The sequence below is a fragment of the Chamaea fasciata genome, unplaced genomic scaffold (genome assembly GCF_029207755.1).
Source record: "Chamaea fasciata isolate MVZ Bird 193981 ecotype frontalis unplaced genomic scaffold, bChaFas1.0.hap1 SCAF_6, whole genome shotgun sequence".
Lineage (NCBI taxonomy): Eukaryota > Metazoa > Chordata > Aves > Passeriformes > Sylviidae > Chamaea > Chamaea fasciata.
The window spans coordinates 48,077,379-48,149,138 of NW_027094091.1; the positions used below are offsets into that span (position 1 = coordinate 48,077,379).

The 71,760-nt window shown below is 44.4% G+C and overlaps 1 protein-coding gene and 1 long non-coding RNA gene across 3 annotated transcripts; both read left to right on the plus strand.

Moving 5' to 3' along the window:
- The first annotated feature begins 7,870 nt into the window (after nucleotides 1-7,870).
- LOC136291324 (uncharacterized) lies at nucleotides 7,871-15,321 on the plus strand. 2 transcript variants are annotated; one of them, XR_010721491.1, is made up of 3 exons: nucleotides 7,871-7,989; nucleotides 11,097-11,250; nucleotides 13,979-15,321. It is a non-coding gene; the product is annotated as an uncharacterized lncRNA (long non-coding RNA). The 2 variants fall into 2 exon arrangements; XR_010721492.1 differs by lacking the exon at nucleotides 13,979-15,321 and adding an exon at nucleotides 13,343-13,407.
- Nucleotides 15,322-33,947: 18,626 nt separating this feature from the next.
- On the plus strand, nucleotides 33,948-38,622 carry CXXC4 (CXXC finger protein 4). Its single transcript, XM_066186290.1, has one exon. It carries the CDS (start codon nucleotides 34,106-34,108, stop codon nucleotides 35,315-35,317), a length of 1,212 nt encoding a protein of 403 aa, XP_066042387.1. The 5' UTR covers nucleotides 33,948-34,105; the 3' UTR covers nucleotides 35,318-38,622.
- Nucleotides 38,623-71,760: the final 33,138 nt, after the last annotated feature.

Below are 71,760 nucleotides of genomic sequence, written 5' to 3' on the forward strand. Positions count from 1 at the left end.
AAATTTCTACCTGTTGTAGACACATGAAGGATGACTTGTGTATATGAGGGCAAAAGGTACCCTTTTGTCAACAGAGAAGCAGGCAGATGAAAGCAAGAGTACAGCCTGGAAAAAGCTGTGTGGGTGAGGATGGGGGGAAGCAGCAAAGTTGGTTAAAGCTGGTCAGGGGGATGAGAACCGATTGAACAAATGCATCAGCAGGAAGATAGGTGCTTACAGAGAGCATGTCCATTAATAAGTGAGGAGGAGGAGGAAAGGAGTGATGAGGAAAGTCATAGCAACACTATACTTCTTTTAAAATAAAGGAAAACCGGAAAGTAATACAGATCTCAGGAAGACAGCTCTTTGAAAACATAGAGGGGATAGCAGGAATAAATGCAAATCAGACGGCCTACATGATACATATCCACATGAAGGCATGTAGATACACACAATTCAGCATCAAAAGTCACTCCAGGACAGCAATAAAGGGAGAAACTTTGTGAATTGCTAATCACTGCTCCTCAGAAATCACCGAGAGCTATGGCAGCTCCAGAGGGCAAGGGAGGGGGAGAAGGTAAGGTGAAATTCCACCCTGAGCCTGGCAGGGCTGAGCAATTAAAGCCCAGTCAATCCAGGAGCAGTCCTCTGGGAAATAACACAGCAAGTGAACAGAGCAAAGAAAAATCTTTCAGAAAAAAGGAAATGATGAATGGTGGCAGGTGGCCTGGTGCAGCTCTTCTCAAGGTGATAGGAGCAGTGCAAAGTGAATTCCTGAAAGTTAAGCTTTGAACCCGGTGTTGTGATGTGGGTCTTCATGTTGTTCTCTGGGCAATTCAGAAGGGCAGTGTAGGGGGAAGCTTTACATGGATATATCTGCAAGGCACTTCTAGTGTTTGTTGCGGGAAGGGAGTCCAGCGGGGGGAAGGCAAATTCTATTTGGTAGTTTATAAGATATTTAAACATTAATAGTACTAAATATCATAATGATTTATACTGTGTAAATTCATACCAGTAGCACTGTGCCATTTAGGATCTAAATGAATACAGGAAAAAAAAGGAACACAGAAAAAAAGTGGTAAGGGTTTAAAAGGTATTTTAATTTCCTACTGCAGTTAGCCCATTTTTCAAATGTTTGCCTGATGTTATTTCATCCCAAATCATCTGCTTTACATAGCAAGAGCTATGTTTTCAGTTGGAGTCTTCCTGTAACTAACCCAAGGTTTCTGCCCTGAACCCCAGAAATCTTACCAGCTTAAACATTGCCAAAACCAGGGATATCTCTGCAGGGCATTTAAGCTTTGTCAAGTTTTGCCAATTTTTTTTTTACTGAAATGCTGATTTCTCATTATCTATGACTGAGAGAGAACATATTTATGGTTAGACCTATACCACAGTAAGAACTGGATTATTTCAGGAAATGGGTGTCAGGTTTGGTTTTAAGCTGGATCTGGTTTTGGAACAGGATTTGGGCTTATTTGTAGCATTGCATGCATGCTGGTCCCAGGGAGAGGGATCAAGAAGGTGCCTTGGAGGGGATAGGGTATTATTGCCCTGATGGCAGCAGCAAGGACCCCAGTTACCACTGTGCTTTCAGGATTCATCATGTTGATGAGTCAGACAGGCCAGACAATTTCAGTTTGCTTGTCTTTCACTTTTTTGCTCTTGCAGGGTTTTAGCATTTTATTTTTTCTGGGAAGCAAGGGGATGTAGGGAAAAAGGAAGGGGAACTGGGATTTTTTAGGCATTTAAAAAATTTTTGTCCATCAATGTGGCTCTGAATGGCTGCAATTCAAATTCAGCGATACAGCAAGCATAACAAAGAAAGAGATATCAGGAAAACTGGATAGCTGGAAAATGAGAGTGGGGAAAGTAATAAAAATGAGGATCAGATTGGGAAAAGAATGCAAAATACTTGATGTGAGGGCAGAGTGCTTGGGAAGGGTGGAAAGGCACAGAGAGCTCAGAGATTTCCAGCAGGTGTTGAGCCTGATGCACACATCCTTTGCACAACAGCGAGTGGCTAGGCAGGGAGAATACAAAGAAGCATGACTGACATAAGCACAGTCACCATGCCAATGAGCACAAGTGGCTGTATATATTAATAGGGCAGAGGGAAGATGTGAATGCAACAGGAGTGCAAGCTACTGAAGGTGAGCTCTATCATCAGCAATATGTGGAAGTAGAGTGAGAAATTGACATCTGATTGCACTTCTTGCTCTCTCTGGGGCAAGAGGGCTGTGCAGGTATTTTGGAAATGTGCCTCCCAAAGACAGCCCAGGTATTCTGTGGTTGGAGTAGGGGATGGTGATGGTGGGACTAGGTAACATGCAGCTAACAGAGCAAAATTACTCAGTGGAGCTGAGCCTCTGCAGCAGCTGGAGACAGATGTTATAGCATCAGGATGGGCTTTATTGGCTGGGGTTAGAGAGCAGCCTGCAGCCAATGACTCCAGAGCTCCAGCTGCTCTCCAGGGCACCATAGCAGGAATCTACCCCCTGTGCCTGGTGAACAAACTTGGGCTGCTGTGCCCCAGAGGGGCTGAGCCCAGACAACCAGTCTCAGCTTATATGACACAGCTCAGGCTTCCAGAATTTTAACTCCCTGCTTTGTACTTTCCCTTATTTCTAAAACATAGGGACAGATAGGAATGCACTCCCTATTTCCTGTCCTGATCTGAATGCCTTGGTACCCTTCCCCATCTCTCTGGCAGTGTAGTTGCTCTCTTTCTGTGGATTATCCTGGCCCTCTCAGTGTGTTGATCACTGAGCACAGTAAACATGCAAATGGCCTGGGATGTTTTAACACTGGGGACAGCTATTCTCCTTGCTGATTGACAGCCGGGGCCTCTACTGGGACACTGGTTTTCATGGAATGAGGGTGAAAGGATATGTAGATAAACAGTGGACCTTTCATAAATGTTTTGGGAGCTATTGTGTGTCTCTGTGCATGTACCCACACATGGACTGCTTGCTCCACATGGGAGACCTCTTTGCTCTCCAAATGTGGATGGTTTCTGCCTTAACTGTGGCTCTTCATTTATTGCTGTGGCTTCTCACCACTTCCCTCTGGTATTAGAGCTGCCTTCCACAGAATTTGCTCTTGCTCAGTAAGCAGACCCCCAGTGTTGTGCTCCACACTTGTGCCTTTTCTTTGCTTTGTGGGACATTGGCAAGCCATTCGCCTACTGAGTTTGAAGCATCTCACCTGATTTCATCTTTTTTATTCAGTCCTTCTACTTGCCAATGGCTTCTCCTGGTTGAGAAACATCTGCCTCGTAGTTCCCCCCCCGCCTCCTCTAAGGTTTCCAGCCCTTTTATTTCCTTGCGAAAGGGTCTCTGTTGTGTTTGCACACACATTACCTAGCACCTGGTGGTTGTAGCAAATCTGACAGGTGTAAATGTAAAAACTAAATAGTTTCTGAGATATTTAAGAGCAAACCCAGCAATTTTGTCCACATTTAATATTTGTGTTTCTTTGAGGGAATTCCTTTCTTTTGTTACAAGCACCTGAAGATGTCCTTGGCTAAATTTTCAGTTGTTCATTTTTTAGCAGGTTTCTACAGGTCTTTGTGATTCCTATCTTCATTCTCTTTTCCTTGTAGAGGTGGATAAGGAAAACTTGCAGGAATGTGCTAAAAAGCATGCAAAAAAAAAAAAAAGGTTGTGATATATGCTAGCATAATAGCAAGTAGTGAAGAGGGAATTTAGTAGGCTGGAGGAGTTTTCTAAAGCCCTACTCAACATTTAATTTTATGATTCTTAATGACAAATGGTGATTGTGAATATTCATGAATTTTTCCCTGGGTTAATGTCATAACCTTTGCAGTAAAAAGGCTGTTTTCACCGGTAATAACTACCTTTCAATTCATTTATGCTTGTTTTTTTCTTTTTTTACAGAAATAGACCCCAAATTAACATTCAAAATGCAGGAAAGTAATTTTGCATGTTTGTTTGCTGGGGGGAGGGGACAATGTATTTTATAAGTCTTATCATGTTGTGTCTTTATTGAGACAATGCAGTTCTTTACTTTCAAACTCTTGAATTTTTATCTTAGCATTATTAGAGTGCTGGAAAAGATGTCTCGATTCAGCTTCACTGAAGAGACAACCCAGCGTGTAGTATGAAGAATTTGTTTGTCTTTTTAAGCATGAAGAATTTGTCTGTCTTTGGTTTTTTTTCTCAGTTATTCTAAGCATTCATTTAGTATTTGATCAGTAATTACCTTATATCCTTTCCCCTGGACAGTATTCCCTCTTCTCCTTCCTTTTTCCTGCCTATGATTATATTTGGTGCCTTGCAGTCATTATGTCTTACTCTGCTGCACTGAACTGGATGTGCCCTTTATCTGTCCATAAGCCTAATTTATTCAAATCATTTTGAATTTGCTTGCTCTGTGCACGATTTTACACTTACATGCTATCAGCAAAAAATTCCACTTTAAAAATTATGTCCCCTGTGGGCCATTTATATAAAAGTTGAATAAAAACTGGTAGGGTGCTTAAATTTGGGAGCACTGCCTTGTTCCTGTCCCTCTAGTCACCCTGAACTATGCTGTTTTGCTGACACCTTGCTTCTTGTCCCACAGATAATTTTGAAGGCATTTAGTGTTGCGCTTTTTCTGTGCTGTGCTTTACTGATTCTATGGAACAATCTCTCTGTGTTGGGTGTAGCACCAGATGAATCTCTTCCATCTGGATAAATTATGCCCATCACTTCACTTTCGGCTCTCTGTTGAGAAATGTACTGAGAGAACTTAAAGCACATTTGACAGACGTGATGAATCCGGCTGCCTCTCCTTCCCCGGCTGGCCATTTCTACGTGTTGCATAACCCGACCCCGTATGAATGTTTCCAATATCCCTTCTGTGACTGCAGCTGGGATTACTGGTGAATGGACTCCTAAATCCTCCCTTGACATAAAAAAAAAGGAAAAATTTTTTTTGTTTTGTTTTTAGATACTATTATTTTTAAAGGTAAAGTTGTAGTAGTTACTTTCTAGGCACCTCCAGATACACCATCCTCAGGAAGCTATCAAGCAGTATTACTAAAGGTTTGCCAATTTCCCTTGCTATTTCCTTCCAAATTCAGAGATGCAGTTAATCTAAGTCTCAGGTCCTGTCAACTTTTAATAGTTCTAATTAACTAACTACCTGTCCAGATTGGATGATAAAGCCTTTTAACATTTCATTTTTTCCCCTCATGAAAATGGATCCCTGTTTCCGGGATGTGACCTTCAACAACTTCTGTAAATACTCAGGCAAAGGATATTAATTCAGGCTCAGTGCAGCATCAGTCTCATCTGTCACTGGCTTCTCACTCATTCCCTTTCATGGCCTGACTGATTCCATCCCTGGTCATCTGCTTTTTGTATTCCAGATGAAAGATCTCCATTGAGTTTCTTCACATCCTTGCCATTTTTAAAAAAGCATTTGCTACTCCAGCGTTTCCTGCCAGTGTTTATAATTGCTCCATTTTGAATGCAACGTCATTGGCTGACCTGCTAAGTAATATAGTAACAGTGCAATAGAGGAAACTGAAACCGTGGTTGGGGCCTGGGTGGCAAACTTCCCTGGATCTAGATCTATTGAAGTGGAAGTGGCACTACATTTACAGCACGTGGTGCAAGACCAAAATGTGGCCTTGTATGGGAAATAGCTCATAAATTACCCAAGGCTTTTTAGCGCGGCATAGTGGTGATGCTGCCTCGTGTTAAGGGCTCTAAACAGTGTCTTGTAGGGCAATTACATAGAAACATGAAACTTGCCAGAACACCTTTTGGAAGAAAGCTTATATTTCCTCATGAAGAAAAATATCTGATCTGGTTCTGAAGTAAATCCCTTTTTTTTTTTTCCTAGAAGGTTGTAACTGCTGTATGTCTGTCTATGCTAGGTTTTTTTGTGGCACCTCTGTATATTTTTGTGTCTGAATACATGGCTGTGTTTGATTTACTGTGTTGTGTTCCATCCCACTGTCATTACAAGCTCAAGTCCCCTTCTGATAAACTTCTTCCTTTCACGTATGAATATGTTACACACCAGAGACTTGCTGTGAGGTTCCCCATATGCAGAGAGGGCACAGAGGGTGTTGTCTTGGGAGGGATGTTTCTGGTGTGCAAGTGAGGTGACTCCTGACAGCTCTGTGACCCAGAAAGCACCTTTGAGTGGCAGCTAAAACGTAAACAGGCCCCCAAGCCTGCAGGCATTTCTCACCTGCTTTTGCAGATTATTAAGCAGATCAAGAGAGGCCAGAGGTGACATAAAATGACCATAGTTTATCTATGAGGTCTCTGTAGACTACTTGAGAGACAGCAGGTTTGCCAGTGGGCTGCGGAAGGCACACTGCTTGTACCAGCACTCTGCACTGGAGCAGAGCTGTGTAGTGGGGTGAGGAGGTTTTTTTGTAGGACCACCTATTACTCCAGCGAGGACATGTAGCCACGGCAGCTTGTACCTCTGCCCTCTGTTTTGGAGGGTACGGACACCTTGTAGCTGGCGTGGAGAATGCTGCTGCAGAAGCTCTTTCAGCTTAGCAGTCACTGCACCTTCTACCTTTCTTTTTTTGGTTTTGTACCTTAATGTCCTAAGTCATGTTCCCTGTGTTGCTTAATACCACATCTGGCATTCTTCCCTTCCTTGTCAGTTTGTGTACACGTTAAATTAAAAAGCAATCCTCTACGAGATCAAGCTTTGCTTCCTCCCCTTAATCTACTCTGAGGTCTAGATAATTAAACTCTCCCACTATCATTGCCACGGTCTTTCACATGTTTTGCTTCTTATATGCTATGCTTCATACCTCCTTCCCAGTCAAACCATGCTCAACACATTTGTTTTAGTACATCTCCAGTGTAGGTATAATCCATAGTGCTCTGCTACAACCTAGTTTGTCCCATGCTTCAATTTTCAAGATGGGTCAGATTCTCATCTGGAAACATTAGAAGCCTCTAGAGATGAAAAAGGAAGAGAGGGAAAACCAGAAATATTTCTCTGATTCTTGGTGCACAAGGCATGCTCAGCTCTAGCTAACACTTGAGTAATTTAAATTCAGAATTATTCAAACTTTATTTCAAAATGTAAATAAGGTGTTGTACTTCTGTACATGGTTGTTTTCTCAGTTAAACTTTTTCAGTCAGCGAAAGCATAAATGTAAAATATGATATCATTGAAGGAAACACATTCTGGTGCTCTTTGTCATGTTCTGTAGTGGAAATACCACTAGGCATTGTAAGAGATTTAAATATGTTGATCTATCTCAGGACATGACCTACTTCCAACTTTTTCTGAAAAAGAAATACAGAAATTCTCATTTCAGTTGTTTTCATTTTGTTGTCTGTGTTTTTCTCTGATTTGATACCTGATCACCTTTCTGCCAACCAGTACAGGTATTTTTTAGTGCCTGCAGGGTACTAAATATTGGTATTTATGTTAAAGTTCAAGCAGTACATGGTTGTACTTTAGTACAGCACTTGCTGTTTCTTTCCCACGTGGAAAGACAAACAACTTCACTGGTAGTTTGGTTTCATGAAGGTGGGTAAGGGGCCTGTGTAAGCAATAGCAGTGTTTTGCCTTCAGATCTGATAGTATTTAGAGGCTAAAATAGCAAGAAAAATTCCCTGAGATTTGAGCATATTGTGTTTGGTCAGGATTACCGGGGAAGGCAGTACTTTGAATGTTAGTGTAGAAATGACACTGGAAATCTCCACGTGGCCAATTTACACTGAAATCCTAGGTAGAAGAGAGATCCACACCACTGCCTGCCTGCCCAGGTACCTGCCATCACCACAGCCAGAAAGACATTGTGAGGGTCATGGATGTCTTCTACTCAGCTCAACACTGAGGTTGGAAGAGCTGGCTTTTCCTTTTTTTATTTCCAGCTGAAGGGCCTTCTCAAGGAGTCCCCTTGGTTGTTCTCCAGCAGCAACCAGCACATCAAATCATGGCCTGCATCTTTCCACCCTTCTTTTGTTACAGAAGAGGGGCCGGCTGCCTCCATACCCTTTTCTCCCTGAGCAGGTAAGTCACTGTCACTGTTACATTTGCCAGCCCCCCGGGAGACTGACGAATGAAGCTGTGCTCCTGAGACCTGAACATATAATTTGCAACACGCAATTTGTGTCACATCATACCTAGCTGGAGCTCTAGTGCCTGGAGTACCCGAAATACATCTACAAATAGATCATGTCATGTCAAAAATGAAATGGAAGGTGATAGTAATTGTGGACTATATAATTAGAAAGTTAGAGTGTCTAACTAATGACAACACCTGGAATACCTGCACAAAAAGCTAATCAAAAGTCAACTTGAAATCCAGGAAAAGCCTATATATGCCTGTTTCTGCCCCTTAAAAAACTGTTCAGAACATACCAAATTACACTCTGATCACACTTCTTCTGGTGTGAACCACATGGAAATAAAGCCTTGCACAATAATCTGACTTTTCAAGAAGGTTACATTCACATAAATGTACGAAGGTGGGCATGGTAGGTTTTTCTAATTGTAGCATCCATCTATAAAATCATGTCGATTCCAAGTCTAATAAAGTTTCCTTGATGTTATGGAGTGTAAAAGTCTGTTAGAAGTACAGGGTAGGAGGAGAAGGAGGAGGGAGAAGCAGCTTTAGGGCCATGTGAAAACAAAGCCTTTTTTCTCCTTTTAAATATTTCTGCTGAGCCTGATTGAACACAGGATGAAAAGCTGCTGTCTTGAGATTTGAGGAAAGCAAAGGATTTCTGTTTCCACTATTACATTGAAAAGTTCTTTACTGCATGAAAGGTCATCCCTTCTAAACGTCCTCAGACTTGTGGCTTAAGTTTTGGGGGAACAGAGCTGCTGATACCATGGAAATCTATTATCAATAGATTGTGGTATCTCTGATTAGTCCATGTGGTCAGGAACATTAGCTCTCTGTTCTTTATATTAATTTTGCATTGAATCTTAGCTTAAATATTTTGAGAATGAGGTTTTCACTAGTAAAAGTGGCATAGAGGGGCGGTGTATTTTGACAAAAACTCTCTGTTGTTACGTAGTAAGGATGGCAGAGTAACAGTCTGAGGTGTTGTACTGAGACTGGCACAGTGTCAGTATGAGCAGTGGGATCTTCCAGAATCAGGCCTAAATATTTGATGCTGTTTTTGAGCTGACATTTCTCTCTGTTATCTAGATTGTCAAAACCACACCTAGAATGCATTAGAGCCTTGTCACGACAATTGTTTGGAAAAATAAAAAAACCACCAGAACTCTTCTAGAAAACATTCTTCTGTCAAAATACAACATTTTACAAAAATACAAAATGTTTCATGGAAGTGTTTGTTTCAATGAAAATTTCTCAGGGAAAACTTTCCAGGGCTAGACTGGAATTCTTAGGAAAGAGAAGAGAGAAGAGAAAATTATTCCCTGGGAAGTAGTGTGACCACCTGGGGTAGTGGTGACCCCTTATATGTCCAGCCTGGGTGCAGAGGTGATTTGTACTTCATGTATGCCTATTTACTTGCCTCTCCAATTTCTCTGAGCCTTGTCAGAGGTATTTTGTGGTGTGAATGGTTCACCATTCTCCAGTCCAAAGAGTTACTCTGTAAGTCAGGGGTTAGATTCCTGGTATCCATCATAGAGGCCAGAGTTCCTGTAGGGATAAAGCAGGACATGAATTTAAACTCACCTTTTCCACTTCTAAGCAAGCAAGTTGGTCGCCTTGTTATTACTCCTGTGGTGGATATGGATCCAAATGTCCCTCTTAACTTTCTCACTTTTAAAAAGATTTTCATTCAGTGCTGAAGTGAAAGTCAGCTCTGAAACTGAGCTTTCCCTCCTGTCCCCGAAATAAATTTGTTATATTCCTGTTTGCTTCTCAAATACATTGTCCATCAGATAAACCCACCATGAAACAGGTTGTAGTCCAGTAGATGCTGGACCCAGTCATGCATGGTTGACATGCAGATCTTACTAGCAGTCAGGGGGAAGGTTTTATGTGTTTGGGTGAGCAGAAGGGGAAATCCTGCCTACCAAGGAGTCATCTGTGTTCATGCAATCTCCAGAGTTTGAAGATGGTGCCGGCTCTTCTATGAGGAGTAGCTGCTACTGTGATGTTTATAGTAGAAGCCAAAAGTCAGCTTCACTCTGAAGACAGGAGAGGGTTGAAGTCAGCACCAGGTTCTGGCTGCTGCTACGTCTGAGTTGTGTAGTATGCTAATGAAAATAGTGTTAGCGTGAACAATGCATAGTTGTGCTTTCAACTATATTTTTGGGTCAAGAGCACCTTCTTGCATTCTCACTCAATTATGTATCAAAGTGAAGGGAAGCAGGACTGTAGCCTGATTCCTTCTTGCCTCATTTCATGCTATTTATTGTTTGAAGCAGGTGGGAAGAGGCAAGCAGGCTCATCTTGGATCCTGCTGTTGTAATAGGCTGGTCCAGGAACAACTCATACAAGAGCTATGATTTCATCTTTTTCTTCTTCTTCTTCTTCTTCCTCCCTTCCACAGCCTATCCCCCAGGAAGTATTTCCAATAGAGTTGTCTATCACTGACATCTTCATCATAAACCACTTAAACACAGAATCAAAGACTCATCTTTAGACATTTCCATTGAAGTAATTTTCAAAGAAAAATGTGAAGAGGAAAACTGCCCTCCCTGATACGCTTATAAATCTGGTGCAATTCTACTGAAATCAATACCTAAAACTGAAATAAGGCCTGGAAATTTTATCTTCTGGCTCAGAAAACTGGACTCTACAATAGGCCTAATTCATGGCAGAGGAAAGCCAAGTCCACACCAATTGTTCATATTAATTTGATAATTTGATTTAGAACTTGACTGGTGATGCAAGGTGACTCCCTAAAGCATTGAGTTCAGTTTACTTGAGCTGTTCTTAAAATGTTATAAGATATTTTTGGAGACAGGCACTGCTCTAACTGCAGAAGGGCACAGGTTTGGAATGTATTATTACTGAGAGACTGCACAGCCTAGTCCCAGACTGTGATGCAAGTATGATGGGTGCTGATAAAAAATGGAGAATAAGGACAGTAAATCCCACATACTCTTCCAGGTGCAGGGGAGACATATAATATTCTGGTATTAGTTCATTATTATAATACAGATCTTTATTCTGTGTCTTGTTGTTCAAGCCCAGTAACATGCAGACTGTCCAAGTGTCTAGTCTTGGAAACCTCACCCATCAAAAAAAGGCACTTTTCCAAATGTCCTGCTGTGAACGGCAGCCTGGTCCCAAACCCAGTTCATCTGATCCACATGAAGAAGTGGATGGAATTATTTGCACAGGTAAGCTGTTTGAATGGTTTTGGAATGGAAGTGAAAACTGCAGTCTTGCATATTGTGTGCTTGAAGCTGCAGGTGAACTAATATGTCACATTTCCTATTATAACTTCACATTGCAGATATAGCCTTATTTGGAGGAATAATATGGGAGATAATGTTTTTTATTTTCAAATTATTTCTTTGTAGTAATTGTATGAATTTGAACACAATGATACAGGGTTGTTACTTATTTGAAATAAAAAAAGAATATAGAATTGGTGTGTTCCATCCAACTAAAAATCTCAAATAATCTATTATTAAATCATTAAAATATTTCAAACTAAATTGGCTGTAATATTTTTACAAATGGCTAGCTTACGAAGGCGGTAGTTTCCTTCCATATGCAATAAAAAGCATTTCACATGCATGAGAAACTGGTGCACCAAATTCCAGGCTATAAATAAGGCAATTGTAAAATGTAAATGCTTAGAAACACTAGCAAACTTCAGCCAACAAAACAGGGATCAGAAATTTATACCCTCGTTACTGGTAATTACAGTCACATTCTTTACTGGTCTGTATTCCCAGCCAAAACATAAAAGTGTCCTGGTGCATTACCTGCTTGGAACTAAGTCACCCCGAGCACACATGTTCCAGAAAGCCAATCTGTGGCCATGCTAGCACATGGAGGTCTGTGTGTGCTGCTGTAAATGTATCTGTCTACCTTTTAAGCAAAGTAACTGAAAGCCCCTCAGGGTGTTCTTACGAAATGTAAATTCACTGACTTGGAGACCTCAGCATAAAATCGCTGTTTTTAGTGGATGGCAGTTTAACCCCCTCCTTCCCCTAATAAAACGAGGAAAAAGAAATTCAGTCCCATGGTTGTTTTTACATATGTGCAGCATTTGTCTTTTTTCTTCTTCTTTGACAAAATAAGTAATTTAGGCATCTAAAAGTAGCTGCTTTTTTAAACAGAAATCAGCAATAAATTCTTAATGCTCTTGTGACAGATTAATCTCAACCTGTCAATAATTCATATTTGAAGTTTCTGCTATTTAAGAATGAATTGTGAGGAAAGATGAGCCTTCTATTGGGTTCATACTGACGCCTCCTGCCAAACATTAATATGCTTAAGAAAAAAACCCCCACACATGGGAGCTTAAATTCATTAGCAGTCATCTTGTAAATATTTTGACAATACTACATGAATCACATAGTTTTCTTTGAATGATGCATAAACACATGATTAATGTGCCTTAAACAGTCCAACTAACTAGTCTTGGTTACGTAAAATTACCCATCCAGAGTGGCAGGCACCTACATATTTGACTTCAGGGGAACTGTTACAGTTCCTGCATGGCTGATAACTGGGCCCTTTTCAATGTGGAGTGGGGTGCCAAGTGCTGCTTGTCCAGTTCCAAGGCAACTAAACTGTAGCCATGAAGCAAGAGCAAAGCACAGGTGCCCTAGGGATGAGAGCTTGTTGCCTGGAAGTCTGCTGTGACTTGAGCACCTTCAAGAGTTAGTAATTCAAGTCTAAAAGTAATTTTGTAGTACGATGGCTTTCTTGATGGGACAGAAATTTCAGGACATGTTACAGAAGTCCCCAATACTGTTAACCAAATTCTGATCCTCTCAATTTAAAAAAGGGGGAATCTAAGAAATTATAGAATTCAGAACCAAAATTTCTCACTGAATCATAGAATGGTTTGGGTTGGAAGGGGCTTTAAAGATCATGTAGTTCCAGCACCAGATCCCCATCTAATCTGGGCATGAACATTTCCAGTGGTAGGGCCTCCACAGCTTCTTCAAGTAATCTTTTCTAGTGCCTTGCCTCCCTCACTGTTCATAATTTCTTCCTGTTATCTAATGTAAACCATCTCTCTTTCAGTTTGAGGATTCCCCATTCTCCTATCACTACATGCCCCTGTAAATAGTCCCTCCCCATTTTTCTTGCAGACTCCCTAAATCTTGTGGGTATTGGGAGGCTGCAACGAGGCCTCCCCATAGCCTTCTCTTCTCCAGGCTGAACAGACCCAATTGTCTCAGCCTTTCCTTGTAGGGAGGTTCTCCATCCATCTAATTTTGGTGGCCTCCTCTGTACTCACTCTGACAGGTCCATGTCCTTCCTGTGCTGGGAACTCCAGAGCTGATTCAGCACTGCAGATGGGGTCTCACCAGAGTAGAGAAGAGCAGAGCAAAGGGGCAGAATCCCCTCTTTGGCCCTGGTGCTCACACTGCTCTGAAGGCAGCCCAGGACAGGTTTGGCTCTCCGGGCTGGGAGTGCTCATGGCTGGGTCATGTCCATCCTGTCACCCACCAGCACCTCCAAGTCCTTCTCAGCACTCAGGGGCTGCTCTCAGCCTGTTCATCTCCCAGCCTGTACTGATAACGTGTAAACTTCCTCACAAAAGGCTTCCTTTTTTCTGTTACTTTTTCATCCTATTGAAAGCAGTTAATGGAAAGTCACCAGTCTTAATGCATTTCAATAAGCTGATTCTCTTTGGGATCTTTCAAAGGCAATGATAAAACAACCTTGAGTTTTAAAGCATAGTGACACTTTATGTAAAAATGTTCTCCAGGATTTTTTCTGTATGTTACTAATGATGTAAACAATAGGATTTCTTCCATTTAAAAGTTAAAATGCTACTTCTTCTTGTCCAGTTCTCCAAATTTGTTTGGGTTCTAGTCATCATGTCTCTGCTCTTTTTGTTTTCATCACCATCTTTTTTTTTTTTTTCTTCTTTTTCAGATGAAGTAAACTTATTTCAAAGACTTGCCAATTAATACTGGTTGTCTCCTGTCCCAGGTGCTATACAAACATAGAGGAAGAAACAGTCCCTTCCCTGAAGGTCTTCCCTGATGATCTAAAACAAGAAGGAGTTGATGGAGATGTACTAAAATAGGTCTTGCGGGTCAGTGATGGTCGCTGGTAGGTTTGATTGAACAAGCTAGAAAAAAATGTCATTGGCAGTACACAAATTGCAAAATTTTATTCAGTACCAGATCAGAGCCAGATTAGAGATGTGCAAAGAAGCCAGGGAGACCTTTCTCATTATAAACTAAGGGAACAGGTCTCACTCTTTCTGTTCTCAGGGCTGTGTATGAGCTGCTTGACAAAGCCTAGAGGGTACCTCATAGGGGCTACAAGAAAGGGTGCAGTCCTGCCTGCACCCCAGGGAGTAAGGAAGAGGAAAGCCACCTGAGCCCTCTTGTTATATCATGCATTGTTCTTGATATGCTTAATTTATTTCTCTGAGCCAGTGTGGTTCTGCCACTGTTCTCTGAATTAATCACAGCTGGTTTCTCAACTTAAGCAAATTCTTACAGAAACTTGTTTCTCTCTCCTGTGAATGCATGCGAGAAAGAAAGTGCTATTTTTTAAATCTAGTCTCATTTTAGATTAGAACTCGATGATATAAGCACAAGACACATCATTAACTACAAGAATCTGTTAATACTCATAATCAATAAATGGGTATGGAACTGTTTCTTATATTACAGACACAAAGCAATACATAGTGTTTGCTAACTGCTGTTCACTTCTAAATACTGCATGTTACTAACTCATTAATTACTGCCACAATTTGCAGGAATTATTCCATAATTAATTGGCCTCTTAAAACACTGCTATATATCTTTGACATTTGGGAAGTGCTATTCAACATCTGATTTTTCATACAAGTTTTCTGTACAGGCTTTGCTAAAGCTCTTTGAACATGTCATCTTGGCAGATAAAAAACATGACATGGGAATGGCTACAAGAAATTGGAATGACTACAAGAAATGAGATAGTGTGAAAAGTTTTGGAAGCACTGAAATATCACCATTAAATGTGAAATTAATATAGCATTCCTACATCCTGAAATTCTTCCTTTAAACTATGAACCAGGCAATACTATAAAAAGTTTGAATCCAGACTACTTAATAATTTATCTAATTCAGGAGTTGGTTCAAATTTTAGAAAAACTGATTTATTTGAATGTATTTGAGCAATACGACTGACATAATGGCATAAATAACAATCTATACAGATTCAGCATCCTTCACTAGCATGGATCCCAAAGTAAAGCATCATTTGTAGAAGTGAAGGCACTGCTTCAAGCATCTCTGCCAGCTGTATAAATCCAGTCTTCCCCACTACCTCTGGTGAGCCATTTATGAATTGCAGGGATTCAGCGTCACAGATGAGTGAGCCAGTCTCTGTTAGGAAAGAAGTATCTTCTCTACAGAGATTTGCAAAGAGAAAGGGGCAGGCAGAGATGTAATTATTTATGTGGCACATAGCTCCTTATGATCTCATAATGACTGAAAATACTGGGAATGATTTTAAGTCTCATTTTAAAAAGCACCACAAATAATAAGTGGCACAATCCCCACTTCACAGGACTCTTTCAAGAGCCAATTTTATAGTGCCAGTCCACACAGCAATGAACATGTAGAGCTCTGGGAAAATCTTGACATTTATTTAGGTGCTTACAAGGGAGAAGAAATCTTCTGAAAATTTAGTCCCAGCTGCAGGGGGTGCAAGGCCTTTGGTAAATTCCTATCAATAGCAGGATTGTAAAGCTGGAGATCACGCAACAGCCTTGGAGTAAATCAGTATTATGCACTGTTAATCCACACCCACTCTCCAGCCAAAACAAATAAAATAAAAGCTCTTAGTGCATTACAGTAATGCAATGCCCAAGATAATACGGGGAACGTTCTCCCGTGAGCCAGAATGCCTGTTCAGCTGAGGTTCTGAGCACTGGTGGTCAACAGCATGTCCAAACACACCCAGGAAGAAATGTCGGGAACAGAAAGGGAGGCAGAATAGGAAAAGTACCGTACCAGGGGCCGGAGGACGGTGTCACTCCATCTGTCACACCCCATGTGCCAAAACCTAGTGACTTCTGCCAATTCTGTACTGGTCACAGCATTCTTAGTAACCTGCCCACTGCCTGCTCTGGCAAGTGCTGTCTCATCCAGTCAAAACAATTAAATGGTATTTCATTTTCCTGTGCCACTCTTCCTAAAAATCCTATATCAGAAAGCTTTTGGACTGCTCCTCCTTGGCTCTGGTTAGACCAAATGGCAAATTGAGATATTTGCTGTCCTATTAAACCCTTTTGTATTTATCACTTCTGGTTCCTTATCACAGTCTGTTTTGTCTTTGTGCTGAAGCCATACTCGGAAGGCAAGGAGAAGAACATTTTCGTAGGCACAAATTTCTACAGTGCAGAGTGAGGAGGATTGCAAAGTGCTTCAGTGAAAATGAGCTCTTAAGCTATGTAGTAGATGAAGTTGTGGGGTTTTATTAGAGACAAATGATTCTGTTCTATATATTAATTTAAAAAGCAGATGGTGGTTGTGAAGATGGAGGAGGTCAGTATTATGGTGGCTCCCTTTAGCATCAACTGAAGATTGATACAGTTTGAAGTGGTTTGGGTGCATTGATAAGGGTTGAAGATGAATAAGTATATACAAAATGGAACAAAGTCATAACCATAGTTAGCACATGATGTGCTCTCTGGACTCTAAAGGACTAAATGGCTGCTGGCATTGAAGGAATCCCCTGCAAAAGAGGGCTTCCAGAATAAAAAGTTATACACATTAAACAGCTAAAAATGGTTGAAGATTGTATGGTTTCATGTTCAGCTCCTGTAAATACATTAGTGTACTTTGATCTCCAGGGCTGCCAAGGCAGCTTCCGCTTTTGTCAAATCAGATGGGTTTTTTGATGAATCTGCAGTGGATGTGGTGGTTTGTTGAGTATTACACTGGAGCTAAAACTACTGAGACAAGCAATTGTGGACCATCTAAGATGAAGAGCATTAACAATTAAGCTTTGGTGGCAGTATTTGATAAAAGAAAGAGACATTACTTTAACTTTGCTGAGAGGACTGCTAATGTTTTGAAGTATTGAACGTGACTCTGAGGAGAGTATGAATGTGAACTCAGACTAAATGAGTAAAATGTGAAGAAAGTTAGTTTTGAATTAAATATGAAAATGGTTTAACTGTAGATTTAGCCTGAAAGTTACTTAGAAAGCTTAGCCTGAATTTTTGGATAGTAACATAAATGTTACCAGCTATTTGATGAATGTAACACTGCATATGAAAATGTTTGATTAGAAACCAGTGACCAACAATGATGCAGAGCGCAAGAGATTGCACAGAAATGTACTGAGGAATGCAGAAACAACTGGCTCGTATTAGTACTGTGACAGCAAATACAGCTAAGCTATCAACATAGTAGAAAGGCTTTCTAGCTTTAATACAAATTCCCAAATTGTTTTGGCACTGAACTCAGAATTGCACAGGCAGACACATAGGATGACTCTGAACATCATAGGAACGCAAATAGCTGCTTTTGCTGAAACACGGAAATGCTAACCTTAGTACTAAATGGAAAAAACATGATTTGGGGAGACATCAGTAAAGCTGAGTGTTGTCAGGTGAGAAAATGAGGTCAAAGAAAAAGAAATCTAGTTCTTCTAATGTTTAAGGAGGCAGAACCAAAGTTGAGTTTCAAACTGGCAGAAAAAAAATTGAGGGAGATAAAATGATGCAGGAATCTGACTGAGAGGGCAGCTAAATCAAAGAGGTAAGAATTAATGATCTACCCTGAGGTATAATACACATGGCACAGTTTAGGTGGCCCAAGAAGCAGCAAATCAAGCTTAGCAAGAGGTTTGGAATCAAAAAACTGAAAAGAAAAAAAAAATCAATTTATTGCAGAGGGAGAGAAATTTATAATAAATGGGAAGCAAAGTATAATGCAAAATGAATACGTGGGATTACCTAGATGTATTGTTTTCTTCTTGAGCAATATGACTGAACATTATTATAGCTTCTATATGTGGAAAAAGTAGCAAGACTTTGCAGGGAAAGCTTTAATGTCTTATTAAAATATGGTTCTCAACCTAGAACTCGAGAAGAAACACTGCACTTGTCACTCTCCTCACCAAAATGATACTGGGGAGACTGAGTTAGACTGGCTGATAGACTGTACACACAACATACAAACACCTAAATCAAAACATTTATCTGTCTAATTATCTGCTATGGTTGGTCTAAATGGTACCCCAAACCATAGCTTACAATAATGTCACTAGATCTTCTTAGTCCTTAGTCTGCCATATGCATATGGCACTTGAGGGCAGAAATGATTTTAGGTTGAATGGGGAAGTAATCCATTCCCTGTACTGATGTAAATGATGCTAATGCTGCTAGAGCGTACACTGAAGATACCGTATTCTGCCTATCTACCTGACTTCATCTCAAGTGCTTTAAAGGATGGTCAGAGTGAAGAAAAACATCAAACAAGAAGCTTTAACTGAGATGAGAGTATGGCTGAAGGGAAAATGCAGGTTAAAATTGTTGATGCTTTTTACAAATTACAGCAACTGAATCATCTGTTCCCCTTTCCTACTACTGCCAAATCAAACAATGTACAACTGGAACTGAGAGAAGTGTCCTTGTGAGAGAAACAGCCTGTGATCATTAATACATAGCTTATGATTTCTATACCGTGTCAAGCCATATATCCCCTTTTCCTGGGTCATAACCAGCCACTACCAGGAGACAGATAGCTTTCTAATGAAATGGAAACATTATGATATCTAACTTTTATCACTATTACTGAGCCAGCTTGCTAGGTCTATTTTGCAGCCTACAGGATAAATCCTTTTAGGTAAACAGGACCTGAGGAATTAGTGCTATTAGAGACATGTGAGTATATTCCTGTGTATTCTAAGACTTTTCCTAGCAATTTAAAAAACCCTTTTAAAAGATGTACCCAGTGTACAACAGTGGTCTCCAGAAATCCCTTATTGGGCAGTCTTTATTAGTACCTCTTAAGGCAATTCTTCTTCCAGGATGGAGACTGCAGCAGGGTTTTGAAACTTGTTAGCTTGTGAGTTAAATGTGTTTGGACTTTGCAGCAATGCAAGAGGTAACACTCTTTCCCTCGTACAGCAGACATACAGTACTAGATGCATCTGTTCTGAGAGCTCTGAATAGATTATCTTTAACAAAGAGAGAAAAGGTGAGAGTTTCAGCCCTATTGCTCCTCTACACCAGATAAAAGGGAAAGAGTAAATTAAAGCCACCCTAGGTATCCTTTGTCCAGCTAACAGAGATTGCTGGGAGCACAGTGGAAACCATCTGTGAGGGTTCCATTTTCCCTGTGGCTTGTATGGGCAAGTACGGGCCTTGGAGTGCCAAGGCAAGGAAAAAAATACCAGTCTGGGGAGAATAACCTTGGAATGTTTATGAAGACTGCAGGACCTTCGTAATTATATCATTGACTTCTCCAGCACCTCAAATTAGGGTGATCTAAAGATCTAGGACAGCTTCTCACTCTGGAATAACTGTGAGTTTTGTCTTTTTAATTACCTTATTGGCAAAATATATAATCAATTTGAATCACATAAAACAGGGAGGAAATACCCTGTCATTTAAGTTGCTTGGAGACAAGAGAGACTTCCTAAATATAATGGTACATATGAAATTTGAAGTATAATATTTTTTTAAATTCAGTAAGTGGAAACATAGTAAGGATGAACTCTTGACTTGTTGAATGACCTGAAATGCAAAAACCTAAAAGCTACAGAGAAAATATACAGCAAACAGAAAAAATGCTTTTGAACCAGAGGAAACTGTTATAATAGGAAAACTAGTTCTTTAGGTTATCTTTCTGGAGCCTGACTGCTTTTTATGACCAACATGTAATTCTGCATGTTCCCTCTTTCACTTTCTTTCTTCCTTCTAAATATTGTGGGTGAGGAACATGTGAGGGTTGATGGAAAATACAACACACTGTGGCTGTACGTGAATGGATTGTGAAACTTCCTTAAGTGTCCAGGCTAGGCCAGAGTATTTGCAGTAACTATACATTACTCTTAAAATATTTATTCATGTTGGTGGCAAAGATTTGCTTTGAGGGAAATGTTAACAGGTGTTTGATGGAGGAAGAGAGTAAGATTGCAAACTAGAAATTCCTGGAAATGGCTTATATGGTCAAATCTCACAACTGGAGCAGACTCTTCTAAAGTGACAGGTGCAATATCTCCACTAGACAGAAGGAAGACCAGTGAGTCAAATCATGTCCACCTTTCCTTCCCATGACAGTATTAATTTTCTTTTATTCCGTAAGGATCTCTAATCCATGACAGCTGCATCTGCTGTTTAAATCCTTCTTCAAACCAAACTTTTCACTGTAATGCCTGAAGGAAACTCCTTGCCAAAGGAACCTAGCTTGATCTTACAGCATTTGATGCATGAGCCTTGTTATTTGAAATGGATATTTCAGCACTATGGGTTGGACTCATCTCACCTATCTTCACCTCCTAACATATAAATCTGAGTCAAGAGAGAGAGAGATAAGAATCATTAAGATGTCAGTCAGACTTATCTGTGACCTGTACTCTAAAGTGGGTTACATTATTGACAGCTCAGGTTTAGTCTCCCCAAGGACCACAGCATAAGCAAATGGCCACTGTATATATGTAAATGTACATATGTATATCCAGGTATTTGTTTGGAAGCCCACCCTAGGAGGCAAAAATCATTCATAAACTTCCAGTGTTTTGTTAGGAAAAATGGGTGGGTTTGTTGAGTTGGATCAAATGCAGAGGAAATTCAGGTGAACTGATGGCGCTGAAGGGATTGCTGTGGGGTGCAGTGGTCAAGGAAGAATATCAGCCAAAGAGAACAGTGAACTCAGTTCTGGATGCTTCTATGGGTATATTTAAACATGGGGTGCATATATTATCTGTAGATTAATATATCATACTGGAATGAGCAGGATGCAGACAGATATTTGAAATAGAGATTTGATAACAGAAATGAAAGATGAATGACCCTAAAATCCTTAAATATAAAAGGACATTTGTCATGGCTGCAGCAGGAAGTGAACTACAGGAATGTAGATAGAATTATACACAGTGACAAATTTCATATGGTAGGAAAACATGGGAGTTTAGTACCCCTGTCAATGTGTGAAAACATACATTTCTTAAAGATTCATTTCCTTTACATACTCTGCAGGTCTGCTGCGACTCCATTGTTTTACAGTCACAGCATGGCACAAACAGAAAGTCCGAGTGTTCCCGTTTCATTGAACTTCCTCTTTTGTCCACGGTTTGCAGCCGATTTGGCAGTGGTGGGTTTTAGCAGCTGAGATTCTCCAGACAGGAGAAGGAATTATGTGGGGGAGGGGAAGCAACAAAAAGCTAATTCTAAGGCTGACTTTAACCAAAAGGCTAAAATGTTCCAGTCCTTAAAGTCAGGATATTTAGAAGCCTTCCTGAATGATACATTTAATTCCTGATTCAGAACGAGATTATTGTAGCATTTAACCTACAGGTTTATGTGAGACCTAAATGATACATAGTATGTCCAAAGAGTTACAACTTGCAGCCTGCATTGCATGGTGCATAAAGACATTATTATTTCTGAGGTAAACATATAATTTGTGTTCTCAGTATCTAGCTTGTATAGATTTGCTTTTATAGACTTGCAAAATCAGTACCTTTTTTAGGCATACTAGTACTTTTACAATAACAGACATTTAAAGAATCATAAGGTAACACTTGCAGTATGTCTAGAAGAACTAAAGGAAAATAATGTATTGTTAAACAAATTTATCAATGTTTGAGGCATTTGACAACTGTAAAAACAACAGTCTTTCACAGGCAGCGCTATTAAATAATTTTAATTTGCAATAATTGTGGGGTTCAGATTCTCTAATGTGAAACATTAGAGACCTGTGAAAACATCTGCAAAAATATTGAGAGAACTTTTACTTTGTGGCAATACTAATTCTCGGTGACAGACTGTTCTCAAGGCTTTTTTGATGACAAAGACAGCAATAATGCTTCTTCATAAATTGCTGTGTAATGACAGTGATGTGCAAAATCCAAAGTAATTTGAAAAAATCTACATTCAGAGAACACAGTCCTCACCTTTTTTGAAAGATAGTTTCTTTATTGTGTCTTTTTCTGTTTTGATTGAGCCAGATGCCAACAAAAATTTGGGGGGATCTATTCTTTAAAACCTGAGAATAAATTATTAGCAGAAGCCAGCAGCAAAATGACAACAGTATACAGTTTGCCATAACAAACTTGAGAAATAATTACCAGACCCCTTATGCATCTTTACTTTCTCCATGGTTTTTCACCTGAAGAGCAGGATCATCACTTCCATGTAGATGCTGGGGCACAGCTCCTTTCTCCTAGCAGGACTTGGTTCAGCACAGCTGCAATAGAGAACGTGGATTTACCATGTCTTAAAGAGCCAACTGGCAATCCCTGGGGCTGAGAAGACCAGCACGGCCTCTATATTAATCTTGAATAGCATAATTTTGCCCTCAGGATATCAAATACTGCTGACCTCTCGTAAGTCTGACCCACATCTTGTGATCAGGGCCAAGAAATACACATCAGTCTCAAATTAGCATTCTTCAGTGTCACAACCCCATTAGAATTGGCATAAACAAAAGCAAGAAGCACTATTTTCCCCTTCCCACCTCCTGGCTTCCTCCTAGGATGGCTGTGGACATAAAATGAAGATCATTAAAGAGGACTTTTGTATTAATGATTGAGTGTATGTTACAGTAATCAGATAATGGCTATATCAGCTTTCATTAGAAGTCTCAAGAAACCCATCTTTGCTATGCATGATAAACTAATTTCTTCTAGATACTCTGACAACATTGTTGATTAAAGCCTTAATGTTCACTTTATATCTATAAGGCCAATTGTTTTTTGGTCACTTTATTGCTTTGTATAACAACAAACCTGAATATTAAATGGGCTTGGGAAGTGTTAAGGAAAAACCCTAAAGTATTTGCATGGGTGTTATAGATAGATCGATAGACAGGCAGACAGACTTACATACAGTCCAGGTATAAAAGAAATAACCCTGTTACTTGATCTCAGTTATCAGCTAAAATGTCTTGGGCCATTAAGAACCAAGAGTAATAAAACAATAAAAAAATAATAAGAGTAATAAAATAGTAACGTTAATTAACAATGGGTATTTCTGTCATCTGCTTAGACTAACGCTTTTGCAACTTGGAATCAAGCAGATTCAGCAGACAAGTGATAACAAACGAATGTTCAAGAATGAAGGTATATGGGTCCTTGTTCAGTTGGCTGATAAAATCTCCTGGTCTTGCCTATAGCATGTTTTAACAAGATTTCTGCGCTCAGGGCTTTGTTTCTTCTGTTCTGCAGATGCAGTGTAAAGCAGGTATGTGACTCCTCAAGGGGGCTAAAGTTACACCCGGAAAGGGTTGGAGCACTCAGTGAAACGTGCCTGCCATTCCGAGCACGTAGGGCGCTGTGCCGGGAATGGCAGGGAATCACACCGGCACACGAGTGCGTGAGTGAGAGGCGAGAGGGCTTTCTCTGGGGGCTCATCTCAGCAGCGCAGCACCGGCTGCCATGATAACAACTCTTGCTGGCAGGAGAGAGCAGCTTAAAATATTTGTGTGACAGCACATTTGGCCAGGATTGCACATGCGTGAGAAAGGATAGCTATCTTGTTGAAACAAGAAAGTTTGCTTATGTCCCTTGTGGTGCCTTCTGTGTTTTGTTGTGTCCTGATTTTCCTGTTAAATCATCACAATACTTTTTTCATCCATATTTCTTTGACTCTTACCAGTTTGTGGGGGTTTTTGTGTTTGCTTTTCACTGTGTTCATTCTTGTTCTTCCCAAGTCCAATAGCTCACATTTTGTTGCCATTTTTGGGATCGTAGTGTATTCTTCTGACCACACACTGGCATCTGGAATATCATTTCCCTTTCCCAGCATCCTCTTTCTTGAACCTCTGGATCCATGGCTGTAAGTATGTGAATATTGAAAAGCGCTCAAGGAACTAGGGTAAAATGATGGAAATTGGTATTATCTAAACTTCAGCAATTACCTTCTCTGTGAGACAATGCCTGCTGCTGAATGTTCTGCCTTACAAAGGAGGTGCTTAGTTGTGGTCATCTAAATGCCAGACATTGTGCTGTGACCATCTGGCTACTTGCAGCACCTTTTAAACCACTTGATGTGTGGAAAAGCCACCTGGCCTCTGCACCCCTACTCATCTGTAGAATACCTCTGAAATCAGAGAAAGAAGCAGGTTCTGGGGACATCAGCAGGGGATCAACAGTACTCCTCTGGGGTCATCCATCAGTCCTACACTCTGCAGCAGTGGAGTCTCATTTTTATGCCTTCTGACAGTAAAGCCAAAGTATGATTAACATGACTTCAGGGAACAGTAAGGGAAATGGCCATCCACTGCCTGCTGATGCTTATTGTAAGTCAAAATGATGGCCTATAGAAGGATACAAGTGCTTCTGGCACTGAGACCATCTTTGAGTCATGAGTGATTGTCATCCTTCCCAAGGAAGTCTTAACCATAAATAGTAGCAGCATGTGAAATCAAGTATTTAAAAACATAAGCTTATTTCAGACTAGTCTTAACAGTGAAAGCGTGACAATAGATGAGGGGAGCAAAGCATTAACACAACTGGATAGTAAAATACACATGTCTTTTGTTGGAGTGTGGGAACTGAGATGAGAGCAGAATCTCAGGCTATTTCATTGACAAGGTAGCCAAAGCTATGCAACATCACAACTACAGAGAAAAAACTTTTCTCTAGAGAAAAACCCTACTCAAATTTTGCTTCCTATAGAAATTTTCTGAAGCAGACACTACTTTTTCTTATGTTGTTTTATGAGGTACTGAAAAAATCTGATGTATTTACTACTTTTGTTTCAGATGCTCTTCCAGACCAACAGAACCCAGAATAGTTTGATGTAGCTATCCTGGGCATCCCAGGGCCAAAGTCACAGTTCAGTGGTATGAGCTTGATTTTTCATTGTGTGTTTTACCAGAGGTGTCTGATCACAGTGATGTGAAAACCTGCCCATGATATGAATATCATTCATCTGAAGATGGTGTTAAATTGACAAAACTCCACTTTTTAATTAAGTCTTTACTCTCCCCAATTTACTAAATGTGCAAGTGGAACTAACTCATCAAAAACTTACATGCAGGGGTAAAGCAAAACCTGTCACTTGCTCTAAGACAAGTACCAAAATTCAAAAGGCAGCCAAGCCAAGGAGGTAGAACCTCCAGAATGTTTGCAAAGGTCACAGACTAAAGTGCTGGAAATCTAGAAGATGCCTGAGTTGAGCTTATCCATGAAATCCTTACTGTACCAGTTCTGCACATATGTCTGATTGCATACTAGTCTCCCCCCAGGATTGTTTCCTCATTTAGTCCCTGGTCCATTCTCAGCATCAGTCTTTTCTTCCTTCACACTGTTGCCCCAACTTCACATAACCATATTCCAAAACTGGAATTCCAAATTCCCTATTTGTACAGGTTCTCTCTGTGATACTTATGTGCTTCTCAAGCATAAATGAGTCTGTCTCCATTCTCTGGGATATCTTCCTTGCTTTGATAATCTGATAAAAAGAGATCTCTAAATTTGAATACTCTATGGGTGATGCTGACCTTTTGCTACTCTCACATCACTTAGCAGTTCCAGTGGAGGTAATGTATCTACAGAAGGAATTCAAAGATCAGCCAGAATTAAACACTTCAGAGAATTTTTCCCTGTTGCACTTCTAGCAATTCTCTTGTGTGTGAACTAAGATTTCTTTCTTATAACTCGGGAAATATGTGCAATTTGGCCAAATGAGGTATGTTCATGATGACCAAATTTCAAACTTTTTGCTTCTAAGTGCAAAGGCATTACAGTTCCTTAGAAAAGTAGTTCTTAGAAAGTTATTATTTTAGCACAGAAAATGTGTTAGCTAAGAATGAACTCTAGAAACCAGCTGAATGGTCTTATAGACTGGATACCTCTCAAACAGGGAACTTTTAGATCAAAGAGGTAAAACTTGACAAATGGAGAAGTATCTGAAAATAGGGCCCAGAAGGAAAGAAAAACTGTCAGGCATCCTGAACTAGCAGCAGCGATTCAAATCTTTCTCACAGTTGTTTTGTTTTTGGTTTTTGGTTTTTTGGGGTTTTTTTTGGGACATGCAAGCCATGAAAGAACAAATACACGTTCTGAGTAGCTGCCCCAGAAGAGTGTTGGTACAATGCCATTTGAAAAAAAAATAAACAAACAAAAAACCAAAACAACAAAACAAAACCAAAAATGAAAAAAACAGAATACCGCCTTAGCACTGAGGAGCCCAAAAGCTGATTAGGTGAATGAGCCCATGCTTACTGTGTACTGGCCAGGGAGTGCTTATTCTAAAGCCCCTTGTTAGCTGCTGGCATGACATCTCTGGCTTGACATTTAGATTCATACAGCATTCACAGGGTAAAAGCCACTCAAGTCCACCTCCAAAAACGGAACCAAAAAGAAATTAAACTGTGGAACTGGCATGTGCTGTCAGTCACAGGGGAGAGACACCTGGAGGTTCTGAGTTGAGCTGAGTAAATCCAGGTGGTTCTAGTAGCCAGCTCTTTGGACCCAGGTTTCAGAGCTCTCCATCTCTGTCCTGTCAGAGTCCCAATACCGAGACAATAAGGATCCTTGTGTGCTTTCTTTTTCCTGGGCACTGCTGCTTCTCATCTGGCAGCAACCTATCAAATGCAGAGCTGCATTGTTGACTTGCATCGGTGACGGATTGAGCCCTCTGGGAGTCGGCATAATTGGAGATCAGCAATCTGGATTCCTGCCTAGGAAGCATCAGGAAAGCATCTGCACCTGAAGCAGAATCAAACCATATTCAAAGTAATGGGAATGTTTAAGCTGTGATAACTTAAAAAAAAAAAATCCCTCTGCTACATTATTTTAGTAAATATTTGTAGGTGTCTGTAATAGGGGGTAATCACTGCATTTCCTTTCAGACTAAAAGAGGGTAGTTTTCAGTAATATTGGATGAAAGCAAGGAATTCAAATGGATGGGTTTAACCTGATTTTTGCTGGCAGCCAGTGCTTTTCAGCAGTTCTCAGGTGTCTTTTCTTGCAGCACACAAAAACTAGTTTGTGCCTAGTCTTTCCCTTTACCGATGCAAGAATTCCACAGTGGTTGGCAAGCAGTGAAGCATCCCCCTTCACCAGGGAGCTGGGGTGGGTTGCATGTGTGGAAAGCAAGAGGGGCAGGTATGAGTCAGGTGAATAGGACATGTCTGGCTGCAGCGATGAGAAGGAGGAATGGTACGTAGGTCCCAGCAGGAAGGTGAGCATCTAGAGAGGAAGGAAGGAGGATGCCTAACACTGCTGTAAGTGACAGAGATGAACTGCAGATCAAGAGGAGCTGGATTTGGTATCATGGCAGTGCAAACAGACAGCTTTTAGGTTGATTTCAGCCCAGATCCCTGAAATAATTTGTAGCTCAAAGCATGTTAGGGAGTTATGAGGGATTGCAGGCAATGGGTGTGCTGTTATGGCTGTGGATGGTGTACAAGACATTTCCCTGTTTCCACGTGTTTCTTGCACCAATGAAGTAGAAAAGAATTTGGTTGGGGATTTTGAGGAAACTTCTGCATCTCTTTTTAAATCTCCCTTCATCTAAGAGGGAAAAGACCACACATTTGGAGTCCCCCAAGACTGGTGCTAGAAGAAAGGCTGTGCCAGAAATGTGTTTCTTCCTGAGGGTGGAAAATAGCTGAGCCACTATTTCCATTTTCATCAAGGGGTGTGGCACAGAGCTGGAGGCAGGTAAAAGGACATGGTCCTGGATGAAAACCTACCATATCCACTTCAGGGTGGGAGATTTCGTAATACGAAAGGGAGTGGAACAGAGGCAGCTACTTTTCCAGTCCCTAGCCACTGTTCTTCTGTAACAAAGGCCCACACCCCAAGGTTAGCCTGCTCAGGATTTGTGCTATGTAGACCACCCAGAGGAGAACCAGTGTTGCAGCATGTCCAGTTTAGAGCTCCTGGGCCCAGCAGAAGGGAACCCAACACAGCAACAGGGTGACAGTCTAGCCCTGACAATGGATCCATGAGCTTTAGGAGGCCTAGGAAACGAGCACAAGAAAGGAAAGAGTAATGATACTGGAAAACCCAAAACTCCAGCTTGCTGTCTAATGAACTGCTGAATTCCCCAAGGGCTTGCTTCACCTTCTTTTTCTATTTCTGGTATAATGCTTATAATACTTGATGGATCTGGTTTAGGCTTACAGTGGTCACTTTGTAAATACACACTAGAGTCAGTAAGAGAATGAACAAAAACTGAATGTGAATTTCAATTTGTTTCTCTTTTTTTGCAACTTTCTTTCAGAACAACCTCAACATTTACAAAGGCAGGGCAGTTCCCATGTTCCGATGACACAACATACTGCTCTAGCTGTGTTCCTGCTAAAAATGAAATAGAAATGGTTTCTGAACAAAAATCAGAGCCCATGATTTTTAACTTTCTGTTGCTCCCATCAAAGCACAGATTATGGTGAAAAGGATAATCTGAAATTGCTTTCTTAGGACTCATCATGAGACAGTTGTAGCTAGCTCACCAATAGACTCCTGAACATAACAGTCCTCCTCAGCTCCCAGACTGAGGGCAGGATGCATGATAAAACAGATTTGTATCCAAAACCAAAACAAAAGCCAGGAATACCCCTCTTCCCCAGCCCCCACAAACCCCCCACAAACAAACAAACAAACAGACAAACAAAAGTTCCCGGACTCTACTAAAAAAAAAGGTCTCAGCAAAAAACCAAACATCAGAACTGGATTCCACGCTTCTTCCCCAACACCAAAAAAGTGTACAACTTTCCAGGATGGAATAGAAAGGTTATATATAGCACTGCAATTTAATTCACATGACAATTAAAAAATACATGAAATGGTCTTCCTTATGCATGAGAAAAGATTGTCAGAGTTTTCCCCTTTTCCTCTTTTAGCTTATTAAAAATGTAACTCTTTCAAGAGTAATAAATTAACTCAGAAAGGATTGCTTAAGTGAGACACAGGTTGTGATTAAAGGAAGTTTGGAGTTCAGGAGAAGTCTGTGTTTGAAAAATGTCCTCAGTGTTTGGAGTATAGCATATCGCTTTTGACAACTAATTTGGGAGAAAAGTGGTATAGGATGAACCTCAACAGGAAAAGCTCTTGTTTTTTGTCACTTTGTGACATTACTGAAACACCGTTTCCCCTCATTTGTATCTCTTCCTCCCCCCATAAGTTTGTGTTAAAATGTATCAAAACAGAAAATACTTTGAAAAAGGCAGCAGAACTGTCATAAAGGATGATGCTAGCTAGTTGGGAGGTTATGCTTTATTATGTAAATCCGTGTTTGGGGGTATTTTAAAATGCATATCGTATAGTTAGAGGCAGCTAATTAGCTAGATAAACTACACTGCTTCCAAATAAAGCGTACCAATCCATAACATAAATGCCAGGGGCACGACTTCTTGCAGATCTGCGACCTACCTGATTGACCAAAACTGTCCCTCATCTGTTCCAGTCAGTCTCACTTGATGGAGCATTAGCCATGAGGCTGCTGGTCCTTGTCGAACCCCACTGCTCAAATCCACCTTGTCTTGCTGCTCCTGGGATAAGGTTCCTGCATTGCTCTCCCTTAGGTAATTCTGTAGAGTTGAGCACCCCGAGCTTGAATTCAGCTTGGAGCAGAAGGAAATAAAACTTCAGTCTGCACATAAATCCTTCATTTACTTACATATAAAACCAATGAAACAGTGCAATTTTCCCTTCTTTTTCTGTAATTTACAAACGGTTAAAATTATTTTCTTGGCAGAAACATCCATTTCTTAACTGCTTAGTGCCCACACTGGCAGCACCAGGCTGCAGCAATGGTTCTGTAAGTATCAGCGCTCGCTCTGGAGGTACCAAGAGGGGCTGGATGAAGAACTTGCAATGCATAATTTATTCAGTGAATATAGGCCCTTTTTTGTGCTTGCAAGAACTCCAGGGAAGGCAGGTGGGCTTGGCTGGGTTTTTTTAAATAGTTTGCTGAAATCCTTAAAGAAACTGTAGTGTGTTTGCATGCAGTACCTGTACGTCAGTGGCTTGTTAAGAGATGCATTTCAATGTTGGCAGTTCAGGTGCGGGGTACGCGTGGCTTGCCCGGACAGGTGCCATGCACCTCCTGGGCTCTGGCACCTGCAAAGGGCAAATGTTGGGACAGCACTTCTAGTGAGTGCCGAGACACTTGTGTAACATCCACGGTTCATCTGGCTCCATTTCGCCTAAATATGCCTGAAATCTGCAGCACCTCACGCGTCTGAAAAAAAAAAAAAAAAAAAATAGATAGCGTGCGCGGGGGTTGGTAGTCTTTAGAGATCTGCGAACGCGCGTGAAAAATTACATGCTGCGTAGCCGTGCGCTGACCGGGACACCGGCCTGCGCTCCAGCCCGCCGGGCTGGGCAGAGGTATCGCCGCTCCCCTCCGCAAACTTCCCGGGGCTCAAAGTTTGCCGGCAGTTCCGCGCCCGCCCGCGGGGAGGGTGACAGGGCGCAGCGCGGGGGGCGCGCCCTCCCCGCCGCCCCCTCCCCTCCCCTCTGCGGCGCGGCGCGGCCCCGCCCCGCCGGCAGCCCCGCACCGGGCGGCCGCGGCCGCAGCGCCCCCGCCGCGGGAGGGGAGCGCAGGGGGCGGCGGCGGGGGCGGCCCCGCGCTGCGCCGCGGCCCGTGCGCGCCGCTCGGCGGCGGCCCCGCCAGCGCTCGGCGGCGGCAGCGGCGGGTGTCCGCATCCCTGCGTCCTCCCGGCGCGCTCCCTCACCTCGGCGGCGATCGCCTCCCGCCCGCCCCCGCCCTCCCCTCCCCCGCAGCGCCACACGCACACGCACTCCCGGCGCTGTGTGCGAGGGCGGGCGCCGGGAGACGGGCGGCGAGCAGCGCGCCGGCAGAGGAGACCACCGCGCACACGCACACACACACACACACAGACACACACACACACACACACACACGCACACGCACACTCCCGCCCGCCCGCCCGCCCGCCCTCCCTCCCTCCCTCTGTGCCTGCTCCTTCCTCGCCCCCCGCCGCCTCCCCTGCTTCCCCCCTCCTTTCTCTGCAACGAGCGAGAGAGGGAGAGGGGGGAAAAAAAGCCACTTACAGGTATTTGTTTAGTGGATCGGCGGCTTAATTTATCCCCCCGCCCCCCCACCTTCCCCACCGCCCCTCGCAGTTTGTTTACAAGTATCAAAGTTGTAATTGAGGAGCTGCCAAGGCACATCTGGATATTTTTCTTCTTCTTCTTCTTCTTTGTGTTAGGGACTGATGTGCAACTAATTAAAGGCAGACAGGCTGGTAGCGTCTGCACACTCAAGCCCCCCCAAATAAAGAGCCTGGTAAGTGACTGGTTTGCTTTCCCCCCTCATCTTTTCCCCCCTTATTCTTCGCGGTTTTTTCTTTTGTTTTTTTGTTTTTTGGGGGTGTGTGTGTGTGTGTGTGGTTTTGGGTTTTAGTTGTGGGGTTTTTTTAGCGGAGTGGGTTATTTGTTGGTTTTTTAAAAATTTTGTAGGTTTGTCGGGAGATCTTTTTTTTCTGTTGTTCTTGTCCTCTGGGATCGTAAAAGTAGATTAATGCTAGACTTGGGCAATAAAAGGCGTCGCTATATTAATTTATTAATTAATCTGCACCCGCCCCTCCTCCTGAATGTTAAATATGACCTTTGATCTCTCTGTCTTTGGCAGAGCAGACATGCAATATTGAACATGTACGGTCACATTTAGCTTAAGCAGGGACAGAATCCCAAAGCCCGGATAGCAATTTCTATTTATTTATTTCATTCGTGGAAAAGAGGGCGATAGTTAGAGGGGGAGGGAAATCAATAACTGCGTCTCGGGTACCCTTTTCATGCTCCGGAGATGCATCGATTAAACAATAATGACCCGGTTGGTGGGCACCATCATTTTCTCGCTGCTGGTGGCAATAAAGCCCGAGAGGGGACCGCGGAGAGAGAAAAGGTGGCCAGCGAGTGAAGGTTTTGTGGAGAGAAACCAGTTTAATGCTGGGGGAAATAGGGCAAGAAAATGCAAATGACTTCTGGCATAAAAGGCTGAATGCTAATATTTTATTCCTTACCAGATGCGTGGCTTTCGTACACATGGCTGGCAAAACTAGTTTTATTGAGTAGTTGTTATCAAGGACATGGAGCTAGGTTTTCCTTTCTGGAAATGGAAACGGTGTTTTGTTATTTTTTTTTTTCTTTTGCTGTAAGCAAATCCTTCGCATCCCTCCACAAGACGACGCTTAGCCTAGAGCTTTCCGGGGCAGCCTTTGTATTGCCACTAGACCTCTGAAGCCAACGAGAGTCTGGGTTTTTCCCTGACGTGGAAACACAGAGGTGGCTCCTGCGAGCTCGGGGTCCTTTTTTTTTTTTTTTTTTTTTTTTTTTTTTTTTTTTTTTTTTTTTTTTTTTTTTTTTTTTTTCCCCGACGGAAAGACGCCCGCCAGTCCCCAGTGCAGCCGGGGGTGAGGTTCCTTCTGTAGATTTACGCTCCCTTCATCTGGATTTGTTTACATAAAGCCCGCTTTCAGTGCACGGCGTTGGGAGAAGACGAAGTTTTTGCACTCGGTAGGTTGGGCTGCAAACGGTTCATTAATCTAATTATGATCGTAATTACCGTAATTGATAACCATTTTGAACTAAACATACCGGAGTCTGGAAACTAGAAGTAGCCCCACGAGCGCCTCGCAAGTGAGCGTTTCTGATAGCCCTACATCAGAAAAGATGCTGGAAATATCTGAACTATTCAGGTAGAGCATCTGGAAAACAAAGAGGCAGTGTTCATAAACTGAGGGCTTTTTAAGTTATGCTTATGTTCTGCTTTAGTTCGCGCGGTCTGCCATAATATACCTTCCTCACTGCCATGAACTAAAATTACCCCCCTTCACCTCCCTGGGGGAGAGAGGGGGCGGTGGGAAATAAAACGGATGCCGTGTCCTTAGCCCCCTCCTAAACTTTCGTAGCTTGAAGCAGAAAGCCATCTTTCTCCGATGAGGGCAAGTTCAGCAGGTAGAGAGACGTGCCCTCCCAAGCGTTCCCGGACTGTCTGTCGGCGAAGCCCCCTGCCCCGCGGCGCCCACAGAGGGGCTGTCCCCGTCTCGGTGTGTGTGTCCCCAGCCCTCCCTGCGCGGCTCCCGGCGGCGGTGGCGGGGAATCCTCCCCGAGAGGCTGGGATAAATACTCCGTCTTTAGTACAGCTGCAGGCGCCGGGATCACAGGCTGTGAAATTGCTTAAGAATTTATTTTTTTTTTTTTTTAAACCTAGCCCCGTGCCCCCCGCGGCCTGCAGGCAGCCCCCCCGTACCCGGAGGCGGCGGGGGGGGGGGGGGGGGGCGGGCCGGGGGAGCCGGTGCCGCCGCAACCAGCGCCCGGCGGAGCCAGCTGTGCCGGCAGGCAGCTAATGACCGCCGGGCTCAGAAGGACACCGTGGCAGCTGGCGGCTCCCTCCCCCCACCTCCCTCTTTTTTTCTTTTTTTCTAATTCCTTTTATTTATTTTTCCCCCCGCCCTTTCTCCCTGCCTTTTCATTTTTCCCGGTGCTGGTAGGTGGGCAGCTCCCGGCTCCCGTGTCGTGTCCCCCGCCTCCACATTGTCCCGGGACCGGGCTCGCTCCACCCGGGCCGGCGCTTCGAGCCCTGTGCCCACGGGTACGGCGGCGTGTGCCCCCCACCCGTGTGTGCTCCCCCCTCCCCCGGGGTGGCCGTGGGCGGCCGTGAGCGCCCCCCGCGCGCGCGCACCCCCTTGGAAATGACTTTTTGTGTTTCAGCTGCGGCAGCTCCCGTGAGGATGCCGGAGGAACGGCTGCCCGGCCAAGCACCGACCGCGGGGATGCGTCCGGAGGAGGAGGAGGAGGAGGATTAAGCGACCCCCGCCCCGTCCCTCTCCCCCCGGCCCCCAGCCCCCCCGTCCCGTCCCTTCCCGCCGCCCCCCTCCCCCCCCCCCCGCCCCGGCCACCATGAACACCAACGTGTGCGTGGAGAGCGGCCCCAACCCCGAGGCGCCGGGGCTGCCCAAGGACAGCCACCTGCCCGAGGGGGCCCTCAACAGCCTTGTGGATTACAACTCGGAGATGGAGAGGTATCGCTCCTTCGCCACCTTCTACAAGACCAACGGCGGCGCCTTCCCCCAGGCGGCCAAGATCGCCCGCATCACCACCCCCATCTTCCCCAGCGCGGCCGCCGCCGCCGCCGCCCGCATCGGCATGTCCCCCTGGAACTGCGACACCGCCACGGCCGCCGCCGCCACCGCCATGCTCTGGGGCAGCGGCGGCGGCGGCGGCGCGGCGGGCGGCGCGAGGAAACCCTCCTCCTCCTCCTCCTCCGCCGCCGCCGCCGCCGCCTCCGCGGCCGCCGCCGCCGCCTCCTCGCTGCACGCCGGCAGGGGCGGCATGCACCACCGGAGCGACTCGCAGCGGCTGGGCAAGCCCGGCTGCCCGCCGGCCGAGCAGCCCGCCCTGCCCATGGCCAACGGCAACTTCCTCTCCACCCTCGCCCCCGAGCACTGCCGGCCGCTGGCCGGCGAGTGCATGAACAAGCTCAAGTGCGGCGCCGCCGAAGCCGAGATCATGAACCTCCCCGACCGCGTCGGCACCTTCTCGGCCATCCCGGCGTTGGGCGGCCTCTCCCTGCCCCCCGGGGTCATCGTCATGACGGCCCTGCACTCCCCCGCCGCGGCCTCGGCCGCCGTCACAGACAGCGCCTTCCAGATCGCCAACCTGGCGGACTGCCCGCAGAGCCACGCCTCGGCCTCGCCCGCCTCCGCCCTGGGCGCCGCCGCCGGCGCGGGGGGCGGCGGAGGCGGCGGCGGCGGTGGCGGCGGAGGCGGAGGGGGGGCCGGCGGCACCGGCGGCGGGGCTGGGGCCGGGGCGGGTAACCCCGCCAAGAAGAAGCGGAAACGCTGCGGGGTGTGCGTGCCCTGCAAGCGGCTCATCAACTGTGGAGTCTGCAGCAGTTGCAGGAACCGCAAAACGGGACACCAGATCTGCAAATTTAGGAAATGTGAAGAGCTTAAGAAAAAACCGGGCACTTCGTTAGAGGTCAGAGGAGATGATTTCTTTTTCCCCAGCCTCCCGCCGTCCCTCCTCAACCCCCTGCCCCCGCCCCTCCAGTGCTTCTTGTCTAGCTTCAAGATGCAGCATCCCTTCTCCGAGGCCTCCTTCAGGCTCTGAGGGAGCCCCCGCCGCGGGCGCGGCTCCCCGCGGCGCGGCCCCGCCGCCCGCCCCTCTCCGCCCCGCAGGGAAGAGAAACGCCGCCTCCCGCGGCGCCCCGCCGAGCCGGGCCCCGGCCGCTGGCCCCCGGCCCCGGGCCGAGGAGGGACGGCCGGGGGACACCGGTCCCCGCCCCGCCAGCTCGTGGCCCTTACGGAACGAAGCTAACTTGGTTTACCTGCCGTGCTGTTTCCATAAGACTGCTGGCTCTCTGGTTCCTTTTTCTTTTCTTTTTATTTCTCTCCTTTTTTATTTTCTTTTTTTTTTCTTCTTTATTTTTTTTTTTTTAATTAACGGCAATCATGACGATTCGGAGCGGTTTGAAGGAACGGGGAGGTGGGAAAGGGAAAGTTTTAGCTGAACACCAGGCTCTTTGCTGTCGGAAATTCAGGGAAAGCAATGGCAAGTTCATCTTCAGGTTGGCTGGTAGCGGTTTGTCCCAGACAGACAACGGGCCGTGGAGCCCAGGAGTAGGTGAAACGCACCCAAGTGATTTCTTTGGCAATGTCTTTTATGAAATAACCTGCTTGTGGTGTATTAAACACAATGGAAGAATAGTGCAGGTATGACTGAACTGATTTCTGACTGAACTGTATGTACAGTTATTTTTACAACGTTTCCTCGGAACTGACAATGTATTGTGCTCCCCAAAGCTGTAACAACAGGTTTTCAGATTTGCCAGACGTACGAGAGACAGGCAGATCCCGTGTCGCAGACATTTCAGTTATTGTATTGGGTATGACAGACAATAGGAACCAAAATACACAACCGTGAGGAAAATGACAATTGGATGGTATCGCTAGGGGAAGGAAACAAGTGAGAGGAAAGACTAGTAATCATACTTAATTCCTTGCCATTATTAAAATTATAGTGTTGCTGGTTCGACACACATCTCAGATGCATCTGAAGGTGTCAAGGATGATGGATTTAGTACAGAGGAGTAGTGTGTGGTGGGTGACACCAAGATTTGTAGTCACAGAAATCAGCAACTAAGTGAGAAATTGTAACTTCCCTCTGTGTGTGTGTGTGCGCGCGCGTGCCTGTGTGTGTTTGCATAGTGGTTTATTCCCTTGCTCATTGCTTGCTGGAGCTCTCTCCAGGAAGAGATGGGATGAGGGATTCCAGGGAAAAAGCAACACTTCGAGCCAATTAATTTGTTCTGTGTTAAATAAATTGAGATAATAGTGTTAGTATTGACACTGCCATGGGACAAAAGCAACATTTGGGGGTTAACTGACATTTGGCTGATAGCATTAACTCCTTCCTAACCAGCCTCATCAAAACAACTAATTAATTCCTTCTTGCAAGAGTGAACTGTCCTTGCTGAAAGTTTAACTCATAGCTCTGCATCCTTTTAGCTCTTTTTTTGTGAATGGTGACCCAGCATCGCTAACACAAAAACCAGGATGGATTCTCCAGGGGATAGAAACTAAACTGGGTTTTCAGCTCTTGTTTTTCTCAATAATATGCCTTTGTTGGTTTTGTAGCAAGTTTGCAACAAGGATAGTTAATGCCCTGGTCTGTTAATGCTGAGTACAGCCTAATAGCGACTCCCTGAACCAGAGGCATGGAGAATTCCCCCCAGAAGACCCAGCACTGAGAGTGCCTTTGTGTACCAGGTTCCCTCATTAGGCTTGCAAACCCGGGTGCTGCTGGGATTTAATGTTTGTGATAAATGATAGGTTCTGATGGTTTATCGATTTGTGCAGAAAGTGAGCTATCTCTGGAAGAAAGGCATTTGTACATTATCAGATCTTCCTATGGGTTTGTGTGCATCTCTGAGCACATTTCCAGAACTTCCTTTCTCCTGACAAAGGTGTTCAGTAGTGTCAAAAACTTTTCAGGCGTGCTGTGAGAATGCTTTCCGTTAAAATTGTTTAACCACTGTGACTAGTAAAACCCATGGTTTAATTAGCCATTTGTGTGCTCTCATAACCACCTGCCTTCACTTCTTTTCTTCATTCTCTCTTTCCCCCACTTGCTCTCTCCTGTTTGTGCTCCATCAGATACGTAAACACAAAAGCTCCTCTGCTGCTGTACTGTGACTCGAAGGAAACAGGTTTCTCTTTCCAGCTGTGGAGATGTCAGTAAGGCATCACTTCTCTGTAGGTCATGACCCATCACAAAGTTTTGTCACAGGATGTGGCTAATTTCTTTACAGAAGTGTGGTTTGTCAGTAGGAGAGGAAGAATAACTTCCTTATATGGTTGTTTTCCTTATGTCTTCTTTCTTCTTTATAAAAAATTTAAATTAACTAATAAAGTGACAGAAGGGCTGCCGAGAGCACAGGTGCAGCAGCCATGCTCTGGCTGTACAGCCACCAGCTGGAAGGGTGTCAGAGGGTGACAGGGCTTCCACGAGGGTGTTGGTGTTGAGGGTGGGCAAGGGCAACCTCCCTGCAGAGTGAATGGCTGGAGCGACTCATTTGGCCTGTGCTCCCGGGGAATCCACCGCTCTGCATGCGTGATCCCCTGGCACCTCGGTAGGCACGCTCCCATGGATATGTGTCAAGGACTGAGGGGCTTGCATTCCACTACACACCTAGATGATTCATGAATTGGGCTCAAACAGTGGCTGCAAAGTGCAGGGGTGATTTGTGGCAGGGTGTGGAACCGTGTTTAAAAACAAATGAAAAATTAGAAAAATACCAATAAACCGTAAACTGGCTGATCCCACAGAAACCATTTCTCTCTTTTTCCTTTAAATCTCTTCTACTGGTGCAATGACGGCATAGGATATAACTCTCAAAGATAGTATATGGAGTTGAAGACAGATTCACGTGAATGCTTTCCAGTTCCTGACCCTTGCATTTTTCATGGAATGCTTCTCGCTCAGCATTTTTTTTTAAAGCACTTGAATTATTTTTTCCTACTTTTCTTGTACTATTTTCACATTAAAAGTGTCCCAATGCTCTAGTATTTTTCATAGAATGTTATTATTACTAGGAAATTTTATGTACGGCAATAATAAATCTATAAAAATCAGATTGACGTCACGTTGCACGCTGCCTACTTGTGTATGTATATTCTGTGTTCATTCAGATTTACAATCAGTTTAAAGAGACATAATCTTTATTTACCCATAGAGACTACTTATTTTCCTCTGATTGGTGTACACGTCTGTAACTTCTGCTGCAGGTTATGAACATTAGGTGCCTGACGGTAGTTTACATCCTTCTCTCTTTTAAGTGGACCCCATTTAATGTATGAATCTCAGTTGCCCCAGTGCTCATTCTTATTAGTATGACAGCAAGTTCAGGCAGAGAGGCTGACTTGCATTGGCAGGGGCTGAAGGGTCCTGCCAAATGTGAAATATCAGCTGTTTAGGCATGCTGTCATCGTAGCGGGCACCACTTGCTCCCTTTGTAGCAGCCCAGCTAATTGATATGTGCGCTATTAAAGTGAGCATTTGCATACCAACCTGATTGAGTCAATACCCGCCTCCAAATCCAAGGCATTTCGCTGAGCTGAGCTTCAAGCCAGTGGGATTTTGAGATGGCCTTCTCCAGGGATGGGTTGTGATGATTGATTTCAGCAGGAGCGGCGTCTGATCCTGAAAGCCTTAACACCATATGGCATTGCCACGGGGGAGAGAGGCTGCGCTGGCAACCTCCGAACTTGCACTTCGTGTTGCGGTAGCGCGTGCGAGCGCTGTTAAGGGAAGACTGCTGAGCTCTGTGGATAGGGGTCAATTAGTAGGGGCCTCAGAGGAAGCAATTTCCCTGCTGTCTATCTGGCTTTAAATTACATGCACAAGTTAAGCGACGGCATGATGGAATTGAGCAGTGGTGAGGGGGAACTGTAAAGTCTGATAAGAAGCAGGCAGCTAACACGATCCAAACAGGCTAACTGGAAGGTGGAAAGAAAGACCACCTTGTAGCTCATGTTGCTCTTCATCACTAAACATCAGCAGTGCTGCTGTATGACAGGCTGTCTCTCCTGCGTGCCACTGCCTTGTAGCCTTCCATCTGGCCGAGGATCCCCGTGTGCATGTGTTAAATGCTTTGCTAAAGGGCAGAAAAGCAGTCCTTGTTCCTGGGTGTTTACAGCTGGAGCAAGAACTGCCCTCTGTCTGCCCCGAGCGCAATTTACATTGGCATTGGCTGCAAAGCCCTGATCAGACCTGAATGCTGTTTTTTCCCCCCTCTTTCCTCCTCATTTGTGCCCCTGGTGCTCTGCTAGGATTCTCCTGTTCTTCTCTTCCAAGGCCTGAACCTTCAGGGAGTGTGCCTGGTGCTGGAACTGGCTGCTAGCACCATTAGAGAACCCTCACTGGGTGATTGTGATGCTCTTGCTTGGGGTTCCCAACATGGTGCATGAGTCTGCTGTGACAGTGGGAGCAGGGAGGGGAGGAAGTGAGAGGCAGGGCAAGACCTGACCTTTATTGAACATTCTGCCATGAGGTTTTGTCACTTTCATTCAGATGCTGCATGTCTGGGATAAACATACATTCAATTATGAATTTTCCCTTTGACCTCTGGAGGTTCTTGGGGACAACACCAGGCCTCTTACTGCCATCTCCAGCAGAGGCCAGAGCAGCTACATCTTTGCTCACCAGTGCCTGATCTCTGCTGCTCAGAAATCTCCTTGAAGGGAGCTGACCTTCTGCGTTAGGTTCATGTCTTGCAAGGCAGGAACGTGCTGCAGTTGGTGGGAGTCACAGGGTGGAGGAACATGTTTGGAGCCCAGAGGAGACAAACTTTTGGTCTCCTTGAAGTTCTGGCAGATCACTGAGTGCAAGTGATTTCCTCTGAAATGTGGTTGGATGGTGCCTGGTTTGCCGTTTCATATGTCATTGTTTCCCTTTCCTTGTGTGATACTTGCAAAGCAGAGAAGATGTCCAAACCCCATGACATTACTGTTCAGTTTGGAGTATAAATGGCTGCTTGATACACTGTGTGTACTGTTGTTCAGGGGGGACAAGAATAAAGTTGCTCCTGCCTAAGAAAATCTCTTAGTGGTGGGATTTGGTACTGAACTGAACAGAATTTCAAGAAATTCTGCAAAACTGTAGGCCAGTCAAGGACCTAAGAGCCTCTTTCATACAAACACTGCTTTCTACTTGCATTGAAAATCGCTTGCTTTAAATCATTGAACTAGGATTGTTTGCTAGTGAAATTGTCCATGTGGTAAGAGAGGTCAACTGGTTGTGGTGGTTCCGAATTTTGATTGCACTGAGTAGTTCTTTGCATGGTTTTCTAAGTACTAGTATAGGTTATGCACTTGGGGTGTCAAGATTCTGTGCCAGACTCTGGATTTCAGTGTTGTGACTGGTTAGTCTATTTTTTTAAGCTAACATAATGAAATCTCTATGTATTGTTTAGGCTGGGCATGTGTCCTGATGATGAATGAGGGTGGTTTGGGGGTTTTTTTGAGCAGTAATTAGCATAATAAATGTATTTTTTTTCCTTTTTTTTTTTTTTCTGGAAATCATCTAGGTCACTTTGAACTAGATATTTCAGTTAGAGGTACATAAAACCATCATGACTTGGAGTCCTGTGCCAGCTACGGGATGTTTGGAAAATCTTTTCCAAGTCTGTGTTTGTACAAATTGTTGTAGACCATACACATCATGCCTGATTCATATAGGGAGACTTCGTTTAAGTTGGTAGATATGTGAATGTCATGCTTCATACTATGTGTGGGTAACAGCAAGGAATAGTCTCAATTTTTTTCTGCTTGTTCATGTATGTTCATATTGTCAGATTTTGGGATGACTTTCCATGCAATTCTTTTGCAAAATGCACACCTAACACCTTTACTGAAGGCAGGGAAGAATTTACCCACTTGGAGAATGGATTAAGATGTAAGCAAGCAATCCCTTAGCACTGGGGAAAGAAAAGGAACAGAAACTTTTTGTGTGTGTGTGTCAGAAAGCAACATCCTGGTACTGCTTTTTGGGTTTTCAAAGAAAAGTGCACCAGAGAGTTAAAAAAAAAAAGGTTGAAAATAATTTCTGTGTGTTGTGTCATGCATTTATGCATGGCAATGACTAAGAATGGGTCTTTTCCAAATATCCTAAAAATCTGTATTGTTTAAAAGAAAACTAGTAGTTGTCCAACTCTTGACATGCATATATTGTAAGGGTTAGGCTTGGTGAAATAATTCTAAGGAGACAAACCTAGGATGTACATCTTAAAGACTCATCAAATACAGCATAATCCTTTTGATCACTAGTTGCAATGAGAAATGTCTGCTGCTTGCATAGGGAAAGGCTTTAAGATAAGCTTTTAGGATGTACTCAGGCGAGTTGGGAGCAATAAGTAACTGGTGTCACTGTAGCCTTGGTGGCTAGTAATTCCTGAGCCACCAACTATGTGCTTAAAAACTGGCAGCAGACACCATGTCTCCTGAGGAGTACCACCACCCAGGGAAAGCATTTCTCTGCTTCTGTAGTGTCTGTGTTTTTGATAGCTCGCCTGCTTGGATGATTGCACTGAACCACAATGTCTTGAAGCATGCGGTTTCCTTTGACGCTTTTTTTGCTGTTTGAGAGCCCTGACAGCATGTCTGCCTTCTCTCTTCTTTTGGGTACTTTTATTGTTTTCCACAGTCGTATCTTGTTCAGTCACATGCAAACACCTGTCCTGAAATTGAATTACTCTGTGGTGTAATCTAAAGTCATCCCCCATTTCAGCATCCTGTGCGTTCTGTTGTGTGTTGAGTTATGTTGCACCGTACTTTAGATGCGACAGCCATTTAATAATATTGAAGCCTTAGCTCTGCAGGGGCTAAAAAGATCCCAGCAGGCTTGTTAACTTCTACTCTCAGACATTATGAGAAATATTTCCTCCTCCCTGAAACTCTTCGGCATCCTCTTAATTAACACTATAAAAATCCATAGCCAGGTATGCGTGAAGCCTGTTTAATTTTTTTTGCAGTTTTCCAGAGTTTCTCTGTTCCTTCCCATTTAACCAGACAGTGGTGCCAAGTGAGATATGAGAACGTAAAAGGAATAAAGGCAGCCTGGGTCATGCCGGATACTGTGTTCTTGTCAGGCAGCATACTCATCAAGCGCCTTTCCTGTACTCTCCATAGGATCTTATTTTTGCCTGCTCGACTCCATATTTTTCTTTATCTCAGTCTCTGACGTGTTGGACATTTTAAAACTTTGCACCTCTCCTTTCTCAGGACAGTATTGTTTTCTGCTCCAGACTGCTGTGGTCATGGTGTCTGTTGTACTTCTACCTAAGAGCCCCACTAGCTGGTATCACACTTCATTTGATTAGAAGTTATCTTTCTATATATTTGACTAAGAAGCTATCTATGACAGAGATGAGAGAGATTACTCACTGTTTTAGGAAGTGGAGAAGCAGTATTAAAATTTGAGGTGGGGAGAAGAGCTTAATAAATACTGGAAAATGGAGTAAATCCAAGGGAGTTCAGAATGGATATCATTTAAGATGAGGGCAGAGGAGGAGGAAAGAAGAGCTGCAGAGTGCTCAAACAGAGGAGGATTCCAAAGTGGCTGAGGGTTGGTTATGATGTGTGAAGCCTCAGTGAGGGAGTGCCTGCTCCTCCACAGGGGTGATTCAGTTACCATGGGACAGACTGAGCACCCCATGCTATTGTTGATATCATGAATGAGTTTCTTTAATTAATTTTTAAAAATTGACTGGAGTTTATGGAGAGAATTTTGGATATCAGGGTGAGCATTTGGTATGGTTGGAGTCTTGTCATCTAAACAAGTTGTTCAAGAGGTGAGAAAATGATAAAGACATACATACAGAAAAGCCAACAGACGTGAAAGAGAGGGGGAAAGCCTGCAAAAGAGAGGCTGAAAATGATTTATTGCATGAGAACTTCTTGGTCTAAAGGTTTCTTTGGTGGTGAATACTGTGTCTCCCAGGAAAGTTGGAGCATGCTGACAGCATATCAGTCTGGCACTATGTTAACACCAAGAATTTGTCCCATTGTCCCGAAAAAATACCCCAAAACAACTGCAGTTCAGTAACATCAGTCTTTCTGCACATCCTAAGTGTGGTAGGGGATTGGAGATTGAGTGCAGCAGCCCTGGCAGTTACAGGCTTGGAAGAGAGCTGAAGGGTTCTCAGAGTCTCTGTAGAAGCTACAAGGAGGGCAGAGCAAGAGGCAATTAAAGAGGTTGGAAACAGAGAAGGAGAGGCAAGGAATATGCATTCTTAAATATGTGATCTCCAAAGCAAGTAGTATTAGTGAAAAAAAGGCTTTTAGTTTTACAGCAAACGAAACAGGAGAAAAATATATTTGGAAGGGTTGTGTGACCCACATGGCAGGGGGTGAGAGAGGACTCAATGACACCATCTTAGTAATAAAGTAAAACCCACTCCCTCTAAATCACCAGCTCATCTGAGCTCTGGGAGGTGGTGAAATGGTTGACTGGTTGCTGGGAAGCTGATGTAGAGTAAATTGGAGGTCAAAGTCCAGTGGAGGTCACAGTGTCTTGAAAATGATTACTGAGATGTGTCTTAATTTTCATCCTTGCAAATTTCAGAAGACATACCTGGGAAAGAATGGGATTCAAAACCATTTGCAATATATTAGTGTTTCCATCACCAGTCAGGAATTGTGGTGACCTGTTGTATAAGAGTTTGTGTTGCTGCTCCTCTTCCTGCATCAAGTCAGACAATACATGGTGCTGACCTTGATGTTTGGCTATAAGAGAGCCAAACTGGCACCTGTGATGAGTCTTAGGCATTGGCTGATTATACTCCCTCAGCTCAGATATGAAGTGCTGCATTTGAGTGATGTATTTCTATATTTCTCTTTTTTCTTTCTTTTTTTTTTTTTTTTTCTTTTTTTTTTTTTTGGCAAGCTTTGCAGAAAAAGAAACAAGCAAGCAGAGACCAAGAATTTAATGGATATATTTTTCACTGGCTCTTTTATCAACAGCATATGAAAAATCCCAAAGGACAGAAGCAGTTAGCTAACCAATGAGGCATCATAGCTGATTTTAGGTTCCATGCAGGAGAAAAAGATACTGAAGCCCAGCAGCTCAAGGGGGAAGAGATTTAAATTTAGGTTTGGTACTGAGAAACGTGGCTCTCCTCTGCTTGGAGACCAGTCTGTAAGAGATTACTGTACCCCAGGGCGGCAGTTTGGAGGATGATAGAGATGTCAGCCTGTGAGTGCAAAGACTTGTACCACTGGATGATGAACCAGCAGGGATTTCTCATTAATGGAATGAATGTTAACAAGAATAATTCTGTTTTGTGAGCTGGTGTGTGTGGGAAGGATAAATGATAGGCGCTGATGGATAGTCTTCACAGAGATTTGATTAGGGAGAAGGTGAATGGCAGTGTGTGTGTGAGAGAGGGGGAGGTGTATGCAGGTGGTACATCCATTGCAGTAGGCAGGCACATTTCTAGTTGATAATGTCTGACAAAGAAGTCAGCAGAAGTAACCAGACAGTTCCTAGGCAAAAGCAGAAGCTGAGCACTGGCGTGGATATTTCATTTTTAGTGTCTTGCGCATTGTAGGGTCTTGGGTTTTATGTTGCACAGTGGTAACAAACCTGTAACCAAGAATTTCTCTATAAAACTTTTGTCAGTAACAGAGCTTTCTGCTTTCTGCTAATAAAGCATTTGACTATTGATATTAATTCCCACAGTCAGTATGGGAGCACTGAGTGACACCTTTTCTGACCTGCTTAGCATCATTTTTGGCTCTGAAGTAATGCTCCGAAAGCTTTTATGAGCTCTTCCCAGTTCCTGAAAAAGCAGGAGTTAGGCCAGACCTACCAGTTGAGAGGCCAGGCAGGCAGAACCAAGAGAAACAATCCCTCATCCTGCCTGAGGCTTTCATATGCTGCTGGAATGCAAATAATGAATGAAAAAATGCCAAAATAGTAACATAAGATGAGTAGGCACTCCAGCAGATTTAGCAGCTCCACCCTCAGGTATAGGGGCAGCTGAAAAATGAAGGAACTGCAGGAACTGCTCGAGAGAGATGTAGAAAGAGGGAAAGAAGTGCTAATCCCTTTGGCAGTGGGATGTGGGAGACCCCTAACCCCAAAAGCCAAGCCTCCGCTATCTTCACTGCTGCCTTTGCCAGGAAGCCATTAGTTCGGAGCCCCGCCTGAGGCCGGAGTGTGGCCAGCTGGAGCTCAGCGGCAGGGTGGCAGATGGCAGGAGGAGTTCCCGAGCCGGCTGGCCCGCCGCTGCCAGCCCCGCGTGCGGGATGCCAGGCACGGGGAAGCCGGCGGCCAAGCCGCGCTCCCCTCGGGAGCGAGCGAGACGGCAGAGGTGGAGACTTGGCTCCGTCCCTCGGCTCGCTGGCCAAAAGGGCTGCACTGGCACAAGGGAGGGAGTTGTGCTGGAAGTCGTCCACAGCCAGCTACTCCCAGCCTGGGAGGGGATGGGCAGAGGAGATGTGTTCCTTTCCAGGGCTCTGCCTGCAGCCGTGTGCCGGTGCCTTCTCGCACCGCTGCAGTGCTTTAGTGACTCGAGCTGACCCCCGGGGGAGTTGAGGCCGATGGAGGAGCATGTGAGCTGCTCTCCTTAGAGCTGAAGATGGTGCTCACCGGCACAGAGAGGGGCTCCAGGGGCTCCATCACTAACATTTCCTGGGACTGAGCTGTTTTTCCTTTGACAGCATTAGTCTGGATTCCTTGTGATTTCTCGTCTCTAGTTGCCGCCTGTTTTCCCCAATGGCATTAAACATTTTTTCAGATCAAGATCCCATTCCCCCAAATTTGATCTCATCTATATAGTGAAAAAAAAGTTAATATATAAAATAAACTGTGGTGTGCAGTGAATGTAAATGAGTGATAGCTTTGCTCCTTTTTTCTCCCGTGGAGAAACACATTACTCCTCTGACTAATCCTATTGATTTGGCTGGGGAGCTATGGCCTGCTGCTGATGTCAAGTCCAAGTGGCAGGATCCGGCTGTACAGTGGCAGGTCTCCGTGGCCGTTGGCACAAATCCTTTATTCCCCAGCTGACTCCGCTGAAATCTCCTGAGGTTACCTCTGAGCTATTTGAGAAGAGCTGGGTTTTCAAACCATGACCCTGACTTAGGAGTACATTTTTAAAATTTCTACTTGCAATGTCCTGTGGCAAAGGTTTACTTTTCACTCAGTGGAGCTGGCGGCAGAGAAAGTCAAATGAGTTTTCCTAATCTGGTATGTTCTAAATCTGGTTTGTCTCAAATACGGCCTGAGAGATATGCAGCGCAAGTGGAAAAATAACTGCCAGCACGCAGATGCGTGTCCTCTCAGAGCAAATAAAGCTGACTTTTAAAATAAATGTTAAATCTCATCCTTGGTATGAAGGAAGACAGGCCTGTAGCTCAGGTATGGGGAGAAATATTTTAAGGTGGGCTGTGGAAGAAAGCTCACCACCAAGCTTCTGACCCAGCATACACGTCCCTTTTTATCTGCTAAGTCCAATAATAAGCTTGTTATTAGAGGACATCTGTTACTGCCTGATAACACGTATAGCGAGCAGGAGCACGGCGTTGGTGGGCAGCCAGGGATTTTGGCAGCTGTGGGGAGCAGCAGCTTCGTGGACTGTTTCACACCTCGTCCAGAGCTGGGGCAGCACATCCCTCCTGTGGGCCTGCGGCTGGGTGGGAGGATGCCAGGAGTTCGAGGCGAAGGCTGTTCCTGCACGGAGCTCCCCTGTGCCAGCTGCTGTGCACATGTGTCACATGTGTCAAAGCCTCATCCACTCATCTTCCTGCAGCCACAGCTGGCCCCCTCGGTGCTGGGTCAGCGTGGTGGGTCTCCTGGCATTCCTCCAGGACAGGCAGCAGAGCGGCTGGGAGAAATGTGCCACACGCTGGGCTCTGCCTTTTCCTTCTGCATTTCCAGGGGATGCAGTTCACACACTAGTTTCTCGCCCCCAAGCCTCCTTGCCTGAAGAAAAACATTCAAGGAGACTGTGTGAGCTGAATCTGAGCGTCATAAGGTTTTCCCCAAAGTCATTGCTGTAGGTAATGTATATTTATGAGTGGAACAAAGTGGGCTGCAGATACTTTGAAAGGCTGCTTTCCTCTTAGGGTGGCTTAGCATTTAGGCAAGTAAGGAGTGGAGATGCTGTGCAGACTGCATTTGCCAGTGGCAAAGCAGGCTGGTGCAGGACAGATGGCATCTTCCACCTCCCTTCCTATGTGTCAGGAGATGCTGATGGTCTGTGGTTCAGGTGATGGTTATCCTTCCAGTGTCTAGACGGAAACTACAAGAAAACTGGAGAGGGTCTTTCTACAGGGGCACGTAGTAGTAGGAAAAGGTGAAATGGCTTTAGATTGAAGGAAGGTAGGTTTAGATTACACATTAGGAGGAAACACCTTATGGTGAGGGTGGTGAGGCACCGGAACAGGCTGCCCAGAGAAGCTGTGGATGCTTCATCCCTGGCAGTGTTCAAAGCCAAGTTGGACAGGGATCTGAGCAACCTGTTGTAGCAGGTGGTGTCCCTGCCCATGGCAGGTCAGTTGGAGGTGAACTATAAGGGCTTTTCCAATCCAAACCGTTTGATGATCTTACAGTGCTCTGCAGGTCAGGAGACCACATCCCTCTGCTGGGCTTTAGGCCATCACAGGGTGACAGAGCTCCATTCCAGCAATGAGACTGAGCCTGTACCACCATGTGTGCCCTGAGCCCAGCTCTTGTCTGGGTAAGGGTTTTTTGAGAGAGGGTAATTGGGGATGGTAAGTGAGTTTTGAATTTGCACCAGAGTCTGCCCTGTTTATGTATGAGCAATTCTGATGTAATTTCCAGGGTGACTGTTGGACGCCTGAATTAGCTTGTAGCACTAGCAATACAAGGTGTGACATGAAGTAAAGGACAGTTTTCTTTCCTGCTGGCAGTCATATGGGCTCTGTGAGACTGATGAGGTACATAGCCTGCATTCACACATGTAAGGAAAGCATACAGGCACTGGCTTATGGCCAGTGGTGGTCAGTGTTTGCTGGGCTGGGCTACTGATTGATTCAAATTGCATTTCATGCAGGGGCCAGGACTTTACAGCTGAATTGTTTTGGCCACTATAGAGCACCAGATTTCTCTATATCTGATCATGTATCTCTTTCTCAATATATATAGATATATTGAGATATACATAGACACATATGTATCTGTGTATGTGTATGTATGTGTATGTGTATGGATATGTGTATGTAAACTTGGGCCAAACTTCACATCTTGTTCAAGGCATTTCAAGAAGGGATTTTTTCCCCAGCTAGAGAAGCTCACGGTGGGTTATCTGCAGTTCTTGGTAAGCTCAGTTTTCCCTGTGTTGCTAGAACCAGTCCTGCTGCTTTGGGAAATCCACCAGTTTCATTTAATTTGCCATGTGAATTTGAGATTCATTAAAGTGCTGTCTATTTCTGTGGTTGTGTAGGTCTTTGTAAAGACCACCAGGTAGCCCAGATTTTGTTGGACAAACCGTAGTTGCCGTATTCTTCCCAAAGAGCCTCTGTTGAGCTGGATTGTTTCCAGGGCTCCTCAAGAGGAATGAGGAGTGCCACATCTGGCTAATAATTTGCTGTAGCCAACATGTGAATTTACTTCAATGAGAGCAGGATTTTTGCTCGTGGATCAAACATCAAAGGATTCTTATATAATGCAACATCCTTTAACATTGGTAAAGTATTAGGTCATAATCATGTACTGCTCTGATACATTATTCTATTTTATTTCTGAATGTGGTTCACCTCAACTCAGATGATCCCCTAGCCTTGCAGAAAATAGTATCCAAGTAATACAGGTGACTTATAGTGAGTCTTGGTTGGGTAGCTCTGAATTTTTCCTGCACCCTAAGCAGCAGCAGCATCCCAAGCAGGTGCAGCCAATTTTCCTCATTCCTTGTCTCTGCATCACATCTTTCAGGTGGCTGTGAGACTCAGAGAGCCAGGAGAGAGAATTCTCTGGCAGGTGTGGTAGGCTTGAGTTCACCAAGGGCTGGGCTGGGCAAGTAGGCAGGCCTTGGATGAGCAAATCCCGCTGTCTGGCATCCCATGCCTTGCTCCATCAGTTGGTCACCCCAGAGGGCAGTGGGAGGCATCATTCTTTAATGAGTGCTTTTGCTGTGAAAATGGAAGTGTTGAAACAGACTTTGGTGAGGAATTTACAGCTCCTGCCGACATGCTGTTTTCTTGTGTTGCGTATAGCAAGGGTCTGCTTTTACATTTCCTGTGGGGCTTCCAGGTCAGATAGGTAGGTATCAGTTTTCTGCTTAATTTGGAGATTGAATCTGGAGATTTTCTGTTGGTTTCTGTTGCCTGCTTTTTACCTCCCCCTCCAAAAATATAGCATGCTTGGTTCCCTATATGAAGCTCATTTTTCTAGGCAATAATTAGATTTTCAGATTTCAAATATTCAAGCTACTCCCTCTACAGTGAAAGCTGGCACATAGGGAGCAGAATAGAAAGTTTGAGAGTGTGGAGGACATTTCATCCTGGGTTTATGTATGGATAAATCCTCTCCAGCACCATGCTTTATGGCATTACCTTCTTGGAGAAGCTGGGGCTGCAGGTTTCTGAGCATTCTCCTGAGGGCAAGCCTGCCATTTGTCAGCATTTGCACGAGCACAGGCAGTGAAGGCTTTTACAGCAAAACGGTGCTGATCAACTCTGGTTCTGCTCCTCACCACCCCTCCCTAGGCTTCCAGGGGCATCTGTCTTTCCTGTCACTCAGGATAACGATTCCCCACCGGTAGCACAGAGATCCAGAAATGCACTGTAATCTTGCCAAGAGTTTGATTCCCCATCTGGGACTGCTGGATTTATACAGCCAAGCAGTAGATGGTCATTGCACTTAAATTTGTGTGTTGGTGTGCTGAACTTCTAAATGGGCTGAAGGGTCTCTCTTTGTCTGGAAATAACCTTGATTCTTGGAGTGGTGAAATCTGTGGATTTCATCGCAGATCCTAGTTTAGATTTAACTTGATCTAGCTACTCAGTTTTAAAAAAATTCTTTTTTTCTTTTCTTTAAGGGTGGATTAAAAATTCATTCCCAAATTGGAAGTTAGTGCAATGGATATTTAATTGTAAATGTATGTCTTTAATTAGAACTTGGTACACGGATGCAAAAATTCCTTATCGTGCAATTTTTCAAAAGCACACATATTAAACCACAGCCTTGCCCTTCAAAAATACTATTCTGTGTATTTAAAGGTCTGGATGACCTTTTAATCAGACGTTACACCTTTACTTCCAGCTGATATGACAACGTCTGACAGTACCTCAACCTGATGTGGCAAGAAAATAAATAAAAAGCCGTCTCAGTCTGTACGTCTTTAAATCTGTCTAGCTGTGGTTTTGTGTTCAGGCAGATGGACCCGCAGCAGAATATTACATTTAGTTTTCAAGTGAAGACAATGTATTGAGTTTAAAATATTTGCATGTTTGACTGTTCTTTTGAGGTCAATTTAGTCATACGATTGTTTCCCGCCACTCCGAACTCCAGTCTCTTCTGCAGCCAAGCTCTTTATAAATTATAAATCTGTAAACCTCGCTCTCAGCAGCCATCTTACAGCCCACACAGACTGGTGTTGATGGTCTAGAAATTGCATTAGCTCTCCTCGGCGTATCTAGGTGCGAGGGCTGCCGTGCTCTGTCACTGCTTGTGCTTGTGCTCACCTCACATAAATGGGCAGAACAGGGACTGCTAAAGATGGATATGAGCAATTCCTACTTTGGCACCACCAACACAAAGAGAACTCACACTAGTCAGGGTGATTGTATTCAGCACACCAGCTCATTGTCCTTGGAAGTTAATTTTCAGATGATTTATTGAAGAGTAACATTTGTGGAGGGGGAGTGGATATTGAATTGACAACAGGTCAGAGTTCTGATAATACAGCAGAATGTTTTTGATCTCTGGTATTTCCAAGTGCAGAAGCAATAAACATAACAATATCAGCTCCCCTTTCATATGGCTTTTACAAAAAGAGAAGCTGTGAACTTGAGAAACTTGAGCCTGTTTATCACAAACTGGGCTAATTATTCAACAAAAATACATGCCATACTAATGAGCAGTTCCCTGGAATTCAGAAAGTAATATTCTGAGACTAAGTACAAAGCACGTGTTACACTGCAGGGTCCATGGTTTGTTGGATTTTTGTGGAAAAACTAGGAAAACATTAAAAAGGTCTTCCCTGAAACACAAATGGAAGAATTCTTTGAAAAAGAGGCATGGTACTTAAATGTGGCACCAGCAACATCCATGAGAACTTCTTTGTTACAAGTATTTATTTGCAAATTTCCAGAGTTTTGCTTTTAGGAGAATTTTTTCAGATATAACACTACTGTTTTGTGGGTGGTTCTTAATGAAACAAATACTTGTGAGCTGGGACGGACTGATAGTGTCATGTTAGGGCTCACTCTCCCCTCCTTGGACAGTGCAGCAATTAATACTGGAGGGGAGATATGTGGGTCGAGATGCATGGGTTAAAGGGCGCTTCCATCATCTTTTGACTGAAGGAAATTGAGGACAAGAAGTACCTCACAGAAATGACACAGCCTTTGCAGGCTCAGCCCCTTCAGCCTCTCATGTAGGTTGTGCTTTAAAGCTGTGAAGGGAATTTGCTGCTACTCAAATATGTATGGAGGCACCTAGATGCAAGTGGATGTCATTGTCAGGGTGCAGCAGGTAGGGGAAGGAGGGGTGCAGTAGCTCTATTTACACAGGACTGTTTCTGTGGAAGCCAAGGTCCTGCACGTGCCTGAAAGAAAGGACAGGGGCAGTCTGGGCAGCACCCCTAAGTCAGCAGGGTGATTCCCTCACTGGAATGAACTCATGGATGTGTTTCCAGTTCTTTCTGCATTGCAACCGAAATATGGAACAAGGTGAGGTCTGAAAATGCCAACCTCTCCTCCTAAGGTGTCTGAAGACACAGCACACTTCCCGAGTGACAGAGCAGTGCCTTTGCCACTCCCCTGTCGTGAGCATGGTCTTGCCAAAGTGTCTGTTTAACCCACAAACCCACCAAGCCGTAACTGTGTGCCCAGTATGCTGGGCCTAGGCAGAAACCATTGTGCAACTGTGTGGTTATTCCAAAAGCACTGTCTGTTTTCCAGACATTTTTTCTAGCAATGTTTACATTTTCATAACTACCTTGTTAACAAACTAAGGAGAAGACAGCATGTTAGGTGTGTTACATACTGAGTACGATGTATTGCGTGTGATCCTAAAATGGTGTGTGTTTGGAGAGGGATGTTTCTATTAATTGTCAAGCAATGGAAGGCATCGTGTTGTTCCTAGATAACTGAAAGTATGCCTAAAATGTAAAGGAAAAGAACAACTAGAACTCAAGTATGCCAATGCCACAAAAGAAAGCTTAACTTGTTTTCTTGCTTTTTTTTTAGAGAACACCTGTTCCCAGCGCTGAAGCATTCCGATGGTTCTTTTAAGCAGTAGTGTATCTTATTTTCGAGGCAGTCCGAAGTGAATGGCAAGCTAAAGTCTTGTTTTAAGAAACTGCTTAGTCCACCATTGAAGAATATACTCAGATACTATTTTCATTTATGTATAGGGGTTTCCTCAAAAGCAAAAGACAAAAATCTGTGAGCCTGGGGAATTGGCCAGCTTCTTCACATTCAGTACACCGATTCTTTCTTTGATGTAACTTAGCTATACTAGTGAAGTTGTTGTCTATTTTTAAAGTGGCTGTAAAAAAAAAAAAGTTTGGGTAAACCCCTGCTATAAAGTCATGTATCTTTGAAAAGTAACATATCTATACTTCATTTTCAAATATATGTGTTTCAGTACTGTAAACTGTACAGATAGCCGCTTGTATTTTGTGTGTTTAGACACAAGGAGACAATCACGTCTGAGCATCAATGGAGATATACGGTTTGTACACAACAGTGTGGTTCTGCAAATTAAATCCGGAGCAATAAATTCTAGCTTTAACTATTATTTTGCTAGTTGTTTAGCAGCAGCAGCAGCAACAGCAGCACTGTTTTACCATGCATCCTTCCATAGAGACTTGATGCCAAGTTTTCCAAGATAAAAAGATCATGACGCATCTAGCAATTACCTTCTGTTGTGTTGTTGTGAGAGGGGAAGACGTAACACTTAAAATTAATCTTTCAAGCACTGTATTAGAATAGTGGTTTATGCACTTGCATTGCTTCCAAAGGAGCTTTACAGAGGGGTATCTCTCCAAAAATGCTGTCTAGTGTCTGACTTGTTTTTCACTGTGCTCTGAGCTGGAGTGCCCAGCATAGGCGGATGTGCAAAAAACTAGTCATCTAAATAAAGGTTGTTCTAGGATGCAAAACAGAGTATGAGACCTTAGGAAAAATGATGACTCAGCTTCATTATCCTTCACCTAAAAGATCTTATGTAACATTTTCAGTCAATGGAGTAAATATTTTATAAAGTGGAATGACATATTTTTGGTTCAGGTGGAGCTCTTCACAGTTAAGGGAGTTTTGACAGTTGGACTGCTTTGGGTCTCACTTGCACTTGTGCTCATTTGAGAGCCTGGATATTTTTGTGGTACAAAAATGATTTTTTAAAAATGTTTTTTTAAAAAAGACAACTTCTCCCCACACATTTCTTGATCCACTGATCTCGGCTTTGCTGAATGATTAGTCCCTTAGGCCCCCACAAAAGTGCTTTGCTGTTCTTCCTGTGCTAGCTGTATGGAAGAAATGTCTACTCCATGGAATGGCAGCATGCAGAGGGATATACCTGACATGCCATAAAAAAAATGGAGGATTCTTTACTTAAGGATACTTACTGTCAGTTGATCATCACTTTTTATTGCTTAGCTTTGTCATACCACTCACAAGTGAGAAGGCCATGCCACCAAAGGAAGTGAATGCTGTTGTGCCATGTATTTGATAGATTCATAGTTTTATACAAGATCGGCCTACCAGTAGCTTCACAGCCAAGGTGCTGGGCATGGAACTAACCAGTTAATGTTGCACAGCACATGCAAATCTCCTACTGTTTCATCATTTTCTCCAGTTTTTGCTAAGTACTTCAGCCTTTGGGCCCTGGTCACACTTACTTGGTGAAGCACGAGGAGTGGGTTGGGAATGCTCCAGTGTGGAACCTGTGCAGGTGGGGAAGATGCCAGCTTTGGCAAGTGAGGGCTGGCAGGAGCTGGGAACAGCCCAGAAAGTGAAGACCAAGGGATGGAGGAGGAGAAACCTCCTGAGGTCACATGTGTGTGTCAGCAGGACCGGGCAGAGTGTGGGTGACCCAGGGTAACTGGAGGGTACAGTTGGGCTGGGCTTACACCTGCATCCTCAACTTAGGGTCAGTGCACGTGTCTGTGTCCTTGCGTCATATGACGTCACATATATGGCTTCAGAGGTGGAATGTCACGCTTAAAATGCTTCTATCATGGTGCCCCTCTTACAGTTTGTGAGATCCTCAGTTGAGTACTCATCCAATGCCCATTCAATGAGCTTTGTGTCTGTTTGTATGGCAGCCGTGTATGGATTTTTTTTGTGTTAAAGACTTTTTGGTTAGGGGCCTCTGTTACTGATCACTAGACCAATACGAGTTCTGCAAGGTCTTCTCTACCAAAGTGCTGATTGATTTACAAACTGAAGCCTTATTTGCACATCTGACTGGTAAGCTTGCCTTGCTCTTTGGAAAATTCTCATTGCCCTTACAGAAGCAGAGGCAAAATTAAGTTCAGGCTACATTAGGTGTACAAAGATACCCATAGCAATGTACTTACTGTCTAATACCCTAATGTTGCATGTCTTTTTGTGGTTCCTTTTTCGTTTTGTTGTTTTGTTTTAAAGAACTGATGGATCTGTATATTGTAATTGTGGTGTTTTACATGTCAATTCAAAACTGTTAAACACACAAACAAGCATACCTGTTAATTACTAAAAATGAACAAGAGGTGATTTTTCTTTGATTTACCCATATGGTTTTTGTTTCGGATGTTGTTCCTTTGCACCATCAGGTTTTTAGATTCTGCCAAAACAGTATTTATATGATGTAGTGCACATAGAGCATTTTAATTAGTGATGTTTGAAGAAGGAAATCCATTTTCTAGCCTGTCTCTCCCCACTGCCCTCCCCACCCCTCCTCATTTATATACATATTTGTCAATTGGATTATTGTCAAGTTCTAATTACCAAATTTGTGCTTTTCACAAGGTCCAATACCGTTTTCCAGTGTGAAAATTTGTATTCTTCTCCATTCTTCATTCTCACAGTGAAAAGTAAAAAAAAAAAAAAAAAAAGGGTGTGGGCAAAAAAACAGCAGAATTCTTTCTGTCTTCTAGGTGTGAGTGCTAAGCCTATTGGAAGCATTTTTGGCATACCCCAGATAAACTTATGAAAAATGGTAAGCTTGAAAGGGAGGCACACGTACCCATTCTGTCAATTAATAACAGACCCTCCCTATGAGGGAAAATACTCCCTTTTGTACAGACCCCCTAGTATGTAAGTCCTACAATTAATGTTGAAGAATGTAAAGTCTTTAAATGGGCTATATCTGTAATCAAATAATGAAGAAAGAAAGTAGTTAAATGAACATACCATTCAGGGTCGAATGCATTCAGCAAAAAGCAGTAGTGGGTCTTTGATCATGGTTAGATGCATAGTGATATCAAACAGTGGGTTCTCATGTAACAGCTAAATGTTTCAGATTTTGTTTTTATTAAATTTGGCAGTTTCACGCTGAGCTCTACTGTATTCTTAGTGAACAAAAGACAGCTCCTATGTTAGAAAGTACTCCATTTTCACAATTGCAGGGAACTAGGAGGGTATTTTCAGAAACATGGGCCACAGAAATGTACTCCTTTCACAGTGTTCTCCTATTTCTGAACTGTGCAGTTATCTATTAAATTTTCTAATAGATATTTGTGTAAGGTGTATGTATGCTTGTGCAATTATGGAAAAAAACAGTTTTGGAAAACAGTGTATTTATGAAAAAATAATCACTTATGGGGCATGTACAAAACTGTATAAAAACATTCAATTTGCCCAGTAAAGTTGTTTTTGTGATATTTCTGTGTTGTTGAATAAAGGACTTTAGTATTCAAAATATCTCTCTTTTTCCATAAACAGGTCCTGTTTGTGGGATCTTAAACAAAGAAAACCTCTTTTACAAAAGAACCCTCAAAATGAGCGAGAAGGTCCAAATGCTGACCTCAGTCTTGCGTATGGGAATGAATGCTTATGAAGTGATGGTACAATAGCCACAGAGCTTGTTCCTTTTCAATTGGCAATTGATGGAAACCCCATAAGTTGTATAACTAAAGGTAGCATTGTACTCTGAATTTTTTAAAATAGCAGGGAAAAAATACTGCCTTTTTTTTGACTAGGCATGTTACTTTGAGATTTTAGGGCTGTGAAAGGTTAGTGAAGTAGGAGCAAGACTGATTACAGAACAGCGTTAAACCCATTAATGCAGACCTGTGTTGTATAAAAGAGTGGACTAGTGAGGGTGGTGTGATAAATTAGCAGTTAACTTTGTATGGAGAAGCATGCAAAGGTGTAGCTCTTGCACCAAACAATAGTCCTGAGGATAGATCATCCTGTTGCCGCTGAAGTACTTGGAATTACAAATACGGTTTGTGAGAGAATGACAACATTATCTTCCTTTCTGTTTTACTGCTTCTCAGTTCAAAGTTTGTCTCTCTACCTGTCTCAAAAACTATACATAGCTAAGGAAATGTTTTCCTCTTGACATTTTGTTTCCCCATACTACTTCCTGGCATTGAAGCAACTTCAGATAGGTGGGAAGGTTCGTGACAAGCACATCATCTGATTTTGGTGAAATTTGGAACGTCATTTTCTGCAAATATTCCTTTAATCAACAGAAAGTCTGCTCTTAGGTGCCAAAACAGAATTTTGAACAAGGTTGAAAAATTAGGTAGGTCCTTAGTCTGTGAGATGCCTTCAATGCCAGCTGATTTTCCAGGGGGAGCCTTGGTGTATCCTTTTGTTTTTTAAAGAAAGCAACAAAAGTAAAAGGAACAGAAGTGGATTTTCCACTGATCCTGTCTGCTCTCATCGAAATCCGTAAGGATATATGTTCTTGGGAGACGTAGACTGCTCATTAGACAAGAGTGAATCTTGAGGTCTGTTTGAAGAGGAGGAAAAGGGCTGCTAGGTTGCTCAGGCATACTCAGTGATCTCTCTGGATTAAATATAGAATTCACAGGGAGGAAATACACTCATTTCATGAGGCGGTCGATTTGGAAGCAGGAAGAGGTCTCTGAGTTCCTATTCTTTTAATGCTTTGTCTTTCAACATTTTTTCCCCTCAAGTATTGTTTTATACTGGTCTGAAGAAAAAATGTCCCTCAGCTCTGAAGAAATACTTGCCCCAGATATAAACCTTGCAGTTTAAAACTACCTCTAGATTTTTATAGCTTTTATTTTTCATTAAAAAAAAAACCAAACAAACAAAAACAACAACAAAAAACCCCCCCCAAGCAACTAAAAATATAAACCTAGTCAAGAAGCAGGTAATTCTTCAAAGCCAAAACTGGAAGGAAAATACCCTTTTGTATGGAAACTCAATTCTTCTAGGCTGTGTTGGGCTCAATTTGGTTTTGCCACTAGCCATGCCAATGCTCATCAATATATTTCCAAGGAACAAGTCTGAAATTATGAGCAGTCTAGTGATAGAGGGCAGTGTGCCTTCTGGGAGGCTCCAGTCCTCCCCACATTCCCATGGGCTTTACCAGATAGCCTGTGGAATTGGAGGATATTATATAGGTGGGTTACTGTTAAGTTTGATCTTACTTCACTGTAAGGATCTACTCAGTTACAAGTGTGCACTGAGCATGGATATTGGCCACAAAATCTATAAAGGAAAGAAATTCTTCTCAGTAATAACTGCAGAACATACAATGATGTTTGAAACCACTGTATCTATCTTAGGAAAGAAAGATGAAGTGCTGCAGGATCTGCTCCCCCCGTAGGTTTGTCTTGGTTTGCTGTTTGGTTTTTAGGGTGGACATGCTTGGCTGGGTCACTGGGTGCTTCAGCAGAGCAGTTTTTCCCAGGGCTGGCAGAATGAAGGAAACGCAGGCAGCAAAATGTTATTCTTGCAAGGCAAGGATCTAGATTGCCTAAAAAAAGATGTTCTGGAAGATTTTCACTGCTCTTCTAAGTTCTCAGATGATATTAAAGGATTGTCACATTATTATTCATGTAATAATCAGGAAGAATTTGTCATGCTACTGCCCATTCCTGAAAAACGGGTTTTAGAAGTTAGCCTTAATGGGTTAATTTCCCAACCATCTCTGAAGGTGCTTCTTGGTGTAATATGACTTCCCTATAACAGAAGATGCTACGACTGTGGGTTCATTGGCCTGTACAGGGCCTTGACTTGCAGAGTCAAGGATCTTTGATAGAAAATAATTCAGAATTCTGGTAGAAGGATCTGCAGATGTCATGATGTCAGCCAGAGCCTGGATTAGTTTTTCGGTGCAGTTCTCCCCGGCTTGTTTATGGTGTGTATAAGCATCCTACATTTGAAAAGAGAGCACCTTTCTTCCCTTGCTCCTTTAAGTCTGCTTTCTTTTTGGAGTTAATAAGACTAGCCCTCTGCACTTCTTCAGGAAAGCCCAAAGCATTAGAAGAAATACATCTCTTTTTGGCTAGACATCTTCCTTTGGGAAGAGACAGAAGAGTTAGTCTAGGTCAGAAACTCCTGGTGCTTACTCAAATCTCCTAACAGGGGTCTTCTCTGCATTGGATGTAGCTTGTGAGCAAGGTCCATACATCAGCTTGGCAATTGGACGCAACCCTACAGAACATCAGCACTAAAGCAAACAGGACCCAGTGGGGGATGTTCCCGCTGCCCTCTCCCTGGTACGTGTGACACACACAAGTTTATGCCAGATGTCCAACACCCTTCCCATGCAGGGGGTCAGGTTTGCTGTGCCCAGCAGAGAGGTGAACTTCCCCAGATCTCCTATAGCATGCTGGAGGTTTTTAAGAAGAGAGAAGTTTTTACATGTCCAGACAGAGACTAGAATATCTCAACCCACTTGTCACACATTAACTTTTGATTTATAGCTGTGTTGGTGGCCACCAGGCTGTAGGAGAAGGAGCAGGGCTATTGAGTATACCTAGTCTCTTATATGCCTGCATTTTAATGGTCATACCTAGAGATTGATAGTGAATTTGAGCAGCTGGTATGTTGACTGAGATTAATGCAAAATTATTACAACTGACTTTCTACCTTTTGTTGGAGAATTACAGAGTAAATAACCTGATCTAGCAAAATTTGTCACCCACATTAGGAACTGTGAACTAATTATTGCTTTCTGATACTCTGCTCTTACTTGTTTTGCCTTTTTATCCTGATTGTTTGCATTCCTAGGACTAATTTGCCTTTCTGATGCAATGCCATGTGATCTGCTGAATAACTTTTGTGAGCAATCATAAACTCCAACCTATGGCTGACTCCATGTATTTTCTATGCTACGCTCCATAAACATTCATTCATTTATTATGATTACTGTGTGGAAACAGACTTTTACAGGCTAATAAACTTGGATTTGAACTGGATGAAGTGTTTTCTAGTGTCACTTCTTTCCTCTTTTTAAAGAAAAAAAACTCAAAACTAAACACAACAAAAAAGAAGAAATAAAGCTTGACTTGATTTAACCAGGTTTCTGTAGCTACCTGCACAAATGCTGTCAGTTCTAGGCTTGGAAATACCAACAGCAAAACTTTATCCTCAAGCTGATTTCATTAACAGTGAGAAACGCTTCTTAAAAATAAAACAAACTTCCAGGGCTTAGGGCTGAGAAAGAGGGGGAAGGGAAATCGGGTTTTTTTCTTTAATTGGTTACTCTGGTGTCTTCTCTCCTGTAGACCTGCTTTCTTAAACACGCTGACATGCACAGGGCAGCTTCCAGCTGAGACCAATTAAGCAGAGCATTTGCCTCCAGTGTGGCTCACTGGCTGTGGCCGGGTGATGCTCATTGCAGGCTGTGTGTTGGCGCAGGCACAGCTGGAGCGCACGCGGGCAGGCGACCTCTCAGCACACACCGGTCTGGGGCCAGCATCTTCTCACGCTCCTGGGGTCTGATGCTCCCTGACCTGCTGTGCCTGGCAAATGTCTGGTCAGAAATGACTCTGCAGGTGGTGGAGTATTTTCTTTTTTTAGGTGGTTAGTTCAGACTCAAACAGCTTGACAATACCAAATGTAATACACAGAAGGAACATGAATTCTTATGTCATAGCTGTTTAAGACATCTCAGTAGATGAGGAAAGGGGCAGTAATTGATAACTCTTTACATGGTCTCTGCAAGAGGCCATTGGGATGGAATGACACTTTGTGCAGAGAGAGGCAACAAAGCTAAAATAGGTTGGCCTGATGTCTGTACACAACTACATGTAGTCCTCTATGTAAAGAAGTTGTCATCCTTTCCATGTGTTCATCCAAAGTGTGTCACAAACATTATGTATAATAATTGCATTTTTCAGTCCACTGGAGGCCCAGTCACACAGGTAATCTTAATCTCACCAAAGACCAAACAGGAATTTAAGAGCAGAAGGAGGGCTCATATTTTGTCATGTTTCAGGCTTTGAATGCAAGTAGTGAGAACAAGTGTCACTGAATGGCACAGCTGGACTGGACAGGATGCAGCCTCTGTGTACAGTGACCCTGCCAGTGGCACACCTGTCCTAGACAGGGATCTTTGGGAGCCACTGCTCTGGTCCCTGCCTTTCCTGGTTCTGCTGGAAAGAGTGGCTTTTAGAAGATGGGGATGATCCTGAGGCAGTCTCACAACAGAGATGAAGCACAAGCTGGATTATTAGCTGATAATTTTTTTTTTCCTGTTGTGACCCAGCACATCTTACTTCAATAACAGAAGATAGAATTGCAGCAGCCAGAGAAAACTGCACCTCCCCAGCAAGGCAGAGGAAAAAGCTAATTTGGTCACTTTTTCTCATCCTTTGTTCCCCTTTCCCCTGTATTTTCTTCCTTTAACTCCTCTCTTCCCTAGAGGAAGGCAGATATGGCAGATGCTGTGGCTCCTGCCAGCGGCTCTGTGCTTTGTGTCCTGGGAAGTTGATGGGGCTGCAGCTGCACAGAGGCTTGAGCTCCTGGAGGCTGGAGCACCTGCAAGATAGGTAGGTGATTGCTGTGTGGAGTGGTGCCCCAGCAAGTGTGTGGACTGATGCTCTTCTGCTTGTGCCACTGGCTTCCACGGGGAAATGGTGGCAGATACTGGGCTGAAGCAGTCGATGTTGAACTTTTTACATCCCCAGCATGGCAGGGTCATGAAGCTGATGCAGACTGCAATAATAGCAGTGAATATGTAGGTTACATGTGCCCTAAAATGCTAGTGCTGAGAAAATCTAGGGGGACTTCTGAGGGGCAAAGAGCAAGACATGTGCTTGATCCATCACTGGCATGCCCTAAACTTTCTCCAGCCACAGTGAGAGTTCTGGAAAAGAGGTTAAAGAAAGGCAGGTCTTAGCTATTTTTCCCTTAATTATTTTCTTGGAAACAGCTGAGTTGGTTTTGCTAGGAATTTGAAAGCACACCTAGCTCAAGGCAGGCACTGAGCTGGAGGCAGATGTCTTGCCTGAAAGGCTTCAGCCTGCAGGATTAAAGGTCTGAGTAAAGCTATGAACCGCCAAAAATGGGACCTTGTAATAGGCACTTTAGGTGATGTGAACTGCAGATGTTGCCACCAGCTTTGCTAGGAGTAAAGGAGGGAGTGAGAAGTGCATTAATTCTGCAGTGCTGTGTGGGGAGGCTCAGTCTGGTTCTCTACCAGTGAGGCTGGAAGCAGCTGGGGTGGGTCAGGGATTTTTGGGTGGACATCACTTTAGCATAAAATACCACTTGTATGATGGCAAGGAAAAGCTGGGCAAGGAAAGTGGATGGCTGTGGCACTGCCAGCCAAAATACTTCCCAGAGATGCCAAATTGTGCCCCAGGGAGCAGGCAGAAGAGATGCTTTCCCGGCAGATGCACTGTGAGGGCTACAGTTGCTGTCTCCAGCTCCACTGAAAAGAACCAGCAACCCAGATCATCAGCTTCCTGGCCTGGTGTGCTGAGCACAGAGGCAGGTTACATCCAGGGTGGTTGTTAATGGGAATGTGCTGGGAGTGATGGTGATGTCCTGGCAGTGCCATCTGGGGGTGGGGTGGCCCCCTCCCTGCTCCCTGCTGATGGGGTGTGAGTCTCTGCCATGTTTTGATCCAACACTCCACGCTGCTGTTCTGACACTTCGCCGCTCCCACCGCGATTGCTACATTTCTCTTCTGCTTTATGTTAAAACAAGGGAGCTGTTTAAATATTTATTATTGCTAGAAACTCCAGAAGCCAATGTTCATTTGTATAAGCAACTGGGATTTTTTTTTTCCAATTGTCAGTAATAATTCATTAATTATTATTTTAAAGTTGTTGTTCTGCCTGCAGTGTGTCACCTTCCCAACAATTTGGCAGCTATCTGCACAAGATGTGGGATGTACAGCACCGTGGTTCTTCCTCCTGTGGGTTGTTGCTGCTCCTTCAAATATCTTCCCCTTAAACAAAGTGGGCGTTGGAGTTCCTGGTGTCTGTTCAACTAAAGGGAGTATTTTTTTCCTTGCTCTTTCTCCACATTTTTTTGGGAGGGGAGCAAGTCCCTGCTGCTGCCATTACCACACCTATGGAACTGGGGTCTGCTTCTGCCCCTCTGCAGATGCAGGAGACAAAACTCGTGGCTTTTGGCACCTGAGGATGCTGTGTTTGACTGTTGTTGCTGGACGAGCATTTCCCCTTGCTGCAGCGGCTGCACTGAGCTGTGCCAAGCCTCAGTGGTCCTTCAGGCTCTGAGCATCGAAGTGGCACAGTTTGGAATCCAGAGCCATGCAAAAGCAATCTTGTCTGGCTGTGGCAGGTCGGCATTTTTCTTAGATTACTCTAAATGCACAGTGTTGCTTGCTTTCCCCTGCTTCTGCCTGCAGATGAGTGGGGAGGTGGCTGGGGAGTGTCAGACTTCATCGGCAGGGAGATGGGAATGTGGAACTCGCACTGGGAAATGGTTTTTGTTTTCAACCCAGAACATTATGTTTTGTAGGAGAAGGGAATACAGGTGACCTCACCCTAATGAGTAATAGCTGTGTTAATTGATCAATACATCCTTGCCCCTGATAAGTAACAGCTATATCCAGTAAGGATAAGGGAGATAAAAGAGGGGAGGATCATGATGGAGGAGGAATCTTGGGGACCGTGAAGGAGAGAGTCACTACCGTGAGGTCAGTCTGGGTCTAGAGTTAGAGCCTGTTGTTGGGACCTGCAGCCACAGTCTAGTCAGGTAAAAGCCTGCATTCAGAGTCTGCAAGCCAATACCTGCAGTCATAGTTTAGCAGGAAATAACCAACAGTCACAGGCTGCAAGGGAAACCTACAGTAGGAGCTTGCTGCAGCCAGAGTCAGTGAATGATTTGACTTAAGATGATTTAACCATGGAGAGGAGTAAATCAAGACCCTTTTTATGCTGTGGTAAATAAGAAGTCTGTGCCTCAGCTCATTTTTACCCTAATAAGAGGGCTGCTGCAACAATATTTGTCTTCCGAGTTCCCTTTTTGCAGTGCCTTTCCCTTGAACGCTTTTGTTACCACTTGTGTGTTTGCCACTTTTGCAGGAGAAGACAAGCTCAGGGAGTAAAGCTATTCCCCATCTGAGCCTACCAGGGACATGCCTGTGCCTAATGCTATCACTGCTGTGTTCCCATAGTTTCTGGCACAGCTGAGCTGGCTGCCAGAGCTGCCAATAGCCATGGAAAACAGTAGCAGGCTGCTCAAGGCTGTGTCCTAACTGGGCTGCCCAAAACCTTTTATGGGAACTGGGGAGGAGACAAGGAAAAAGCTGCTAGGGTTGGTAATTTTGATTTTGCCTGAGGTAACCACAGGAGCTGACCATCCTTGGTGTAGCTCATGGGGCTGAAAGGAGAATCTGCCCCTCTGGGCTTAAACATGCCCAGGAGCACTGCCTCATGGGGTCACCAAATGCAACTGGCTGGCTCCTGGCTTGCCTGGGAAGGGCAGCAGCTGCTCTGCTGGGCTCTCCTGGTCTGTGCAGATGGGAATTCTCTGCTCCTGGGGCCAGGGACACCTCCAGGCAGAGAAGCAAGGGTGGAACTGTGGGCATGTGTTGCTGCACACGACTGCAGATACACCTGCAGCCACCTCAGTGCCTGTGTCCCAGCAAGCCCAAGCACACCAGGCACACCCCAAAGACCATCTCAGCTGTCGGACCCATCGGTGCCACCATGTCCCAGAGCATTTGCATTTGCTTGTCATCTGTGTGGACATGCGAGTGTTAACAGGCAGTGCTGGGCTGGAGATTAGGTTTGTTATTCTAACTCTTCTTTTTACTTCTTTAAAGACATGCTTGCAATATGGCGCTGTTCCAACTCCTCTTTCTCTCCCCCCTCCCTTCCCTTCCTGCCCTTGCCACTGAATGGCTCTGTGACCCCCATTTCCTTATGGGGAGAAAAAGAGGGAAAACAGACCTTGATCAGTGCAGCTGAGCAATTCCATGAGATCTGGCCTCGCTCTCCCTGGAAACCCATGCATCAATAGTGTAGCAATGCAAAAAGCCCCTTCCTGGGGTATTTCAGCTGGCACCTCCAGCTTGCAGCTGGAGCAGCTGGGGATGAATGCAAGTGTGGCAGCACCTGTGCTCATAATTTTCCAGAGGAGCTGGGAGATGTAAAACTTTGCCTGCTTTCCACTGGATGGAGTTTTGCCTTTGCCACGGTAGCAGCTCTTGGGAGCTGCCTTCTGGGAGGCAGGGCGAGCTGCGGGAGCGGGGCTGAGATGCCAGGCTCAGCGGGATTCGCCGTCTGGATAATGCACGGCCGGGGTTCAGCCTGAATGGCCGGCTCGCGTTGTGTGGTCACAGAAGTAATTTGCGGAGAAAGGCGGAGATGAATTGCTTTGGCTCCCGAGAGGCCCAGGAGCAGGGGGAGCCCGGCCCGGCCTGCGGCTCCCGCCGCCCCTCACCCTGGCGGGCCCTGCCCTGGGAGCAGCTGCTCCCAGGAGGTTTGTAATGGGAAATCCAGGTTGGGGCCAGGATCGGCAGCGCTGCCAGAGCTGTGGCAGGGACCGAGAGCTTTTGCTGAGGGTGCTTTAGTCAGAGAAGGAGTGCTGAAACACTGCTTAAAGCATGCACCTCTGCAAATAAAGGTGCTACAGCTTAATCTTAGACAGGTATTAAAAAAAAACCACCAACAACAACAAACCCAGCTCTGAGAGCATCCGTTATCCAAAGCGTGCATCCCTTGCTGTGCTGGGAAATGTGCTGACAGTCAGCTCCCCCGCTCGTCACTGGAGGAAGATGGCAGCGCTGTAAGGAGAGGAAAAAAGCCCAACAGGTGCTGTCTGGGTGTGTGTAGAGGAAGTGAGCATGGCCATGACCCTGAAGGTGCACCTGGGCTCTTGGCCCTGCCTGTGGCCCCCGCTGGTCTCTGCTCCCGTGCTGCATCAGAGCATTTGGCTCTCCCTGGCCCCTCAAGAGAGGAACTTGCTCCTCATAGCCCTTCCCAGAGTCTGAGGAGTCTGGCAGTGCAAGGCATATGGCCATATTTCCAGAAAATGCCCTGCAGGGACATCCTGCTCTGGCCGTGGGCCTGGCTTAGGAGAGATGCAGTGTGACACAATGCCTGTGCTGACCTCATGGCTCTTCACTGTCTGGGGCTGCTCTGGGCTCTTTGTTTCAGGTTTGAAGGACATTTTTGCATCTTTTGTAGTCAAATGGACACCCATCACAAGCAGCTTTCAAGCCTGTTTTTACTCTGACTCTTACTTGGCCCACAGAGGTGTGGGCAGCCCCTCAGTAAGACACCAGAGGAGGAATTCAGGGAGCTGCCATGGTGCTCAAGTGGTGTGGTGGGAACTCCCTGGAACAGGGTGGAAAAAAGGATTTCAACATCCGCCAGGATGCGGTAGCTTTTTTCCCCAGGGCATGCAAGGAAAGCCCAAAGCTCTGCCACAATAGACAGGGGTTGCTCTGGGTGGTGGCTGCCTCCTACGCTAATACCTCATCTACAGCATGGGCTTGACTTCCAGCTCCATTGCCAGGTCAGGATCCAAACGGGTATTGCCGTCCTTGCACAGGCCACTGTCACAGACCAGCACACCTCTCCCACTCCCTCCCCAGACCCTTGGGCACTGGTTGCTGTGGTTGCCAGCCGAGCTGCGGGTGGCAGTGTGCCTGTGCCCCCCTGTGCAGCAAAAGGGGCCATAAGCCACTTCTGGTGTGGAACTATCAACCTGTGTGGAGAGAGAGAACAAGCAGGCTGATCAGCCTGCACTGGTGTGACTTCCATTACAGCCACCAGCTGGTTTCTACCAAGTTGATTTAACTGTGTTTCCCTTCAGAGCATGGCTGTGGAATGCCCACCTTCAAAAAGGTTGTGCTTACTGCAAAAGTGATTTTTTTACTAGGGTGCTGAGGGTATCTACGTTGCATGGGGGTATTGCAGGATGGACCTGTAGTCTGGGTTTACTTCTGGTTCTGACCTTTTCCAGGAGTGTCTCCAAACCAGCTGCATTTCCAACGATGGCAGCAACTAGGGTAGGAGTAATTTGCTGGGCCGGGGTGTCACTCAGGCATGAGCGGCGTGTGACAGCCGTGATCGAAAGGGACATTTATTTGCCTTTAGGATGGAAGAGACGTGACACTTCTTGTCAAATCACATCTTTGCAGATGTGGTCTGTGAGGCAATAAGGCAGAGGTCATGGCAAAAGGTCAGACAAAGCAGCGCTCTGCCTCGGTGGGTGTTTGTCCTGGTGCTGCAATGGCGTGAACACGGCACGGGATAGTGGCAAGCGTGAGGAGCAGCTGGTCCACCTTCTGCAGGCTGCTGCCCCTAACAGCTCCAGTGGTTTTGTCAGTAATGGCTCACATGCTGTTTTGATATGTGCACACGTAATTTTACACCTTGGTGACATTTTACACCATGAGAATTACTCAGAAGACCAAAGGTGCCTCATGTGTCACTCACTGGCTTGGTGGAGCCCCACATGGATTTTTGCGGCTTTGGAGGCCTTTTTGAGAACTGGAAGTGTGCAACCTCTCTACATAAGTGTGATTAAGTATGAGTGTGGATTTAAAAAATGTATTAAAGGAATCCTTTTGTTTAAATATGGACTCAGGTCTGTAGTTGAGCTCTGGTGGTCAGCATGGATTAAAGCAAAGCAAACTAGAAGTGACCATCAGCTGTGGACCGTAAGGGCCTCCCATGTCCTACTCTGCTGCCACAAACATAAGACAGGAGACTAAATGGATCAAGAAAACAAAGATGAGGGATTTCCACACCCAGGGAGGGGAATTTTTCTGGGTTACATCCTGACACCTGCCCCATCTGGGATATCAGGGTTGGGTTCTGGGTCTCATTCTCACCATTTCTGCTATAAGCAGCACCATGGCCAGGCTCTGCAAAACTGGCATGCATGCAAGCCCTTCCCCTGCTTTTCCTTCTCCAGCACTGCCTGTGCTGCTGAAAGCTGCTCTTTTTCAGCATTCATGGAAAAAACAGACCTGCAGTTTGCAAAGACCCACTCTGCTCCTCTTTTCCCATTAGTAAACGCACATAACCAGCACTTTGCGCCATTACACCTCCTTAGAGATGCAGAAAACACATAGGTTGTTTGTTTTCACATATACCTACCTAATTGATGGGTTGGGAAAGGGGAGGTGGGAAGGGAAGTTCAGCCCTATTAAACTGTTGGGAATTCTGTTCCTTAGATCAGGAGTGTTTGTATTATAAATACTGTGAGAAGCTGAGGCAGAGAGTGAGCTGGCTCTTGGCATCTGGGATAAAACCACCAGTGATGGTGGAGCCCTTTATAAACATTTGTGTTTTCCCAGATGCAAGGGATAGTTAATCCAAACTACACACCTGGAATTTAGTTCCTGTGGCCATCAACAGTGTTGCTTCCATGCTGGACCAGGACCTTAGGCAGCAGAGCCGAGATGAGCACACATCCCTGCCTGGTCCTATTTTCCAAAGGAGCTGCTGGAAAGCCTCTCCCTGAGTGTAAATACCTGCAGTCTTTGCAGGTGGATTTTTAAATCTAGAATTGAGCTTTGCTGCTCTGATCTATTTAGATACAGTGCATGGGGCAGAAGCATATTCAGGTGAAAATTTTCAGGGACATGAGAGATTTGTGGCTTATTTATGGCTGAGCATGAGAAAAGAAAACAAACAAAACAATAAGCTCCAAAAACCACCCTGAATATTTTTTGGTTTTTTTTTTTTCCTTTATGTCTGTGCTCCACACTAATGCTTAACCAGAAACTGAAGCAGACCCAGAAAAGTGTCTGAAAAGCCACGTTAATATTTCTCAGGTAACACTGATGGTTTTCTGTTTCTGGGAGCAGGGTTGCATCGTGCAGGGTCATGGCACCTGTGGAGAAAAGCACAGTTATTACGTAAAACAGAACGAAATGGATCCAGTTCCATCTTCCTCTCATTTCAAGGGGTTGCTGTGAAATTCGAATGCGTAAAACCTCCTTTTGGAGCCTTTTGCTTTTATCCTGATGGACAGGCCTGACACAGCGTGAGCACTCCTAGGTTAGAGATCTCTCCCTATCCTTCTCCCCAGACCCGCATCCTTAATGGTGGGATGCTGCCCTGCCCCCTGCTGCCTCCAGCTCAGGCCAGACAATCGGATGAGGGCACTTTGGAGAGTTGTCAGGTGGATTGGGCCATGCTAAGTGAAGTGTGCAGGGAGGAGAGCGGGGGAAAGAAAAATACCAGGGCTGTGTGCCAGTTCTTCAACCTCTGGTAGGGTGACAACCTCGCAAGGGCAGCAGTGCTAAACACGACTAAAACAGATCCTCTGGGGTGGTGACTCTCCACTTGTCATCTCCAGCACAGGGCTGAACTCAGCCTGGCTGCCTGCAAAGCTGGGGGAGCAGATGCATGGATTAGTGATTACCTTTCCCCTAATAAAAAGGGAAGAAAAGGGCGAGCGAGCGGTCCTTTAGCAAGTTATTGCTTTTATAGCCGCACCTCTGTGCACTGAGCTGAGACAGCTTCCTCTGTGCATTCAACTGAAAACAAAGAGTGAGAAGGGGAATGAAAGAGCAGGATGCAGCCTTCCCCTCAGCCGGCTCCCAGACCTGAGCCTCGCTCCATTGCCTGCCTGCATGGGGGAACACCCTGCCCTGGGTGTGGGGGCTGCGGGGGGCACCCCTCAACCTGCACACTCCTGCCCACCTTCAGCACCCTCAGAAGAGTGAGGGGAAACCACAGCCGGGGACAAGATTGTAAATAACTGGAAAAGGCTCATCCCCATCATCGAGAAAACCCAACGACCCCCCCAAAGACCCACTCAGGATCACCCAGGCAATAACTCAGCTGTGCACGAACCAGTCTAAAATGGAGAGCATTGCAGAGGCACAGGCTGGTGTCGCTTAGGTAAAATGGGTGCATTATCTGCAGTAATACAGCGATCCCGCTCTTTCACCTCCGCAGCTCCGCCAGCATGGAGGCAATTGCACAGACAATGTGCCATCCCTCATTCCCTCCACTTTTAATTCCTCCCCCCTCCTCTCGTGAATCTATGCAATTTTCTGTTAATAAAAAAAATAAGAAAGAAAGGAAAGCTCTTCCTCAGAAATCTAGACATTAGCATACTTGCCCTAATACTTTAATCCCCGTCATTGTTTATAATCGGGCTACACACAAGGTTACGCACAGTGCTGACTGATGTATGAATATACATGTATATATATATATTGTTTTAATTGAAACAGCAACATTTAGGTTCCACCTTAACAGTGCACCTTAAAAGATTATCTCGGTTATTTCACAGGCACCGAGCCGGCACTAATAGTCCAAGGCAGATATTGAAAAGCAGCACAGGGCCAGGCAGATCTATTAGAAATTCCCATCCACGCGCCTCATACATATTGATTTCTGACACCAAGCAGCAGTGAAAGCCCCCGTGGGAATAATATATTTAGCAGGGTTCGCTGCGAGGAGGTCACAGAGTGCATACAGATTAGCTACAGAGGACCAAGGCACTAGTGTTGGAGCCAAATGCTAGATTTTATATCATTTTAATCTGAACTTTTATAATCCTTTTAGTTCTTCTTTCTCTGGATGGCAGAGGAAAGGCTCCTCCGCATGTATCATGCATCTTTTTCTCTTTTCCTTCTTTATTCCTCCTATAAATGTGCAAATGCTGTTGTAATGGGGAGGAATGTACCCTTAGCATTAGCAGGAATAGGCACAAACAGATTTGGGGTTTATATATAGGTATGTGTGCATGTGTATATATGCTTATTTTTTATATATGTGTGTGTGTATGTGCCTGCTTGTGGATAATAATGGTCATTTTGGCTGGAGACATCTTTATTTGAAGATTTGTTTGAAGGTTTCCTTCAATGAGGGTGGTGCGAGGGGGTCTCAGTAAATCTCAGGCTCCGGTTTTAATGTGCAAAAATAAAGAACCTTCTTTTCTTTTATTTTTATCCCAGAGCTTAATTGAGCAGAAGTCACATTTATGCTGTTGAGCCTCAGAAAGCAGCAGCAGCAGCAACAAAAAAAAATACCTAAACAGTTTTAATTACCTTTCTGCCTGTGCTGAGGGGGAGGAGGTGCCTGCTTGCCACGCAGGGGGGTGTTGTGGCTGGCTGAGGCAGCGAGGTCGGGGGCTGGAGGGGTGCCAGCACTGCGGTGGGAAAGGTTAGAGTTGACACACTTTGACACAAGAGTGAAATGCGCTTCGACAACAAAGAAACCAGGAGATTGCAGCTAAACAGACACAAAAGCTCACAGGCATCTTGCAGGCGAGAGAAACACACCGACTCCAATTTTTTTTCCTTTTTATAAAATTTATTTAAAGAAAAGTTCTCAATTCTTCCCAATAAACAGTATTGATCAAACCCACCTGTCTCTGGCGGGGAAGTAGTTCCTAAAAGCTGCGTGATATGCAGACCCACTACTTTCAGTGTTCCTGATCCTGGCATGGGGCAATGAGAGTCACCCACCCACCCAGACCCCAGCCTGCCAGTTCTAGATGCTGCAAAATGAATATGGGTCACTTCCTGCCTGGACGGCAAAAAATAATTTCAGTTTTGGTTTCTAATTATTAAAATGAAAGGGATGAGCAGCTTTTGACACTTCTGTTGTCCCTCAAGCCATTGAGGTGCTCAACCTTGGGCTAGGAAAGACTGTGAGAACTGCTTGAGGGACATGAATTGGTTTTTTTTTTCACTTTTTAGCTTTGACTGATGATTTCCCTGCCAGAGATGCCCCCCTGTACCTCAGACAATGAAGCACCAGTCGAGTTGTCATGAGTGAGGAAACCCGTAAGCCTGCAAGAGGTGCTGGGGAAATGAGAGGAGGGAACAGGCTCACCATGCTTGCTTGGGAGCGGGGTCTCTGCTGTCCTTGACTCTGCTGGGGCAGGGTGGGGTGGCTCTGTGCGGCCCCAGGCTCTCAGTTACCTTTGGGGCACTCTGGGCGCAGCACAGTCAGGATGTCCTCGGGACATCCCAGAAAAGGAGAGAGGTGTTTG

What these genes read in the sequence shown, in the direction of transcription:
- CXXC4 (XM_066186290.1), top strand. Translation starts at nt 34,106, where the DNA reads ATGAACACCAACGTGTGCGTGGAGAGCGGCCCCAACCCCGAGGCGCCG.